Genomic DNA, 72,089 nt, shown 5'->3' with positions numbered 1-72,089 from the left:
ACGGTATCCCTGAATAAGTTCTCAGATTGATCCCTGGGGGTGATATTGGCCATAACATACAGCCTGAGTGAGAGAGTGTCACTCCCAGGATGTCCTGAACTTTGGAGTATGTGGCATGTGTGCTTTATCTGTGGCAACAACCATCATTTTATCCAGTTAAACAAGGGGACATGATCTTGTGAAGACCACTGAGGGCAGACTCTGGTGGAAGAGGCTGCGGGGAGGGTGTACTCAGATGTTAATGATGCAGGGCAAGCTGAAGAGGCTGCAGATACCTCCACTTTAAACCCTCCATGTCACCAGAGAAGAAGAAAGGAGAATCTAGAATAAATGAGGGAATGGATTGAGTGTGAGGAGGGACTCACTGGTCACAAGCAATATTGTAATTCAGTTGTTCTGCATATTTCTGAAAGGGAGTTATAAAATTTATTTGTTGGCTCCAGAAAAGTTGTAATAAGACTGAAAGATTTTATTGCATCAAATTCAAAGCACAGGTTGGTGACTTTTCATGAGAAGTGCATTTGGAGCATTGCAAACTTCTTATACTACCTCATCCAAAAAATCCATCTCTAACTCTCCATTTCTCAAGGATTTAAGAGTTTATTTCTTTTGACTACATAAGAGCCGAGAGGGCCATTAGGACACTCAAATTTACAGGGTGGGGGGCGGTGGTTTACACTTATTAGACACATACAAATAGATATGAGTGGTTAAAAATACAGTAATACCTCTTTATCTGTGGGGGATATATGTTCCAAGCCCTGAAAATTTCTGAAACCAAAGATAATACTGAATCCTATGTGTACTATATATTTTTCTGTATGCCCTACAGCATTATCACATAGTATCAGAGTTACCTTGTCCTCCCATGCCTCTTTTACAGTCACTACTCTTGAATTTTGGGTACCTTATTAAGTGAAAGAAGAGTTATTTGAATACAAGCATTGCAAAATCACAGTTGAGAAGACCACTAAGTGATTAATGGGAACATGGCATATACAACATGGATACTCTGTACAAAGTCATGATTCATATCCCATGCAGGATGGAACAGGACAGGGTGAGATTTCATCATACTTTGAAAACTTATGAATGGTTTATTTCTGTATCTTTTCACATAATATTTTCAGACTGCTGTTAACTCTGGATAACTGAAACTTCAGCAAACAAAACTGAAGACAAGGGGGAACAACTGTCAGCCTCATCGAAGTACTAAAAGCTATTGGTCAAACTTTTGGGCAGTGGTAGCAGATGACTTATTAATATTGTAACAATTTATTGTAATAAGAAAATATTGTTGTAAAGAATATGCTGCCGGAAATTATGTTCCCAGTCTTAGGACCATGAATTACATCAAAGTACCTAAAGATCTGAGGGTAAATTATTAGGTGAAAAGAAGCATTTGGAATTCATTCCCCTCCTTTCTTCTTCCTCCTAGCTCCTGTGCCATCTGTGAATGGCTTTCAGTAGAAATACAAGTAAGTGTGTGTGTGTGTGTGTGTGTGTGTGTGTGTGAGAGAGAGAGAGAGAGAGAGAGAGAGAGAGAGAGAGAGAGAGAGAGAAAGAAAGGGTCTTACTGGAGGTGAGGTAAGAAGTAAGAGGGATGATAGAACAGAGCACAGCAGGGTCATATTATAGACAAACTCACTACTAATTACTCAGTTATATATCAGTGACAGAGGGAGAGAGTCAACCAACTGTGGGTCTATAATTTTTGGAAAATTAAATTGCATCTATACTGAGCATGCACAGACTTGTTTCTTTCATTATTCCCTAAACAGCACAGTGTGATTACTATATATAAAATATTTACATTAAATTAGGCATTATAAGTAATCTAGACATGATTTAAAGTATATGGGAGGAGCTCAGGATACTGAGGCAGAAGGATTACAAATTCCAGGCCAGCCTGGGCAACAGAGATGCTGTGTTTTTTTTAATTGCTTTTAAATATATGAGAGTTTATATATGGGTTATATGTAAATTCTATGCCATTTTACATAAAAGACTTGAGCATTTGTGGGTTTTGGTATCTGTGGAAGTTTCAGAATCAACGTCCTACAGATATTGGGGGAGAACTGTTTTGAGCAAGACAGTAAAAGGGGAGAGGGCTACATATAAGGGATGCCCACTGAGGATCCCCAATCTGAAGGGCAATTTCTATTCCTGTGTCCTAGTGTTTCCAGAAGGAGATGAAGGTGAAGGTCTGCATGCACATGTCTCCACATGTGTTTCCACTAGGGAGAAAGGCTGAGCCTTCAGTGCTTCAGCTGCTCGTTGGCCTGTGAACTCTCCCAGTTTCAAGCTGTACAGAGTTTGAGTCAGAGATCGCCTTCTAAGATCTTCCAAACCCTTTTTAGCTGTCTGGTTTTTTAATGCAATAACCACCAAGATATTCCATAATCTCTAGATCAGTGGTTTTTTAATTTTTCCCTTTTCTAACAGCCCAAATTAGAAATAATGTGGAAAAACTTAGAAAATACAAGTGCAGAGAAAATAAATAAGACTGATTTGATGGCCATATATCCTAAACAAAAATCTGATCACTGGGTCTCCGACTTGGGTCACTTCTTTCCTCTTGGATGCATGACGTTCATTGGTAGAAGAGGGGACCAGTGAGGGTATTTGAGGGACACAAGCATTCCCCCATCGCCCAGCCTGGCCTAGAAGGCATCTGGCAGAGAAGGTGTGGGAGATGGCCCTGAGTCTGAAGACAGCTGAGAATGAGTCAGAAGGGACTTAAGGGCAGTACAAGGTCCCAGAACCATGTTGACCATATTTTTCTAGCCTTAAAATTGAAACACATGGTTTGGCACATGGGTTACAATAGGACAGAAAATCTGGAATTAGAAAATTCACATTGCAGAATGTTGTAGCTGAGTCCAAAGTGGGATTTGGAGGTTAGCTGTTGGTTGAACTGATGGCCCATCTGTGGAATTCTGAGCACCTGTTTATAGAGGGAGCAGGCATGGGGCCTTAGTTGGCTGGAGAGCATGGAAGGAGCTGGTGGGCCTCCTTCCAGGGAAAAAGACTGAGGAATGTGGAAAATGGCAGAACAAAAGTCCCTCAGGGGCCTCATATGAAGATGGAGACCTTATAATAAAGAAAGCCAGAAGGGTTGTTTTCATTAGGGGCACTCTGGGTATAAGCAGGGCTGCTATGAGGCTCCAGACAACATGGGAGACTCCATTCTTGTCTCCTTGCAGGAACCCAACACAGCTCTTACATATTCATGCTGGAGACTTGAGAGTCCCCAATAAATGACACTTCTCCCTCACCCAAAATAATCAGCCTTCTTCAATGGGTGTTGTCAGCAAGGGATTCACAGAAAGCTTCAGCTGAGTGACGGGGCCATGCAGCTTAGTAGACAATTAGGGCATGAGCTGTCTTGTGTGAACAGAGGAGCAACAGAGGAACTCCAGGTTATTGATCTTTAAGAGGCACCCGCAAGGGAACTTACATTAAAGAAATGGTCGAAGTTGACATAGCAACACAGGGACATTTTCTTTCTAACTCAAAATTGGGTCATATGGTGGGGGATATGGTTGAATAATAGGATAGAGTATCTAAAGTCAGCAATGGCCCAGAAAATTTTCCAAAGTAGTGTCAGATTAACTTGACTGAAAATTTCACTCGTTTAGATCCCTAAACCCGGCTAGGTGAGCTTATTTATCCTGCCCATTGTCTAAGCAAGAGAGAAACCCATGGCCACATTTATAAAATCAGCAGGAGCATTTCCAGCCAGCCTCTGGCTTTGGACTTTTTCATGATCTAACATTTTGAGGAAGTTGTGTCAGTGAGACCTCTTTGGAATACAAATGATCACTTAAACTTTCTTAAAGGCCTTAAGAATATATTTTAATCATTGAGTCTTCCCCTAAGCCCTGCAGAGTACTCATGAATAAATTGTTGTGCCTTTAATTCAACAGAAATTGGGTAGATTTACTGAATTAATGAACCTTTCTCTTTTTCTGGTCCTTGTCATGGCTGTGGCAATCTGCATTTCCGCTAGCTTTGTGAAATGCAGATGAAGTATAATTTTCCACAAATTGATCTGTTCTACATCACTGAATTCCAGCTATTTGCATTTTTAGGCCAGAATCAAATTTAGCTTATTATTATTATTGTGGAAAACAATTATAATCCTTTAATTGTCATGGTACTTGACAATTAAAAAAAAAATCCAAAATGTTATTTAATTCCATCTTTGCTCTAACACTGAAGATCATGCAGAGTAGGACTTGTCATCTTGGTCTCTAACTCCCAACTGTCCCTCTTTGTCAGATGGTAAATGGAGGTTCTGAAAAGTTAGATGATTTCCCCTGGCCATGTGGGAAGTAAGATATGGCGGCCAAGGTGAGTGACCCTGCCTGTCCTGAGTTCCTGCCTCCTGGGGCCCTCTCTGCAAGGTCTGTGGAGTGAGTTTGATCATCTGCACCTAGAAGCTTTCTGTGAGAATGGTGGAAACCAGCACAACGCCTGACACATGGTGCGTGTTAGCTGTTCCCTTTCTCCTCCCATCTCCAAGTGATTCCAGCTTCCATTTGGAGGTCCTGAAGCCCACTGGAGCTGAGATGTGACAGCATGAAGCCCTCCTCTCAACCAGTCTGGAGGTAAGGGAGCAGCAGTCATGCCACACACACATGCACAGACACAGGTACATGGGCACATACACACACACACACATGAAAACACATATGCATGCACACACCTGCATGTGCTAACAGATGAGCTTCTCTTTTCTTCTGGGGTCAAGCCTTTTCTTCCAGGCTTGACCCCAGGGCTGGGACTAATCTCTACGGTTACTTGGTTCAACCTGTTTTTTCACAGAAGGGAAATTCCAGGCTTAATTCTGGACTAAGGACTAAATATGATGTCTCCATTCCTTTGTGGTAAGATAACTAAATCAACCATGACTTATTTACCCATCAGCAGGCTTCTCTGGAAAGAACCAGAGGTACCCCACCTGCTCTAGGTGAGGAACTGCATTACACTGCAAGTAATAGAAGACTTAACTGGAGCCATTTTAACCAACAGCCTGGAGGCAGATGTCTGGTTCAGGGCTCAGGGACACCAAGCTGGCTCATGGGTCTCAGTCTTTTCCTTATGCTATTACCTCATATTCTCAAGAGGACTGCTGTGCCTCCAGACTTAGGTCTATTTGTCAGATAAGAAGAAGGAAAGAGGAAAGGACAGGGCTAGCAAACTTCTCTTCACATCTCATTGGTCTATGCTGAGTCATATGGCCACTCCTGACTGCAAGGGATGTTGGGGAAAAAAGAGCATTTTAGCATCTATAACTTCTATAGTGGATGCAGACACAAGAGAAGGGGAATAGAATTGGGTGTTGGTGAATCAGTCAATCAGACAATTCTGTCAGGTGCCTGATGGTTAGAGTCAGGCTAAATTAGATTTAGAAAGAAAAAAGGATGTTTCTTTCATCTGGAGGGAATGAAGGAAATCCTTGCCCTTCATACATGTAATAAAGCTTTAAGTCTGTACTATGGGCCAGGTACTATGCCAGACATTCAAATGCATGGGCAGAAAGCAAGCAAATATTCATTTAGCAGACACTTCCTGTATGTGTGTTGTGTGTCATCAAGCACTGGAGGTTTAGGGGATAGACATGGTGCTTGGCTGAACACAGTCTATTTTGGTAAAAGTAGGCCATGAGGACAAAAAAAGAGTGTGACAAATTCGGATGGAAAGGAAGGCTTCCTAGTGATACTGAACCAAGTCCCTTTCTAATTACCTCCTTTGTGGTGGGCATCTGTGTTTTGTAATCCATGGCTGAGAGGCCCTGGGGTTTCTAGGTTCTAGGCCATGATTTCAAATTAAGTCAAATTCCACACAAAATGGTTGAATTCCTTCTACTCTATGTTTCTGTAATATACATCCAAGAGAAAAATAATAATAATATAACAATAATATCACCACCACCACCCCTATCAAGGGCTTACATTGTGCCAGTCACATTTTAAGGACTTTATATGCATTGGTCCATCCTCAGAACACCCCTAAATGGTGGCACCATCCAAAAATACTACCATTCTCTGAAGGGCACCATCACAGTGGATTCTCAGAAAGCTTTAGCTGACCAGGAGAGGGTAGGGTGAGGTTGTGAGGATAAGTAGATTTCCCAAGGACAAAGGATCTGATATGAGAAAACTGGGCCAACAAAAGAATTCTGGTTGTTGATATCTATGGGATGGCTGCATTACAGAAACAACAAAAGGCCACATGACAATAGGAGCATTTTTTTCCCAAACTGGAAATTGAGTCATGTGGTTGGAGACACGATTGGACAATGGGACAGAATATCTGAATTCAGGTGTGGTTCTTAACTTGATTGCAGTTTTTTTTGGTTGGATCTCTAAATCCTGGTTATGTGTGCTTAGGTGTCCAGCCCATTGTCTGAGCAGAGTGGAAATCTACGGACAACTTTCAAAGAGCCAGCCAGAGCCTGGCTTGTGGTGTCTTTGCTATGTCCTGGAGAGTGTCTAGGCCTTGAGAGGGATTTCATGGGTTCAGGCAGGAAGACAGAGCTGGATGCAACTGTGATCACTATTAATGGAGGGGATGCATTTGAAAGGAACAATCAAAAGAGGAATCCAAAATTCTCATAACCTCTGCCCACATTTCTGTCTGACCCCTCATCAATGCTCGTGAAGGGAACTGAACTGCCATCCAAGTGACAGAATATGCAGTCTGAGTTCAACCAAGTTAACTGCATGCTAACGCAAATCAAATAAAATGAAATCTATGTATATCCCCACAGCCATTCTAGGTGGGAGTTGTCATTTCCCTCATATGAGGAGTGGTTCTAGCAGAAGCCACGGTTGACCTGCCATGTCCCTCTAGCTCTTACTACAGCACCAGTGGCTCTGCCTAAGGGCTTTCTCTACCTGTGCATAGAGCAGGCCAGTGGGACACAATTGTGACCCTCCTCTCCCCTCCTCAGGAGTAGCTTTCAACCAGGACAGAGGGAAATTGGTGGATCAATACCCCAACTCCTTTACCATTGAAGGGAGGAGAGGAGAGTTGGTTAGTTCTCATTTGCTCTATCCCACCTCCAAGAATTCCCCAGTAGGATTCAGTTTTGCCCACTTGCTTGCTGATGACGTCACTGGCTTGCTTTCCTTTCTCACCCATTCTCCTGCTACTGCTTCCTGGGATCACCTCCCAGTGAAACTACTTGCCCTACAATCCATTCTTTGAGAGCTGTTTCAACTAAGATGACGAAGTACCTCCAGCTCAGAGAAGTAAAGCAAATCATCCAGGTTTCCAGGTTACTAGTAAGAAGCCAAGATTCGACTCTGCGATTGGCAAATTCAAACCCTGCCCTTTTTACTCCTACCCAGAACTATGTCTGAATCTTTAGAGTGAAAGGGGGCGTCCATAGGCAGGACCCACCTTCAGGAGCGGGCTAAGTGTGGCTGTGTGGCAGGGGAGGATTTGGCTGCTCTTGGCCTCCCTCCAGTGTCAGCAGCTGTGGGAACAGCTGAGGGACAGACTGTGGTGGGTGAATTCTTCTTCCCAGGAGGCTCAAGGCTCATGGAAGTCATCAAAGGCAAGCTCCTGGTAGAGTCCATCCAGCATGGGGCTTCTTATGTCAGTCTCTGGAAGGGGCTAGAGCAGTCTCTGGGGTTGTGCTTGGAAAATATGAATTTCAGTGAAAGTTGACAGAGAACACACTCCACCTGCCTACCCAGGAAAGAGCAGGTCTCTCCTGGTGCGATCCCTAATATGGCTGACAATATCCCCAAGGTGCATCCTCCTCGATTAGTTGGACTTTTGTGACTTGGGATAAACATTTCCAGGGAGGCAGAGACACATACAGAAGCCCTCCCCAGACTCTCAGGAAAGCAGAGCCTCCTTGAATCCAGCAGACATGGGGGCAGAGTGGGGCTCCGACCTGATTTGCTCAGCCACGCTGGGGATGAAGAACCTTCCCTGTCCCTCTGACTGAACCTAGACTCTCCTTTCCTCTCAGAAAGTCAGCCCTCCAGGCAAAATGAGCCAACCACAGCCTCCAGAGAGCTCTGATTCCTTTGACTTTCTGAAGGACAAAGAGGAGTATGTCAGGGCACTAGCTTCCGGTCAGGAGATTCAAGGCCAGGAGAGTCTTTCTATTTCTACAGTCTCTGTCACTTTGGGAAAAGGATTCTGCTATGGCTGAATGGTACAACGGCCTGAGAGTTGGGTGGGGGCTGGGCTTACATCCACCATGATCCCTTAGGAAAAAGAAGGTCATGGTAAAGAATGGCAGACCATTAACAGATGCTATATATGTGTAGCTGCTGTGAACTTAGCAGGTGCTAAATAAATGGCAAAGCTTTTTCAATACTAATGATACCCGGAGAAAGGATAGTGTGGTTCCATGTGTGTAAAATTGTGGTGTATTGATAGGATGATTTTCAAGCATTAGCAGTTTTCTCTGGGTAATGGGATTTAGGGGAAATTTTTACTTTCTTCTTTTGCTGATCAGTATGTTCCTTGAATTCCTTTTTACAACACATATGCATATAACAAACACCACCCACCCTCAGCCTCAAGGAGTTCCAGTATGGGCTAGATTCCTGATGTGCCCCAAAGCAGAAGTTTTGTTAGGAGTTTAGGGGGCACCACATTACTCTTCCTAGCAGAAGAAGAGTTTGGGTTCCAGAGCAACCTCAGTGGAGGCTGAGACTGGGAAGAGGTGGCAGAAGGGACAGCAAGTGACAGGATCCTCTGTAGTGAGCAACATGACCCTGAATTTTGCATGCTTGTTCCCCAACTTTTGTTGTGAGAACTGAAATTGGGCTCATGTCAAAATTAGTGTGGGGTGGGACAGAGGCAGCATGTGAGGACACATAACCCACATGTGAAGAATTGATTCTATTTTTCCAGAAATCTTGGGAAGCCTTAGGAGTTCCACAGGACACAGAGCTTAAGGCAAACGGTCCTGTTATCCACGGCTACACAGCAGGCCATCCCCCACTTAGTGACATAAAACAATTATAATCATTTGTTGTTGCTCTTCACATTCTGGGTGCTGATGGGTCTCAGCTGGGTGGTTCTTGCTCAGGGTCCCTCCTGAGGGTGCCATCAGGTGGTGGCCGTATCAGATGGCAGCTGCAGTCATCCATGACAAAGCTTTCCTCATTCACATGTCTACTGCCAGGGCTGGACCGCACAGGCTAGAACAGCTGGGGCTCCTGCAGACATCTTTCTGACTCTCTGAGGTCTCTTCGTGTGGTGTCTCCAGCAGGGCATCTTTGGGGTGTGTGGTTGGGGTGAATTTCTCATGTGTTCCAAAGACATGTGTCCTGAGACAGAGAGAGAGAGAGAGAGAGAGAGAGAGAGAGAGAGAGAGAGAGAAAGAGAACACCAGGTGGAAGCTGTACTGCCTTTCTGACCCAGTTTTTTGGAAGTCACACAGAGTCACTTCCACGGCAGTCTATTAGTCAAAACAGTCAAAAGGCCCACCCAGGTTCAAGGGGAGACGACACAGCCTCCATCTCCTGATGGAAGAGTAGCAAAGTTCTGGAATGAGCATGCGGGAATGAAAATATCGCTGTGGCCATTTTTGGAAAATACAGTCTGTATAAGACATTTCACAATGTTGAGGGGAAGGTCGGCCCTCAGCTGATATCTGAGTTACAATCAGGAAAAACAACCAAACTATTTTCGATTTTTTTTAAAAGACAAAATATTAACAGAAGTAGACTTCAAATCTAATCTAAGAGTATTTAGAAGAACATAGATGATGATTAGGGACTTTTATTGTAGCAGATTTACCAGAATTGGCTGTGAAGATCGTAATGAAAATGAACGAGCCAGAAAGAAAAATGTGACTCTCTCTTGTTCAAACTCTTTCTGGAAGGAGCTGGCAGTGCTGGAAATCGAACAGGACAAGCCTGGAAGAGGGCCTGAGGGTCAAAAGGGTCAGGCCTTGGCTCTTGGCAGAAAGTGCATGCATGAGAGACGCTGCAGAGATGAGAGGTCCCAGGGCAGAGCCTGGGTTGGGTGCAGGAAAGGACAAACCCCAGCTTGCTTTCAGCATGTCACCTGCTTCTTCTACACATGTGCTCCTTTCATGGTGATGCCTTGGGAGCATGAACTTGGGGGCCTGGGGACCTCCTCCCCTACTGTGGGCTTCAGCAGGAGGGTCAAGGGCTTGCAGGCTTTGGCTCTTTTCTTCATGGAGTCCTTGAATTCTGACCTCAGGGACAATCGCCTGCAAATGAGGGTCCTTCACCCCAGGCGGCCACTCCCTCTCTCATTGCTGCAGCTTTCTGTGGGTCCCTGCAGTCACACCTGGAACCCCTGACGCCAGACCTGGCTGGAAAGCAGCCCTCTCTCACCATCCCAGATCTCCTGGATGGGCAGTGGCTTTTGTTTTGGTAGGGATCCTGTTCGGGTTCAGAGGGAAAGAGGCCTCGACCCAGTGGCAGTGGAGGTAAGTGGTGATACAAGCTTGAAGACATTTCCTAGCTCTGCTTCAGCTCTGGGCAACAAGACTGAGGGCAAACCTCTCCAAGCACTTGGCCATCCACCCTTTCCTCCCAGATCCTCATTGCTAGCCTTGCATGGCCTCCTGGGCCTATCTTGACTTCTATGAGCCACACCTCCATCCCCTGCACCCCTACTCACTACTGATGACAGCGGGTAATGTTTTTGATCAATTCTGGTTCTGGATTCTCTGGACATGGAGAACAGTAGATCAGCACTTCCTGGTTTCTCTTTATACACATTGTCCCCTTGATCTTCTTTCATAAACCCCATAGAAAACCCCCGAAGAACTTAAAGATCATTTCATTCTACCTCCTTATTTTACAAATCAACAAACTGAGGCATGGAGGAGAGAGATTTGCCTGCCAGTTTCTCCACCAGCTTCTCAACTAGAGTTTGCAAAGGGGCCCACTTGGGCATGGCGCAAACCTCCTTCTCCGTAGCCAACATCCTCCCTCCAGCCTCCTTCTTTGCAGAGGCCAGGCCATATTGGAGATCATGCCAAAGAGTGTCAACCAGGAACGTGTCTTTCTTCTTGAAATACATTGTGGATAAGCAGGCAGGCCCCCCAAGACCCCAACAATGCAGTTTGCTTACAGCTCAGCACACAGTAACCCAGAAACATATGTGGTGAGCAATAACAGTCATAAATTTTATGAGATTATGTGTTCCTAATGTGAGATTTCAGGCTGATCTGTTTGTTGAGCTATGCCAAGCTTCAGCATGATTCAATCAAGTTGTGCTTAATCTTCCCTTATTTACACTGGGTGGGGGTGAGTCATGGAGTGTGTCTCTGGTCCAGTCGGCTGAACTAATTTACCCCAAGGATTTTGATGGACTGGTAATTTGTTTTCTCTGAATAATCAGAGTTTATTTACTTCTATCATCTGATGGATCTGGATTACATGCAGTGGAAGTCTGCAATTGTGCTGAGGACTGAGACCCTTAGAGACGGGGAGGACTTTGGGGGTGCCATGACTTCTTTTTCTATCCTGACTAACTCATGTAAAATGTTTTGTTACCTGTTGACTAATTCACAGGAACTTAATTTTTGTGGCTTCTTTATCACAGAGAAAGGCACTTTGGCCAATGCCCTGTATCTCTGAATCTCAGGCCAGGTAGGTCTGCCAAGCATCTCCATCTTGTATCCATTCTTTTTCAGCCATTAGGGACATGGGGACATGCCTATGGAATTTGATGCCTTGTGTGCACATTGACTTGTCTCAACATTCCAAGGGGATGTCAAGCCCCCCTGGACTAAGAGCAGTGAAGACCAGACTAGAGTCCAACAGTGGGGATGTTGGGACCTTCTGACTTTCATGGGATGGGAGAAATGTGGCCTTTCAAAGCTTTAGGCTAGGGTGAAAAGTTTCCTTTAATTTTTTACTTTGATCATGGTGCCAACTGTCCCAGTTTGCCCGGGACTAAGAAGGTTCTCAGGATGTGGGACTTTCAGTGCTAAAAAGTGGAAAGTTCTGGGCAAAGCAGGACAAGTTGATCACCCTAACTTGGATGTCCCTTGACTTTGGCAAGTTAGGCCTTAAGATGTAGCCAGAGCTTGGGGTTGGGATGAGCCTTTCTTCCAAAAGGCTGCTGCATGGCCTCAGGCCCTGGGAAGAAATGTTGCAGCTTTGGTTTGAATATTTGTCTTCTCTGAAAGTCATTTTGAGATTTAATTGCCATTGTAACATTAATTGTGAGGCCTTTAAGAGGTGATTAGGCCATGGGAACACCACCCTCATGAGTGGGCTAAGGCTGTTAATAACCCATGAGAGCAACTGTTGGTAAATGAGTCCTGCCCCTCATGCTTTCTTTCACATGTTCTCACTCACTTTCCACCCTTCCACTTGGAAAGACACAGCAAAAAGCCCTCTCCAGAGGTGGTGCCATGCTCTTGGACTTTCAAGTCTCCATAGCTATAAGAAATAAACTTCCTTTCCTTATAAATCACTCAGTCTATGGCATTATGTTATAGCAACAGAAAACAGACTGAGACAATTCCCCATCTACCCTCATGTTGTAACAATGGAAGGTCACCCACTCCTTTCTCAGGTGCACAAGTCCTTCTCCCTGTGCTGAGGGGGTACCAGCAGATTTTCCTTCCAGTCTAATGGTTAGAGAAGGTTAAAGTCTCCACAGAGGGACAAACAAGGAGAAGAAGCTGTCCTAAGGAAGATGAAGTGACCCTTCTGAGAAGGACGTCAGCATTCCTGAAACACTGATGGTCTGAAGAAGTTTCAAGCTGGCAGCAGGTTTGGACTTATCTCTGGCAGTGGTGGTATCTCTGGGTATCTCTGGTGTCTTTAGTTTTTAGGAATGAAAACTCAAAACACTTTGGTGAACTCTTTGGTTATAAGAGTGACATCCAGATTCCATCACAGCCTAGTTAAGGGTATGGACACTGGAGCCAGACTCTGCCATTTAATTTGACCTTGAATAATCTCTTTGGGTTTCAATTTCCCAATCTGTAAAACAGGCACAATGAAGGTGATTGCAAGGATTCAATTAATGAATATTGACAAAGAGCTTGGGATAAGGCTTGACACATAGTCATTGCTCGAAAATTTACCTGTGGTATTGGAATGAAACAGAAGAGTCAAAGAGGTTAAATTACTTTGCGTGGTGCAAGGTTGTCACAGCTCTCAGATTTGCACACCAGTGGGAAGCTCAGCTCTAAGAACAGAGCTTGGTTGTCACCTCAGCCAGCTGTTCTCACTGCATCTCATTCTATCTTGCTGCCCATCTCATTCTATCAATTGCCTCTGAGACTGGGGTGGACAAGCTGCATGTCTCTCTCTGAATCTGGACCTATGTGGAGTCTGCAGAGTTTGACACGTTTTGCTGAAGCTAGGGTGACAGAAGGTCTGTGCAAAATAAGATTGCTGACAGGCTACATGTCAGACATGAAGACACCGAAATCTCAATGGCAAAGGGTCCTTTTCCAGGGACCCTTTGTGGCTGATCTGCTTACCCCCAAAGGCCTTGCTTCCACCATACCTTCTTACCGAGGGTCCAGATACAAATAACCTCCAGGCTTTAGCAGGACGCAACTCCCCGTCACCCCATCTCCCAGTCAGCACAACACCATCTGCAGATACACAGCTTCTTTGGATGCCTCTTAGGGTGGTAGGTTGAATTTCAGCTTCTGTGTTACTTTGAATCTATACAGCATTAATCATACTTCAAAAGTCATGCCAAATTAGTCCTGAGCAAATAAATTTAACAGTGGATGTTTTGAAAGCTTACCTTTGGCTTGAATTGTATAATCTGTCTTTATTAATAAACCAAAGTGTTCTAAGAAAAAATTGCTTAGTCTCTAATTGAATTTTTATTGTCACAATGACATAAAGTCAGCTTTCCCATCATCCACTTGACATTGTTTCAAATTTATGTTTGGTAAGTGTGTATTTAATATATGTTTCAGCGACATTAAAGAGAAGTTGTATAGATCCCAAATGGTATAAAAAAAATTCAGTGGTGTCAGAAGAGATTTTGCTGCACTGTTCACTGTAGGATTAAAATATCCACAGTCCAGGAAGGGAAAATGTCCTGGAATTCTTTCTTAGAATCATCCATTTCAATCTGTTGTGTTTTCCCTGCATATCTGTAGCATTGTGATATCTGTGGTCCCTGAAATTATTTTATTTTTAATTGTTTAGGTAAGTTGTCTACTAACACTTTTTTTATAAGCCAGTTGTGTCATTTAGTAAAAAATTCCCAGATATGTTTACATAGAGAAATATTTGCATTTTGAGAATCCACAAATCCAACAAAAATTGTCTTTACTGCATCCATCAGGGCTTGTGTCTCACACACAACATCAACATTTTAGCCAAAATAATGAGTAATATTTAGCTCTTCTTACCTTATTCAGACTGATTTCATATGCTACAATTTTAATTATTTATCTTTGTATTTCAACTCATTAAATAGGTACAACATTATTTGGTGTCAATATTTATATCATGCATAAATGTTCTGCCATAATATTATCAAATTTTGCTGTGACTTCTGCCAAATGGATAAAATTTCCATTATCATGTTCATGCTCATAAATTTTTTTGGATGTTCCTCTGAACAGAAAATCTTTCTTGCCAAAAATTAAACCATGTATAATCTGCATTCAACAACAGCAAAACAAATTTTTTCCTCGCGTTTGTAATTTATTAGCAGCATTGAGAGTTTTTTTAAATTTGATGTTGATTTTTCAATATTGTATTAGTCAGACTGGGTCAAGAGATGCTTCAGTAACAAGCAATGCCAAGATTTCAGTGGCCCAACACAACAAAGTTGAGTTCACATTTGTGCAATGCTCATTGCAGGTCTGGGTGGTTTTCAGGGCAGCTTTCCTCTGTGGCCTGACTCAGTGATCCAGGCAGACAACCTGCAGCTGTACCATCTTGAACCCAGAACCTCCTCAGTCAATGTGACAGGTGAGAAGAGTGGATGGTCTTATACTAACAAAATGCTTTTTCTTAGAAAGGTTACTGCCATCACCACCTGTTAGCCAAGTGGTGGCCTGTGACCTCTCCCACTGGTAAGTGAAGCAGACAAAAAATAATCCTCATGCTTGCCTAGAAGGAGAAGAGAACCATGTATAAGTAAGTTCCAGACTTCTCTGCCACAGTTTTTGTTCTTTTGCTCTTCATGTTTATAAAGAATGTGTGATAAATGCTGCCAGTCTTTATCCCATTTCTCACTTTTAATTTTTCTTACTCCCAAAGAATTGGCAATAGAGTCAAAAGGACAGAATCCTTTGAGGAAGAACAAAGTAAACACAATCTAATAAGAGCTTTTCTTCACTATTTGCAAGAATTTAATTGCAATCAGTTGGTGAAAATTTCCTATTTCTAATATGTTTTGGAAAGTAGAATTTTCTTATTTTAGGTTAAAAAAAATCAACCAGAGTATCCTCCTATGTAAGAGTCAAATTCTGCAGATTCTTGGGCTCAACCCACATCTGCTCAGTGAAATCTCCAGCCTCTTCCTATTTCTTCAAGGTCTTTCTGGGGGTACCTGGAGATGGTTTTAAGGGTTTTCTTCAAACCAGTCCTGCAGGCTTCTGTTGGCTCCACTTTATCCTCCTGCTCTGGCTGCTCTGGTTACTTGCGAGAGCTGAACCATAGCAATATTCCCCAAAGACACAAGCTCACACTGCAGCTCACAGCTACAGCATTCTCTCTTTTCCCCATCGGTGGATGACTGATACCACTGAAACCCTGTGCTCTCAATATCCCAAGAAATGGTATAGATCCCAAATGGTATGTGCCCAGCCTCTGCAGTGGCTAGCTAATGCACCACAACAAGCTTCACCAACGTCTAGGGATTAAAATGAAGACCACTTGCTTCATGCATGATTCTGTAGGTTGAGGATTTAGGCTGGAGTTGGATGGGCTTCCCCTGTGTCTGTGGCCAGATATGAGTTAAGTTCCCTTTGGCTGGGTTCTTTCACATGCTTGGGGTCTCATTTGGGGTAACTGGGCTGACCAGCTGTGATCCACATGGTCTCTTATTCTCTAGCACGTCTGAGGCAAATGCCCCAAGAGAAAGATCACAAATGTGTGTGGCCTTTTAAGGCCTGGGCTCAGAACTGGGAAACATCTTTATACCAGATTCTGTTGACCAAAGTAAGTTACAAGATCATCCCAGAATCAAGTAGATGGGAAAGAGACTCTGTTTCTTGACAAGAGGAGCTACATAGTCACGGGCAAAGCGTATGGACACAAGGAGAAGTAAAGGACAGTGGCTATGTTTGTAACCCTCCCCAGCCTGGAACTGAGGCAAGAGTCCATGGACACTGAGTTAGGCGGACATCTGAATTTTATCTAGACTCATTCAGAATCACCCCTGCTCCCAGTACTGGTTTGCTGAAATTGTTGGTGTCTAGACACATCAACACCAGGGTAGTAGCCCAAGTTCAAGTTGAGCCTGAGGAATGTGAGGCCTGGATGTGGCTGCTAAAAGTTCACCAAGGAATGGGGTAAGGGACTCTTTAAGAGTGGAGAAAGGGACACCTGAGGAGTTCTCTCCTTCCTAGTCCCCTGCTTATTTATTAGTTTCATTTACCTGTCACTGCCAAGGGCAAGTAAGTCACTTTTGTGTAGACTCCCTCTCACAGTGAGATGTCTGCAATCTTTGCCTCCTGAGTATCATGAAGGAAAGCATGTTCATCCTGACATTTCTGTGATCAGGGCTCATTCAGCCCTCCTTCTGAACTGAAAGGAGAATCCCCTGGATGCAGACGAAAAGCAGGAAAGGGTCATGATGATCAGATCTCAGTGCCAACCCAAGAGGAGCTACCTAGCTTCGTGGATAGGAGTGGAAAGCCCACCCAGGGGAAAGGTAGACCCTGTTCAGAATTTAAGTCCCTATTTTTAGTCATATTTGGAGGGCTTCTTCAAGTGACACCAAACCTTCAGCATCTGTATAGTCTTTGGTTCCAAGGGGATGTCTAAGTCAATTATGGGCATCTTGGTGAGGAAGTCCTAGGCGGGGCCCCGGAGCACACCCGAAGCTCTCCAGTGTGGCTACCAAACTGTTTTAACCTTGATACCACATTCAACAGAGGATAAAACCATAGAACAGCTTCTTATTTGCAAAGGACATTCATGCTATCTTTCTTCCTCACTCACCTGGGGTCTTGTTTAGGATGAAATATGGAAAGAGGTACAGAAGCAGCTTGAGCCATATGAAGCATTCCATGAATGCAATTTTTTTTCCCATTTATGCCTTGGCTACTTCCAAACAGAATTTGAGGCAGCTTACAAGATTAATATGGTGAAAATAGGGCCCCGAACTACTATCACAGAACTTCAAGAAAAAACCAAGTAATAAAAGGAATGGAGAGAGTAAAATTATATCCAAAAATCAGACTGAGATGGGTTTCTTCTACTGAGCACAGCATTTAGCTCTTGAGGAATAAGAGGATAGACAGATAGGTAGAGAGATGACTCATGTTTACGAAGCACCTCCTATGTGCCAGACACTGCAATTCCGTCATGTGAGCCAAATCACTTTTTTTTCTGAGCTTTTCAGTAGCCATGGTAAAGAGGGGAAATTCGCATTCAAATAAAAGAAATCTGCATAGATTCATTGGCGAACCACCTATTTTCTGACTTTGGGTTCTAAGATGGGTCTTGATTTAAGGTGCATCAAGAACTTATTGAAGAATGTCCTCTAAAGAAGTTTTATTATGTCCAGGCATCAAGAAAAATGGAATTAGCACATTCTACCCTGTCTCTCCCAGAGAAATGCAGCTGTAACATTTGGAGAGACAGCACAAGATGCCGCTTGAGGACTCTGAAAAGTAAATAGTAGACAGATTGTGGAAGAAAACCAGAATTTGATGTACCATCCAACTGATAGCAAATTTATCACTTCTCCCCTCCAGACCTCTTGTAGCTTGAACTTAAAGGTGGGTACAGTTGCAAAAGGTGCACAGCAGAGTAGGGAAAATAGTGTCTCAGATTTCTGACCAAGAAACTGAAAAGGAGAGATTTTTAAGTAATGGAGAGTAAAGAAGGAGATTCCTAGGAAAGTGGTTGTATAAAAGTGTTTAGAAAATGCAGGGCTCACTCCAGAGGCTCCCATGTGTGGATCTGATCCTACCTGAACACCAACCTAAACTCTTTTTTTTTAATGATTTTTTAAATTTTTTTATTGATTATTTAAAACATTACAGAGCTCATGATATATCATCTTTCATACATTTGACTCAAATTGGGTTTTGAACTCCCATTTTCACCCCAAATACAGATTGCAGATCACATCTGTTACATATTCACATTTTTACATAATGCCATATTAGTGACTGTTGTATTCTGCTACCTTTCCTATCCCCTACTATCCCCCCCCTCCTCCCCTCCCATCTTCCCTCTCTACCTCCTCTGCTGTTGTTCAATTCTCTCCCTTTTTTTCCCTCCCCCTTGCCCCTCATAACCTCTTATAATTTTATGTATCATTGAAGGTCTCCTACCATTTCCATATGCTTTCCCTTCTCTCTCCCTTTCTCTCCCCCCATTCGTCTTTGTTTACTGTAGTCTTTTCCTCATGCTCTTCCTCCCTGTTCTGTTCTTAGTTTCTCTCTTTATATCAAAGCAGACATTTGGAATTTGTTTTTTAGGGCTTGGCTAGCTTCACTTAGCATAATCTGCTCTAATGCCATCCATTTCCCTGAAAATTCTATGATTTTGTCATTTCTTAGTGCTGCATAATACTCCATTGTGTATAGATGCCACATTTTTTTAATCCATTCATCTATTGAGGGGCATCTAGGTTGGTTCCACAGTCTAGCTATTGTGAATTGTGCCGCTATAATCATTGATGCAGCCGTATCCCTATAGTGCGCTCTTTTAAGGTCCTCAGGGAATAGTCTGAGAAGTGCGATAGCTGGGTCAAATGGTGGATCCATTCCCAGCTTTCCCAGGAATCTCCATACTGCTTTCCAAATTGGCCTCACCATTTTGCAGCCCCACCAGCAGTGTACAAGTGTACCCTTTTCCCCACATCCCCGCCAACACTTATTGTTGTTTGACTTCATAATCCAACCTAAACTCTTAACCCACAGACTGCTACTGAGATCCCAGACTGACCAGTAGGGGGTGCCTACCTTGATGGGTATGGTAAAGACTGAAAATGGAACTGGAGTTGGAGCTCTGGCCCTCAGAAGGTGGATTGGAAATGTAGTCCTGAACTTTACCAGGCTCATGGTCTGATAGGACAAAAATAGCAATGTTCTTTGTGGGATTTAAACAAGATCCAAAGTTTCCTAACATAATAATCAAAATGTCCAGGATGCAACTCAAATTTACTTGGCACATAAAGAACTAGACAAACCTCAACTCGCATGGGAAAATAGAATCAATGATGCCAAAGTTTAAATGACACAGATGTTGGAAGCACCTGACAAAGACTTCAGAGCAGCTATTACAAAATGATCCAAAGAGGGGGTGAATTCTCTTGACATGAATGGAAAGAAAGACGGTCTCACCGAAGATCTAAGTAGAAAATTTTTTTTTTTAAGTTTAAGTCTTTTTCTTTTAATTTTTTATTTTTTTAATTGTTGATGAACCTTTATTTTATTTATATGCAGTGCTGAGAATTGAACTCAATGCCTCACACAGGCTAGGCAAGTGCTGCTCTACCACTGAGCCACAACCCCAGCCCCTAAGTAGAAAATTTATAGCTGAAAAATATAATAAGTGAAATTAAAACACACTGGATGGAAAGAATTGAAGTGACAGGAAAGGCTCCATGAATTTAAAGACAGATCAACAGAAACTATCCAGTCTTAACAACAGATAGGAAAAAAGTCAGATAAGAGAATACAGACTAAGATACCTGTCAAACAATACCCAAAAGTCTGACATTGAAGTTATCAGACTTCCAGAAAGAAAAGAGAGAGTACAGTACTGCCTGAAGAAATAAGGTCTAAAAACCCCCAAGTATGATGAAAGATATAAACCTACAGATTGAAGAAAGTGAATGAACCCCAAACAGGGTAAATTAATAAATAAATCTATGCCTACCTATTTCATAATCAAACTACTAAAAACTAAATACAAAGAGAAAATCTTGAAAACAATGGGGGGAGGGTTGGAGGGTAAACACATTAAAAATCTTGGAAGCCAAAAGGAAAGGGGGCAATATTTTTCAAGTACTGAAAGAAAAGAACCGCCATTCTAGAAATCTGTATCTAATGAAAATATACTTCAAGAAAGAAGGTGGAATAAAGACAATTTCAGAATAAAGAAAACAAAGAGAACCTGTAGCCAGTGAACTTTCTCAAAAACGACTGCAAACTCCTAGAAAAAAACAAAGGATCAACATTCCAGCTTTTAGGCACAGGCAATGACCTTCTCTATGGGACTCCTAAAGCTCAGGATATAATGCCAAGAGTTAATAAATAGGACAGCATTAAAAACCTTCTACACAGCAAAGGAAACAGAATTGTGAAAGGAGAACCTACATAATGGGAGAAAATATCTCCTAGCTACACTCCTGACAGAGGATTAATGTCGGGAACATATAAAGAGCTCAAAATCCCTTTATACCAAAAAAAAAAACAAAAAAAAAAAACAAATAACCCAATTAGTAAATTAGCAAATGAATTAAACAGATACTTCTCAAAAGAAGAAATACAAATGGCCAACAAATTCATAAAAAAATGTTCTACATCTTCAGCAATTGTGCAAATCAAAACTACACTGAGGTTTCATCTCACACCAGTCGGATGGCAGTCATCAAGAATACATATAGTAATAAATGCTGGAGAGGATGTAGAAAAAGGACCACTTTTACACTATTGGTGGGACTGTAAATTAGTACAACTACTATGGAAATCAGTATGGAGTTTCCTGAAAAGAGTAGGCATGGAACTACCGTAAGACCCAGCTATACCACTCCTCAGTATTTTTTACCCTGGAGATTGAAAGACATCTTACTACAGCGATACATGCATACCCCTGTTTATAGCAGCACAATTTACAATAGCCAAACCATGTAACCAGCCTAGGTGTCCATCAATGGATGAAAGGATGAAGAAAATGTGGTCTATACACACAATGAAGTTTTACTCATCTATAAAGAAAAATGGAATTCTGGCATCTGCAGGAAAATGGATGGAACAGGAGACCATTATATTAAGCAAAATAAGTCAAACTCAGAAGATCAAGGGTCATATGTTTTCTCTCATATGCAGAAGTTAGAAAAAAAAGAAAGGAAAAGTGGATCTCCTAAAAATCAAGGGAAATCAATAGAGGAAAAGGACCAAGGAGTAGAGAAAGGGGGGGGGGAATGACAGAAAATTATACTGGCCAAATTATTTTGCTATACTGTGTGCATGTTACATAACAACAAATCCCACCATTACTTACAACTATGAAGCACCAATAAAAAAAACATGGGGAAAAAAAGAATTGCAAAGGACAGTCTTCTCTGGAAGACTAGTAGATCATCTCAAAAATGATATAAGGTGGGAACTTAGAACATCAAGAATGAAGGAAGGGCAACAGAAATGGTAAATGACAGGAAACAGTTTCATTGAAAATGTAAAGGTGTTCCCTTACATCAGCCCTGAAGATTCTTCAAGGGCGTGGGTCAAAACTGCAGTTCTTTGAAATGAACATCACATCATTACCCTCGGTACATGTATGACTGCACATGTGGTGCGATTCTACTTCGTGTGCAACCAGAGAAATGAAAAGTTGTGCTCCATTTGTGTACAATGAATCGACGTGCATTCTGCTGTCACGTATGACTAATAATTAGAATAAATTAAAAAAATTTTAAAAATACAATTCTAAAAAGCAGTGCTTGGGAGGAAGCAGGGGTCATGGGAGGGGAGAAGAGTGGAACATAACATCAGATCATGTGCCTCCCTTTGCTCAGGGGTGTCCCATCTCATCAAAGGCACCTTCTCATTGAGCTCTTCCCTGAGTATTCTATTTAAAACTAAAAATCCTTTCTACCCATCACTAGTCTCATTCTCTGCTTAGTTTTTCTCCATAGAACTCATCAACATTACCATGCTATATATTATTTGTATATTTTTGGTCTTTCAGGTACCACTTCATGAAGGCCAGTGATTTTTGCCTTGCTGGTCACTGCTTTATGTCTAGCACAGAGCCTGGCATATAGTGGGTGGATTCAATGTTCAGTTGTCTCTATGGCTTACTAAATTTGTCAGAGTAGGCAGCTAATATCTTTTAGTACATAGAATAATCATTGTCTCAAGTGGTTCACATACTAGACAATCATTGACCCTCAGAGTGGACACGTTGTGGCTTAGCTATCTGCCTCCTCTTCTTCCTTCTGGTGGCCACTGTTCCTCTCTTTATGTCTAGTATATGATTCAAATAGGAGCTCCATATTGCATCCTGGCTTTGGAGGCTGGTCTTGACCTGGGCACCAGATCGAGCCAGACCAAGAATCCTTCTCCTGGATTCTTAAATTACAACCACACAGGGAGATGCAGGACAGGGAGCTATCTATAGACATGCTTACTGTCACATGCAAGTTCTGCACATCCAGGGCAATGATATGACAGTCAGCAAGTCCTGCATGTCCAGTCCCCAGTAGCAGTCATCTTCAGGACCAGCGCCATCCATGCCCTCCCTGTAATTTCATTATGAGTCAGTTAATCTGTTTTTGCTTAAGCTACACTGAGTCAGTTTACTGTCACTGTGAAAAGAATTCCTAATAATACAGTTTATTTGAAGCTTCCGCTACCACTATCATGGGACACATTCTTGTATGTAAACATTGTGCAAGGGTCTGCGGGGCAGGGAAGAGTGATTAAATGACACAGAATCCCTGTTGTCAAGAGTCCTTCAGTTTAGTTGTGTAAACACTTTTTACCCAGAAGAGTCATAAAGCCAGCGAGCATTACGGGCAACACAGGCAGTGAGGAGAGGGGACAAATTCCCATGGTTAAAAAAGGTTTCCTGGGGAAGGTGAAACTTGGACTGGAGTTAGAAAGAGCCAAGAAAGAGGAGCTATTGCAGGGGTGAGTAAAGGGCTCCAACAAAGCCAAGAATCAGGTATGCTCGAAGGAATCACAGAGGTCAGGCATGGGAGATGGTGTATGTGGCTTATAATGTGCTCTCACTTTAGTCATTGTATCTGGGGAATGGAACTCAGGACCAGAGGGGTCCTTGGCTTATATGATGGAAAAGAATTTCATCACGCACCAGTCAGACACAAAGACAGAAGTTTGTCTAGGAAAGTAGGTACATGTTCAAGGGAAAATACGGGCCATGTTAAGAGTGAGACACATTTTGGGGGGGGGGATTACCAGCTCCTCTTTTAAAGGAAACTTGGTGAGGGGTGGAAAGGTATGTATGAATATATTAATCGGTTGATTTTAAGATGGTTCGTGGGGGTCTGGTCAATCTCAGAATCTTCAGGCTGATGTGATCTTTATTAGCTGATTAGTAGATGGTGTTGGAAAGTTCCCTAAATTAAGGTTTCTCAATCTATTTATTAGGGGATTAATTAAGAGCAAACAGATGGATTTACACATTACCCAGAAATTTGGGAATAACAGGCCTGGAAGAGAGACTGGCTTGGGGAGGGACAGGCTGGGGGAGTCGGTGGAACTTCTGAATTAAGATATCATTTCCTTGTCCTTCCTTTACATCTCCCTTCTATCTATTTTTTATTCCTTCTATACTATCTCAAGTTTGCAAACTGAATTTAGTTGGTAAAGTTTATGAGTCTCTTTAAAAATCTGAAGGTTCCCTCCCTCTTTTTTTTCTTTGCAATTTATTTGGGAGATTCTCAATTTTGCAGGCTTCATCCCAATGGCATCAATTAGCTTGTTCTTTTGTCCCTTGAATTTCTTAGAAACCTAAGTTAGATCTTGAGGATTGATTACAGTCATGTTTATATTTGGAATAAGCTGTTGTAAGTGGTAGTGTGTTCTTCCAAATAAATCACATCAGGAGATAGGCAATGTTTTGTCATCTCTTTGGGTTCAAGTATTGTCAACCTCTTTTTTAAAATGATTTTATCTTATTTTTCTATTTTTCCATATTTTTTGGTGCATTAAATGGTGGAATTCATTGTTGCATATCTGTACATGCTCACTATAGAACAATATAATTTGGCCAATGTCGTTCCCCAGCCACCTGACCCATTCTTTATGAAGTTTCCCATAGGTTCTTTTTTTTTTTTAATTATTTTATTGTTGGTTGTTCAAAACATTACATAGTTCTTAATATACCATATTTCACAGATTGATTCAAGTGGGTTATGAACTCCCATTCCCATAGGTTCTTACCTGATGGTTTTAGCAGCTACCGATACCATTGTTAAGTCCCATTGTAACACTGGAGGCTACAAAATGGTGACATACTTATTCTATCATTCCTTTTTCATTTATAGACTAGAATTCTTCTGTAAAGACCATTTACATGTCAATTATTTGACTACTCCAAAAAGGCAGAGTAAATGTTTGATCCTTTCTCTTTATTTGCAAGTTTTCAGAATAATGAATGATTTGCCTAGCATACTCCAAAGATGACCAGTTAGTTTGTTTTATTATTATTATTGTGAGCTCATGAATTCTAATATCTTGATATGTTTCAGTCCATTGTAATTTTTATTCATTTCGATGCACAAATTGTTCCCATTGGTTCCTGGACCCTTTGATATCTCCCTTGCTTTCCGAGGTTATCTTGTACATTTTCTGCTCCAGACCTGAAAAAAGACCATTCCTCAAAGAGATCCAATTCCTCTTAGTGAGAAATACTATTTAGAAACAACTACCCAGATCCTAGGGGGGTGCTCATAAAGACTAAATAGGTCATTGTCTCTAGGGCTTTTCAGCAGATAGAGAAGGGAAATAGATTTTCTTTAAAAGAGAAAACACATTATGGACTCATGCTGGGGTTCCCCATTCAATTGTAAAACCATGTGGCTTTTACTTATCTTCTGTGAGATCTATTATATATATTTGTATCTCCTTACTCTTATTCTGAAAATTCTGGATTCCAAAGTGAATTATTTTTTTGTCTTATCTTAATACATTTATGGTTCAGAATATAATAGGAATATCATTATTAATGATGCAAATACTAAAATCATAGTTTAATATTTATAGGCATGGGTTTTTTAAATCATCATAGTGTATCTCACTAGAGTTATATAATCAAGTTACTGTGTTTTTAAATTATTGAAAAAATTCTTCCATATTTGAATAAGCCACCAAATTGATACAGAGTTAGGCTTAATTGTTTTGTTTATTTTTCATTTTCAAGGATTACATTTTTCTATTTGTTTTTTAAACAATCATATAAAGCATTTACATGGTTTTAAGTTAAAAATCAATAAAATAAGGTACATCCAGAGAAGTTTTGCTTGCATCCCCAACCTCTCTGTTTTATTTGCTACTTTTTTCTATGTGTAACCATTGGTTTTTCTTGTCTTGCATTTAAAAATTACGTAACCAGTAGGTCTATATAATGGAATGATCTCTCCCCTTTTTCAGATAAAATACTATAACATACACATACTATGCACAGTACTTGGCACCTTTTTTCCACTTACATTCAATCCAACACATTCTTAAGATCACTCATGTAATATGTAGAAACATTTTTCTTCCATTTTATAGCTGCATGGTAATCCTACCATCTGTTTTAATAATAATAAGCTGCATAATTGACTCAACCAGTTCCTTATCAAATAGGTATTTGGGCTGTTCCTAATTCTTTACGGTTCTAAATATTGCTTCAATTAATAGTCTTGTGTGCACATTCCTTCATACTTTGTCAATGTTCCTTTAATACAATTCCTACAAGTGGGATTAATTGTTGAAAGGGCAAATGCATGTACAATTTTGATATATATTGCTAAATTCCCTTCCGTAGGAATTATTCCATTTTAAATTTCCAGTTACAATGTATTGAGTGTCTGCTTCCTCACTACCTCCCCAAGAGAATATGTTGTCAAACTTGGAGACTTTTGCCTGAAAAATGGCATCTCGGTGCAATGTTATTTTACATTGTTCTTATTATGCTCAATTTAAGGTTTTAATCCCCTAGTGCAGATTCTGACTCATTGAAGTCATTCAATTATTCTTTGAATCTATGAAAGCATGAACTGGCATTTCAGAAAAATTAATCTAGATGCAGAATAAAGACTAGTTTGAAATACAGAGATTACAGAATCAAAGAGCACTTAAAAATTTTAGGACACTAACTCAGGTCATAAGGAATGGAAATTTATTTTTCAACAACAATCCCTTTTCTATATTTCCTCTTTTCTGGGGTAATAAATTTAATCTCTGTCCATTCAGATTTGCCCCCTACCCCCCTGATCATACCACTTAGTGACCACAGGAAGTCTAAGGTCTTATCTTCTGGAAACCCCCTGCAGCCATTTCTACTCCTCAGTTCCTGGGCTGTGCTGGGCTCCTTCTTGGAAAACGAGACATGTTTCCTCTGCTCTGAAATATACCCCAAGTACATCCAAGGCTCAACCTAAGTGTGACTTGTGAATAGAAGGTACTGGGTTTCTTCTCAGAAACCCACCAAACCCTCTGCAGCTTTCCCCATACCCAGCTTAGGGAATATTTCTCTTCTAGGGAAGAGAGATGAAGAGGAAACTCTCTAAATGAGCCCCTGGTCCTCAGGCTTAATCACTGGCTTTTAAAGGTGACTGCTTGGTTAAGCTGTAACAATGGATAAGTGCCCCAGAGTCTGGTTGGAGTAGAAGAGGGCCACAGAGGGTGGGAGCCTCAGTATTTCCAGACAGTATCCCAATTACTGCAGTCAAAAGCACATAGCAATGGCCAGGTATGATGTGATGAGAGGTGGAATGAGATGTTGGCTGAGGGTCTGGGGCTGATTGATGAAGGAAGGGAGAGAGGATTCAAGAATGGGTTTCCCAAGCTGAAGGATTAGAGAGTACAAGGGACTGAAATGGGGCCAGCAGGAGGTGTGTATGCCAGTTCTGGAAGAAAGATCATGCACCTGGCTTTAGGCTTGGGTGAGGTGTATGGAAGTGATATTTAAATCCACAAGAAGAACTGAGATCCCTTCTTTCTGGAAGATGAGACAGAGAGACAGTTACTGAGGTTCCAGGGCCGAGTCTTGGAGTGCTTCCACATGCAAGTGGTAGGGAGACGAAGAAGACAGACACTTCAGAGGCCAAGTGTTTGCAAGGCCAAGCAGTATGTGGCCTCGTCCTTCTTCTCAGGATGAGGTCTCACCTAGATACTTGGAGGAGACTTTGTCTGTATCGTGTGTCTGACAGTCCATCTGCTGCCCCAGCAGGCAACACCAGAGCTGAGTCATTTGTAATTGTGTACCCTTGGACATGTCTGAGATGTCCTGTAGATAAAGCTGCTCCCAGAAATAGGACTGTTATATTTTGTACTTAATGTAACAAACATTCACTGTATAGTTAATATGCACAGGGAACAACGTGGCACAGTTACATATGACAGAATTTGCAAAGTGCTAGCTCATGGGCTGTGTCTGATCCAATGATTTCTATTGATTAGAGTCCATAGTGGATTTAAAAAACCCTTATTTTAAAGTAATTACTGATATGTAAAAATCAGGATACTTCACCTAAAAATGTCAATTTCAAGCTTTTCTTGAAAAATCAATTTGTCCTCAGTGACCTGCATTCCCAAATGCCAAAATCATCCAGAAGGATGGAACACCTGCTCCCTCAGATGAGCTTGTGTTTTCTGTTGTATAATAGATTCTTGCTTGCCCTGAATCTCTCATTTACACTTCTGGTTCAACACCTGTGGACCTCATGTCTGAAACTCTGGATGGGGGATCCAGTGTACAAGCTCTGGTATGACACATGCTCAGATATTGACTAATTCAACTGCTAATGGTCTTGAGCAAGTTATTTTACCTCTTGAAGCCTCAGTCTCTCTATCTGTAGAAAGGTAATGATAATAGTTGTCTACCTCCCAGGGCAAGGAGTAAATAAGATATGTAGAAGCTTAAGAAGTGGCCGCCATTACTAAAATACAAGTGAGACAAATTCTCTGCTTACCAGATACTAACCCTCTAAAGCAAGTATCTAAGTCAATTTCGTGTTGCTATAACAAAATACTTGGGGATGGGTACTTTATAAAGGAAATAAGTATATTTAACTCACAGTTTTGGATGCTTGAAACCTAGGATCAGGTGGCCTTATCTGGCCTCTAGTGAGAGCCTTTCTGGCTGCATCACAACAAGACAGAGAAACAGAATAGGAATTTCTAAGTTCGGAAGGGGACAAGCATGTAGGTTAACCTCACTTTATGATATTCTGCTCTCCTGAGAACTATCCCACTCCTTGAGACCAGTGTTAATCTTACTGAGGACCAAGCTTCTAATGCAGACCTTGGGGGGTACGCACTCAAACCCTATCTAAACCATAGCAGCAAAAAAGAGCACCAGCCACTGTGCTCTGAGACAGAGCATGCCCTGAGGAGGGGAGGCTAGGAACAGGCAGAGCCCCTCAGGCTGTGGCTCAGAGAAGCCTCCCCAGAGACGCAGGGACCTCCGAGCCTGGATTTCTTTTGTGAGAGGCAGGCAGCCCAGCTGGGCCTGCCTGGACTTTGAAACCCCGCCACACAAGACTGAACCCAAGCCCTGGGAAGACTGGTCCCCACCCCTGCCGGCTGCCTTTCTGCTGGGATTCCAGGAACTGGGCCCTATCAGTTGGGCCCTGTTTCAGGAGTCGGGTTTCTTGCCATTTCCCCTCAGTCATGTGGCCGCTGGAGTGGACAACAGCGGCTGGTGGGAATGTGATTAGCTGTCAGGACGCTTTCCAGGCAGGCGAGTGTGTCTCAGATGCAGAGAGTGGCTAGAATGTGAATGGGGAATGCAGGAGCCCTGGGGGACCTGGACAGACCCCACTGCACGCAGCAGCCTGGGCAGATCTGTCAACTCCAACTAAAAAGCAGGTTTCCTTTAGGTCCCCCACCTGTGGACCTCATGTCTGAAACTCCAGTCCTCGAAACACAGGCCACTCACTCTCAGGAAGATTTGTTTCAGGGATGGAGGAGGTGACCTTGGGCTGGCTGGGGAATGTCTTGTCTGACCTCCTGTGCCTTCTGAGAGCTGGGGCTCGGAAGAAAGTGTACCTTTTACACAAAAAGACATGTACCCTGCCATTGTTGAGAACACTGCTCATCAGTAAAATCTGAACTCACGCACATTTATGTGAAAGAAATTTCTTCTTAAAAACTCAAAAAGCGGACCTATGGAGCCTCACTCAATTTCTATCCCACATGGGAAACGAGGAAAAGCCTATCTGCCCCTGACCAGCCCAGAGGTACATAAGGGCCGAGCTGAGACCAGAGTCACACAGTGTCACTGCTGGCACCATGTCCCCACTCAGGCCTCCCTTCCCCCCTGTTCTCTGCTCACCAGCCTCCCCACTCCACAGGGCCTATCTGGTTTTCTCTGAAGGTTCTTTCCCTTTGGGGTGAGGTAAGGGAAACCCTGACTTATTCAACACTCAAATATTTTAATGCAATATATTTTGAAAAATCAAAATGAATGCAAAAACAACACATGATATACAAAACATCAAACTTAAATAAAGGTCTGATCCAACTTACATGACTCATTCACCTCCCTTGGCCCCAGCGGACACTCTCATTCCCAGAACCTGTGTAGACTGTCCAAAGCATTGTATCTCATTCTGCCACCGACCAGAGGGGTGACTTTTTAGAGTAAGTGACTGAAATGCTTTGAGCCTCTGTGTCCTTCTTTGTAAAATTGGGGGCAATAATCCCTATCTCAAAAGTTGTTGTGAGGGTTAAATGCAGAAGGTGAGGGGTAATAGACAAAATGTCTAGGTAGTAGATGGTCCCTAAATCCTGGTTCTCACCTCTGGTTTTTCACTGGGCATAAAAATCCTACAGATAGGATTAGAAGTGGTAAGATTCCTGTCAGAGCTTGGAAATGCAGATGACAGGGAACCTGGAACAGAAATGTGGGTCAACAAAGATAGTAAAATTCAAATACATATAATGATCTGAGGGAAATTTGTACAATTTATATTAATTGAATTCCTTGTTGTATATTACACTTTGATACATCTACAAGAAAAAAAAAGAATACCCAGTGAGAAAATGAACAGCAGACATAAACAGGTATTTCACAAATAAAGAAATACAAAGGATCATGAATCCCATGAAAGCATGGTCAACGTTACCAATAATCAAAGGAATGGAAAATTTTCACATACCAATCAAGAACTTTTTATTTAATTGCAATTCCTAGTACCAGTGAGGGCCAAGGAAACAGGTAGTCTCTGACACTGCTGAAAGGAGAGTGAATACATTTTTCTGGAGGACAACTTGAAAAACAAGCTTTAAAATGTGCCAGATCTTTGACTCTGATGGCATTTCTTGAAATAACATCTATGCTAAACTAATAATAGAGATGTGAGCAAAAATGTTAATTACAACAAAGAATTGGTTAATGGGACACTGAACGTAACTGTGTGTCCTACAATAGAGGATTATTATTTTTTTAAGTTTCTAGAAAGATAGGTAGATGGTATCAAAGTATTATTGGTAGTTATCTCTGGGTGATGATTGTGAGTTGTATTTTATGCTTTTTTTCTTTTTAAAAACATTTATTCTAATGTAGCAAGAGGACCTAACACAAGATATACTCTCTTAGCCCATTTTTAAGTGCACAATACATTATGATTGACTATAAAGCTTATTCATCTTGCTTAACTGAAACTTTACTCCTGTTAGTTAGTAACTCCCACTTTCTCTCCCAGGCCCTGATTATCACTCTTGCTTTCTTTGATTCTATAATGTGAATATAAAAGAGACTCATGTAAGTGCAATCATGCAGTATTTGTCTTTCTGTGATTGGTTTATTTCACTTAGCATAACATCCTTAATATCACAGACTGCAGAATTTCCTTCCTTTTAAAAACCGAATAGTATTACATTGTATGCATGTACCACATTTTCTTTATCCATTCATCTGTTGATGGACATTTAGGTTATTTCTGTATCTTGGCTTTTGTGAATAGTGCTGCTATGAACAGGGGGTTTTAATCTCTTTTAGAGATCCTTATTTCAGTTCTTTTGGATAAACACCCAGAAATGCAATTGCGAGATCATATGGTAGTTCTATTTTTTGCTTTCTGCTTTCTGTATACTTCCAATTTTCTACAATGAACACATGTTACATTTTATAATAGTTTTGTTTTAAGAATGAAGGAACTTGAGGGTCCGATTGTCCCTCAAGCAGGGGAGTGTGGTGTGGGTGACCCCGCACCTGTGACTTTTGGAACTGTTGCGTCCAGTTCTCCAGTCCCAGAGCACTTGAAAGAGGAATGGGGTTGGAAGCAGATTCCCAGCTGCAGGACATTGCAAAACAAGGTGGCCAGAGCAGTGTGGGAGGAATTTGTGAGGCCTGGTATAATTTTCTGCAACATATGACTCCTAATAATAACAAAGAACAAAGTTTTGGAGTAGAACAATTGCATTACCTAATACTACAGGGCCTGAGAGGAAACCTGCTAATAATTGTTTGAAGCTAATTATCCTGTAAAGGTCAAATTCTGCTTGTGTCCCTTAGTGGCTGCATTGAGGCAAGTTATGCAAATGGAACTGTTCATTGTTGGGGGAATATCAAATTGATTTTTTGAATTTAATGTATTTTCACAAAGGTTATTTTTCCTTGTAGGAGCTAAGAATCCACACACTTTGCTGATTCTGTAGACTTCTGAGATATTAACTCTTGAGCGACTTGGCTTACCCCAGCCATGCTTTTTCCAAGCCCCACCTGAGCAAGGGGAGAAGTAGCTGGGACAGACACCCAGAAACCCTCAAACCTGGGCCATTAATGCCTCCAGCAGTCAGAACTTGGAGCCTCCTGGGGCCCTGGTTTTTTGGCAGCTTCCTTCCCCATCTACTCCACCTCATTCCCTAAACACCACAGAATTCTGAGAGGGGTTTTCACACTACCCTCTGAGCCTTGAAAGGATTGCCAAAGGTCAGTGGGGATCAAGAAGACCAAAAGAGGACTGGGTGCAGGGAGGCCTTGTCCTGAGAATTGTTTTTTGAGGTCTGAACACATATTTTCAGGTGATGCTCAGACAGTGATCTTTTGATCCTGGGCCCTCTCAATTCTAAATAGAACAGAGAAGCATGGAATCAATAATAATCATGATGCTGATAAGATGGGGAAGAGGTGGGAGGAGGCTATTGATAAACACAGCTACCATACATCCACATGTTTACTATGGGTCAGGCAATAAAGTGCTTTATACACACATAATCCACACACTCCAAATGGCTATTCTCATATCCACCCCAGGGATTCAGAAACCAATCTGAGTGATTGGCCCAAGTCACGGAACTAGTAAGTGGCACAGCTAAAATGCAAACTTAGATCTGTCTGTCTCCAAGACTATCTTAACCACATAATGATACTAATGTTGAAACACACAGGAGAAAACAGGTACAGAAGAGGGAGCAAGCAGAGAGTGTTCTGACACACTGGAAAGTTGCAAAGCAACGCTTCAGGAAGCCAAGGGCTAGAGGCCTTTTGTTCAGCCTCTGGCTGCTGAGAAAGGGGCACTCTTGTAAACCAACGTACTGCCCAGGATGGGTGTCTTAGCTTCGTGGGACTGGGGACTGTGGGGTCTGCTCCTCTGTTCCACCACATCCTCTTGACCTCTAAATTCATTGTTGCCTTTCCTGAACCAACTTCTCAGCAAAGCATGGCTTCATATTGAGCCAGTTACCCCTTTCGGGCTGTCTGCCTCTGCTCCTCTGGATCTGAAGGAGATGTGACTGGATGCAACTCTGCAAGGAAAGATTCCTTGTAGGAGGTCAACCAGGTGCCTAGCTGATGGGGTTGCTGGCTCCACCTTTGGTCACTGCATCAACACATCCCCACAAGGGCAGCTTCAACCTTACTGAGGCCTGCTGCATCCATAAGCCACAAAGCTTCTTTCAACCTTACTGAGGCCTGCTGCATCCATAAGCTGCAAAGCCTCCAATATGGGGGAGTGGCTGAGCCTGGCAGTACCTGGAGGCCCAGACCTGGTTCATGTCGCAACTGATTATCCTGAGGCTGGAGCTGATTCCAACCCAGGAAGGGAAGAAGCAGCTCCAGAACTGGGTGTAGCCCATAATAGGGAGGCACTGCAGATCACCTCAGAGCTCATGATCTCGTTGTTTAACAGCATACATAAGTATACATAAGTAGTGTGTGAGGTGTTTTTTCTTTTTAAGCTGAGTTTTTAATTTTTCTTTAACATTTTCAAATAACTAATGTTTTGAGTGTAATTACTATGAAAATTTATATTTATTTTTAATTACCATATTTTAATGCATAATCATTGTGACATTCATGTATATACACAAGTATTCCATGCATCCATATCTTGCAACAAAGACAGTTTAGTAATAATGATTTTTAAGTAATACAGCCCAATTTAAAAAAAAATCTTCACGTAATGGTCTCACTTCAACTTTTTTGAAAAAAAAAAATTGGGATAAAAGTTGTAACAATTATGCAGTGAAGTGCAGTAGACATTTACTATTAAAATTTTATTCATAACTCAATAGTTTAATTCAGAAGAAATATTTTGACATTTGGAACATTATGGTACCTAAGAATAATACATTGAAATGTCTGTTTTGTTGTAGAGAAATATTACATGGTTAATATAAAAATTGCAGGCAAAAATTAATTCCATTGGGGCTGGAGCTATGGCTCAGTGGTAGAGCACTTGCCTCACATGTGTGAGGCACTGGGTTCAATTCTCAGCACCACATATAAATAAGTGAATAAAATAAAGGCCCATTAATAACTAAAAATTTTTTTAAAAATTAATTCTATTAAATTAAAAATTCTGCTGGAGAAGTAAACCAGAAATATAAAATCAAGGCATGAAAGAACAATGTAAAATTCTGGCTCCTAACCAATGGCACAAGGACTTATTTTTAAAATGGATGTAGATGAGTATCATTTCATCACATTGGTTGAGGGTAGGTGCTAGGGGCAGGTAGATGAGGTCAAGGGAGGTTGGTTTTAGTTATAATTAACATGTCCAGATAAGCCATCACCAAGGGGACATTTGAAGTGAAGGATTTAGCAGATATCTGGGAGAATACTTTAAAGGTGAAAAGAATAGGCAATGCAAAGATGCTGAGAGGAAGGGGCCCACTTACCAGAGTTAAGGAACACCTAGGAGAACAGCAGGAGCAAAAGGAAAATACATTGAAGGTAAAAGTTTGTTTTCCCCCAAAATTAAGGAATCCACAATCACTGTCATGTTTTATGAAATATCAGTTTATATGACATTTATCTCAGGACCCTGGATACCAGTTGCATTCATCATTCACAAAGTCTTAAACTCCCATCCAAATTAACTGTTTCCTTGGATATCGAATAAACATATAATTTTAAGTTATATATATATATGTATTTTATGTCAAACTCAAAAGATCTTTGTGCTTTTAAAAAGCTATGTTCATTCTCTCATTTTTTTGACTGTTCCACTCATATAAATATTTAAAATAATATCTGAATAAATGTTGGAATCTTGTGTGGTTGTGTTTCACACTTGACTATTTTAAAAATTTTTTTCATAGGCAATACATTCATATGACATAGATACAGAAAGAGTGTGCTCTAGTTTCATATGCAGTGAGCATAACTCTAAAACCCAAGCAGAATACACAGGGGACTCAAGGCCTGTGAAAAGTAAACAGCAGCATTCAGACTGAGGAGGAACCAGAACTCAGAGTACCACTGGTGATGAGCTCCCCATATGTTCTCCTTCCAGTATCCTATGACCAGAAACATCCAGAAAAGTGTAAGTGAGCACTGTGGAGCAGAGAGAGCTTGAGGAAAATCCCTCTAGCTTTGGCTCAAGGACTGGACCAAGGACCTTCTAGCTGTCCAGGGAACGAGGAAATGTCCCATTTTGTTTTCTCACTTCTCCTTTCTCCGTGTTCCGGGCTCCAGGAAATCTGGTGTCTGCACCAGCTAGAGAAACCCACAGAAGCTAATACTCTAAAGGGCAACTTCCTTTCCGGTAGAGCTGCAGTTCTGAAATGATGTGGCAAACCCCTGGTGCTTTTCACCCCTCATTCTGTCCTCTCCCCCACGTGGGCTGGGATGGAGCCCAAGTGATGAAGTATGTGGCAAAACACAACGGAGTAGAGTAACTAGAGTAACTGGAGCCCCAAGTTCCAGTCAGAGAGCCAAATGAGAGCCTCAGGGAACTGGAAAGTGTCTGGAAGAGTGTGGAGAAGGGAGATCTGGGGAAAGAAAGCTCTATAAAGGTACTTGTGAACTCCACCGTGAAGCTGAACATATGTGAATGTGATCCTTGTTAACATGTAAAAGACTTTGAGAACTGAACTCATAAAACTCTACCTAGGTCCCAGAGAGACCCCTAGGATTTTTAAATTTTTCTTTCTTTCTTTCTTTCTTTCTTTCTTTCTTTCTTTCTTTCTTTCTTTCTTTCTTTCTTTCTTTCTTTCTTTCTTTCTTATTTCTGTACTGGAAATTGAACTCAGGGGCACTCAACCACTGAGCCACATGCCCAGCCCTATTCTGTATTTTATTTAGAGACAGGGTCTCACTGAATTGCTTAGCGCCTCACTGTTGTTGAGGCTGGCTTTGAACCCATGATCCTCTTGTCTCAGCCTCTGGAGCCACTGGGATTACAGGTAGTAGATCAGTAGAAATTATTAAATTAAATTAAATTAAATCTGAACAGTATGGGGAAAAAAAGAAATGAATAGAGCTTTCAATATTTGTAGGACATTACTGAAACATTTAACATTCATGCCGTGGGAGTTCCAGAAAGAGAAGAGGAAGAGTACAATGCTGAAAAATATGTGAAGAAATAATGGCTAGTGTCAGTTTTATGTCACTGTGGCCAAAATACTTAACAAGAACAACTCAGGAAAAAAAATTATTTGGGGCTCACAGTTTCAAGGTTTACCCTTGGTCAGGTGACTCCATAACTCTGGGTCAGAGGTGAGGTGGAGCATCCTGGCCAAAGGGCACAGTGGAGGAAAGCTGTTCACCTCATGGCTGACAGGAAGCAGAAGGGGAGAGGAGGGGCTGAAGGGAAGATGAATCCTCCCAGGGCACCTCTTTTAGTCATGCCTACAGTTACCACTCCATTTGTGCACTCAAACTAGGATGGACTGATTAGATCACAGCTCTCCTAATCTCGCCCATGCTCCTCTGAATACTCCTGCATTAACACAGGAGCTTTGAAAGGACGCCTCATATCCAAACAATAATATTTCACCCCTGGCCTCCAAAAGCTCATGTCCATCTCACAATGAAAAATTCATTCAGTCAATTTCTAAGAATCCCCATAGTATTAATAGTTTCAACATTGCCCAAAAGTCCAAGTCCAAAGTCTCTTTTGAGACTCAAGGCAAACACTTGGACTTTTGAGACCCTGTAATGATCAAAAGCAAGTTACATACATCCAATATATAATGGCACAGAGTAGACATTGTATATTGGATAGGAGTATAGAAAGAAGGCATGGGACCAAAACAAATGAACAAACATTTCCTAAAAATCCAAATCAGGAATCTGGGTCATATGGCAGCAAGATGCAATCTCCAAAGGGCCAAGATGTGATCTCACCTTTGTCCTTGCTGTTGGAAGTCCATTTGGCCATTTAGTCTGGCTCTGTCCACAGCCAGCAGTTTTTCTTGGTAGACAATCCATGTTACTGGCATCTCATTATCTCAGGGTCTCCCTTCAGCTTTGGCTCCACCATCACAGCTTCATCATGCATTGCCCTCTCAATGTCAGGGACAGCCTGCAGGTCCTCTGACCCTGCTACACTTTGCCTGGCCTCCCAGGCCTTCCTTTGAAACCTGAGTGGAAACCTCCATGACCCCGTAATTCCAGCATCCTGCATTTCTGCAGAACCAGCACCAAGTGAATGATGACAAGATCAGTTGCCAGCTTGAGCGCGGGTCCCTTGGAATCCTGGCTGCAGTGGCCTCTGAGAGACTGGACATCTGAGTGTCATGAAACTAATCTTGAGGAAAGAATTTCCTAGATGCTCCTGGGTAAGAAGGGTGCCATGATCTCTTAAAAGACTTTTCACCTCTACACCCTTGAGCATAGCATAAGTATGATCTTGCTGATTTCTGAGATGCCTTCAAGCCATCCTTCCTTTGTCTCTGTGCAAAGTACTTAGTTTCTCTTTAGTAGCAGTAATCTTTTCAGCAACCACATCCTCCTTGGCCCCAACTTTTCAGGCATTGTTTAGTCAATCTGCAAGTTTTCAAAGTTCTTTTTTCTGCTTTCAGCTCTTGAGTCTCACAGTAAACCTGGCTAAAAGGTATCTTTAGTATCTGTGCCACAGCCTTAATGCTGGACTGCCTTGAAATTTCTTCATCAGATTAATTAGTCCATTGCCTTTAAATTCAGCCTTCCTGATGCTCTGTGCCTGTCCAGCACTCTTCTTCATTGTCTAATTGAACTGTCACACTCTGTAGATGATCACTATTTTAATGGAAGTTTTTATATATAAGAAACCAAGGCCTACAGAGATGAAGAAGGCTGTCCAGATTCACAACATCATGGCACCATGACTGAACCCAGGGTTTCTTGGCAGCAAGTATCTGTGCCACAGCCTGAACGCTGGACTGCCTTGAAATTTCTTCTACCAGATTAATTAGTCCATTGCCTTAAAATTCAGCCTCACAAATAATCTCAGAACATGGGCCAAATGTAGACAAATTCTTTGCCAGATGTAACATGAATGGCCTCTAGTCCAATTCCCACTAAAATCCTTATGCCCTCCGAAACCTCATGGTTTTCTATCTTTACTATCTGCATCCCTACAGGCATTCTGGACTTCTGAGCTCCAGAAGAAGAAAAAGACATGCAATTAGAAAAAGACAACCAATCTACCACCGTTGTCTACCACCAGAACTGCCCTTTAAGCTCTATTTACAATATTCTAAGGCATCTTCATCACATATCTCCAAACTTTTCCAAACTCCTCCCACAAAACAGTTCCAAAGGCTTCTGAACCACCATGTCAGGTTAGTGTGAGCAACGATCCACCTTCTAGGTACCAGCGTACATTTCTGTGATAAAAATATCTGACAAGACCAACTTAGGGGAGAAAAAGTTCACTTTGGGCTATGATTTCAGAGGTTTAGTCCATGGTCAGCTGGTTAATATCACTCTGGGCCAAGATGAGGAGGAGCATTATGGCTGAAGGGTACAGTGAAAGGAAGTTGCTCACCTTATGGTAGCCAGGAAGCAGAGAGAGAAAGAAGAAACTGAGGGGAAAGATGTGACACCAAGTGCATGCTCCCAGTGATCTCCCTCTTCCAGTCACACTCCACCTTCCTACAGTTACTACACAGTTAGTCCATTCAAACTAGGATGGGCCCATTGGGTTATGGCTCTCATAATCTAATCATTGCTCTCTGAATATTCCTGCAGGAACACAGGAGTTTTTTGGGGATGTCTCATATCCAAACCATAATACCTCTGAAGTAGTGATAAGGATGAAGGGGTAAGGTATATAAAATCATGACATGGTGTCTGGCACATTCCTAGTGCTAGAAACAAAGAAACAAATAAATTCTTTTAAAAAAGCAGATATTACCTTTTTGTGCTTTAGGCAGAAGAGATTTCTACCACCTTCTTCAGGCTCATAGGTGATGCAGTGATTCTAGAGGCCAAGAAACCCTGGGTTCAGTCATGGTGCCATGATGTTGTGAATCTGGACAGCCTTCTTCATCTCTGTAGGCCTTGGTTTTCTTATCTATAAAAACTGCCATTAAAATAGTGCCCATCTACAGAGTGTGACAGTTCAATTAGACAATGAAGAAGAGTGCTGGACAGGCACAGAGCATCAGGAAGGCAAGAGAATTAGCCAGCCCATATCCTTTATTGATGTCATGACTGCCAACATCCTGTTGGCCAAAGGAAGTTGTGTGGAAGGCATTTTCTGTCTACCTTGGGATGAAATGCACTTTACATTGGAAAAGGGTGTGGATATGTAATCCTATCATAGAGGAGTGAAGATTAGAAAAACATATCCAATCTACCACCATTGCCTGTGACTTTGACCCTAGCAGGGGCACAGAGGAACTGTTAGAAGCATGGATACAGCTTAGCAAAAACATAATAAAAAATAATAATAACTGCCACTTATGGAGTACCAGCTATGATAAGAGGGGCTTGTCTCAGAACATAGTAGTCCAGGCTAGGCAAGCCAGTGAATTTCCTTCCCCTCATCTGCTTCTTCCTAGGTCTCTCCCCTTGTGTTATGCTATAATTCGTGGTGTGGGCTGTCCCATTTCAGGAAAGTTAATAATAAGGATGAAGTAAGAGCAACAATAATGACAAAAATATCAGTAGCAATTTGCACTGGTTGCATTCTGTGTGCCAGACACTTAAAGCACATTAGCTCCAAAAATTCTCATAATAATCTAATGGTACGAGTGTTCCTTTCACATACTGAAGATGAGGACACCAAGGCTCAGGGTCCAAGAGGCTTTCCCAAACTCCCACAGCTGGACGGGAGTAGAGCTAGAATTTGAACTGTTTGAGTTCAAAACCCACATTCTTCTCATGATCCCACTCTGTCTCTTCCCTGTGCACAGCAAAATGACTCAGACTTAAGGGGTGTTCTAAGACTTCTGTCTACACTGGGGGAGGGTATAAATAGCAGCAAGGATGTTGGTGATTATGTTCTCAGAAAGTTGTTGCATTATTCTTTCAATCAATGAAAGACATTCAGAGCCCAGGGTTGAGGATTAACAAGCCCCCTAGGGAGATGTGGGCAGGGAACTGAAGTCTGCTGGGCTCTCGGGAGCTGGTAGAGGGAGCCTGATGGGACTGTGGGCTTACCTTGTTGATGGCTGAGGTGCCAGGCTCGGGAACTTGGAGACTGCCTGGAAGATGCTTTTGCGTTAGTTTCCAAGGGCTGCCATAACAAAGCAGCACAAATCCATTGGCTTAAAACAATAGACATGGATTCTTTCACAATTCTGGAGGCTAAATTCAAGGTGTCCACAGCCATGATTCCTCTGAAACCCTGAGTAGCTTCCTTCCTTGCTGTTTGCTAGCTTCTGGTGGTGGCTGCCATGCTGGGTGTCCATCCCTTGGTTTGTAGCAGTATCTGCAAGCTCTGCCTCTGTCTCTGCTTAGTGTGCTCCTCATGTTGGTGTCTGTGTCCATATTTCTCTCATAGAAACATTAGTCGTACTTGATTAGAGACCCACCCTCACTCAAATGACCTCATCTTAACTTGATTACATCTGCAAGACCCAATATCCTAATAAGGTCAATTTCCATAGGTACCAGCCATGAGGATTTCATAATGTGTTTTTTTAGGGGACCCGGAGTGGGGAGACACAATTCAGCCCACAGCAATGCCATTACCTAGGACTTGGGAAAGGTAGAAGTACTATCTCATGTGGCCCAAGAGCCCTCAAAGCAGCTGAGACAAAGGTTTTCGTGATGGCCCTTGGACCAAATTAAAAAGAGCAATCTAGAAAGGTCAATCTGAAAGTTCTATTCTCCTGCAGGTGTGGGGACCATCCCTGGCTTGGTGATTGAAGACTTGCCAGGTCCTGGAAACATCTGGGGAGTGTTTGTGTAGAGGAGAGTTGAACATTTGAAGGAAATATCAGTGACATTCCTGACTGCTGGCTCCCCTCTGATGTGCTGGCCTTGTACCGTCTCCTACCACACTTGTGGTCTGGCAGCCTAGAAAGATGGCAGGCTTTCCAGTGAAAGCCCAGCTCCCTCTCTCACTAGCGATTTAACCTTGGGAGTATTATTCCAAACTTCCTAGAACCTTACTTCTTCTTACCAGTCAAAATGTGACCATCAATACTTACCAGAGTTGCAAGGCTGAACAGATATGATGCACAAGTGTTCAGTGTGTGTTCATTTCTTTCCCTTTCCTCTCCTTACAAGTGGAACCAGAGAGGATGGACATACCAGTTATTGCTTCACCAGTCCAACAAATGTTTATTGAGCACCTACTGTATGCCTGGCTTTGCAATCAGCCCTAGAGATATCATGAATGGTAAGATCAATTCGTGTCTTGACATGCACACGAATATAGTATTTTTCCTCCTCCAGATCTCCTCTGGGCTCTTCATCTTCCCAAGAACCTCCTGGACTGAGATCTTGTGAGTGTACCCACTTCTTTCCTTTTCTAAAATACATTAACTCTTTAGTGTCTACTCCATGCAAGTTCTTTCACATCTAATGCCCCTAATGCTTACAACATCCTCTTGGCCTTAGCACTCCTGTTTTGCAGGTGAGAGAACTGAGGCTCAGATGTGAAGATAAGAACAGATGTGATTTAACCTGACCTGTGTGGATCTAAAGGCCTGTGTCCTCATAGATACCATGTACAATTTTAAACCTTGAATTCTGCTAGAACAAGCTGGCTTTTTACCTGACTCTTAAAGTTTTACCCACAAGAAGCAGGTCCCAGGAACAAGAGAGAAATGTCAGCTTTCTGGATGCTGTGTGGGCTCCTCCCAGCCAGCTGGGAAGGATGGTGCTGGTCAGAGTCCACAGCCTGCTGTGCCCTCTGCTTCTATTCCCACTCACACTCTGGTTTACTTGTGTTCAGTGAGTAGCTGTGACAGATGGGACTTTGCCTTTGGAGTCACCATCCTACTCTCTTTAGCATATTTCAAGTTTCTCAAGCACAAAACGATCCGGTTTTGATTAAGAGGCTCAGTCATGTCATTATACAAGACTCTGAAGCTTGGGGTCAGTGTTAAAGTCAATGTTCTTTTCAACACACACACGCACACCACAGAGATTGGGAGGTCTGTGGAATCAGAAAATATTTTAACAGACTCCACTGTTTCTTAAAAGAATAAAAGTTCCTGATCCACTTGCCTGAGAATGTTGAAGTCATTTCAGCCCCTGCCCAACACTGAAGGCCTGGGAGGCCCAGGGTTCCTGGGGATCTAGAAATGTTAAGGAGGGTCTCAATGGACTTCGGAGACATACAAGATCTATCGTTTCTTGCCAGCCTATAAAAATTAATCAGAATCCCATTTTTGATGCTTGCTGATAACTTTCAAGCCCTATCACAACCTTACTCTTCTGTCCACATCCTAGCAGGCTGAGAAGAAAGTCAGGGCCCATCTTTCTTTAGCAGGAGGTTTAAGCGTCACAGGTGCTTGCTGGCACTAAGGAACCCTCCCTCTAGCTTTACTGACCCACCATGAAACCCAAAGATATTTCCCTCCTCTGTTCTCCCTTCCAAATCCTCTTATGTGAGTAACAAGACTTTTGAATACCCTCTTGGTGCATGGGTGGTGTCATCCATCTTGATATCTGAACCAAATTTCCAGTGAGGGGCACATCCAGTGTCTATGGAGTGACTCAACACAGCCTCCTGTTTTATCTCTAGGCCCTGTGCTGCTCTCACATGTCTGGAATTCCCTGCCTTATTTCTTTACTGGGCTCCTCCTCCTCCCTGCAGGGAAGTTCCTAGGTCAGGCAGCCCCTCTCCAAAATTGTGAGACACATGAAGCTTATTTTCGGGAGTCCCATGTCTGCTGTTGTGATTTTTATTTCTCCTTCAGGAATTCCTCTCACAACCTTCAGCTATTAAGCCCCTTAGCTTTCTGCCCCACTTCTATATACCCCCCTACATTTAAAAAGCACTAAAGAAAAAAAAAGGATCAGAAAATCTCCTTCTCTCTAAAGCCTTATGGGACTGCTAAATTATAATCCATTACCTTTCTGGTTTTAGCAAAAGGACTTACTTGCTAACAGTGAAATATTAGGCATCAGTCATAGAAAAGGCTTTTGTGTAGTCAGAACGTCTTCACCTTCAACTGTCCAGTTAAAATTCCCCTCCTTTGGTTCACAGCTTCATTCAGCTAAAAGGCAATTTCCTTCCCTTTGGCAATTGATACCCAGTATGCACATAATTATCCCATCAGAATTGGCTGGGGGATGGAGATGAGGAGGATGTTTGGTGGTTAAGGTGGGAGAAAGAAGATGGAAACTTCCATGGTGGAAAGGTTGCAGGGGCCGACAGGAATGGTCAGACAGTTGGAAATTTTGGTACACTGTATTTTCCAGGTATCTCAGAGTGACCAGTGACCCAACGTACCGTAGGAGCTTGACTTAGAGAATATTGTTGCTGCCAGTGTTCTCAGAGACCATGCACTCAAACTTGCTCTTCCACAGTTGAGGAAAGCAATGATCAAAGGAGTCTTCTATCCAAGCTAAAATATTAGAAATCGGGTCTCCTGCCTCCAAGATGGCACCATCAGTAGTGAGATGCATTACAATGACTCTCTGAGAGACTATAAAGCCTGACCTTTGAGCGAGCTCCTTTTCTGATATATTACTGTAACTTACCTGTGTTCTGATGTGTCTGTGAATGCAGAAGTGGATCTGTCTATAGATGCCACTCCCTGGAGCTGGCCTAATCTCAGATGTGTCCATGGACACATGTGTGGTATGCAAATGAAAGTTGCCTGTCATGTGTTTTGGGCATGTGTGGGAACCAGTGTGATACCACATTAGCATGTCAAGGAATGGGGGTGTCCTTTAGCATCCCTCTGATGGGCAGGTTCTCCTTCAGACATGTGTAATCTTAAATAGCAGTTGAATGTTATTCTTTCCTCTTAATCATATAGAAAGGTTATGGGGCCCAAGATGCCCCCTTGATTTTGGAAAACAGAGAGACTGTTTAAGGGGAAAATCCTGCCCTTTCCAAATCAGTCACATTCAGAGGAATCTTATGGCAGTGAGCAGCTTCCTCAGTAATCCCAGTCAGACCTCAGGAAAATAGGCTGTAGCCCTTTTGGGATTCTCTCTCAGCAACCTGATGTAATTTTCACCTCTATTAGGACCCAACATATTGCTTCTTGAAAGATTCAGAAATAATTTCCAAATCAAACAAGGGAGAGGGTGTGCTATCCTCCCCACTGCTGTTTTTCTGTTATTCTGACCCCTGCAGAGTGCCCTGGGGCCATGGCCGGAGCTGTCAATGACACAGTGCAGATGTGAGTGGAGGAGTCCAAAAAAGCCCAGTAACCAAAGCACACAACTCACTGCTTCTGATACAGCATCAACACGGAAGGATATACATACATGTGTGCGCGTATATGCATATGTGTTGCTTTTCCTGTGAAAACTTAAAATCACCAAGAAAATTGCAAATGATCATAATCCTCTAGCATTAAGGGAGCCTGTATGCCGGTGCTGGGTTTTTGGAGGCAATCAGCTGCCTTCATCAGTGTGGTTCCCATTACCAGAGAACTGCCCAGAAAGGCTGTCTTGTTTCACCTGCCTCCTCCGAGGGAGGCCTATGGTGCCCTGTTGCCATGGCAGTCATTAAAAAGATGGGGATTCAAGCCTGAACCTGAGCCCAGGCAACCCACACAGAGAAGAAGATACCCTCCTCCAGATCTGGGTGCCTGGAGATGTGAAATCTGGATCAGGAAGGCCATTCAACAGGCAGGCTTGCTGTGCAAGTCCAGAGTGGCACAGTAGCTGCTGGCCCTCAGCCCTCGAGGCTCAGCATAAAATAAGATTTCGAAGGGTTTCCCTTCCTTGTGAACTTCCCCTAGGCTGGTCTTCCTTTTGCTCCTGGGAACTTGCAACCAGAAGAAGCAGAGTGGCAAAGGGGCTATCCAAAGATGATTTCTACCCCTGGTCACTCATGTTCTCAGCTCCTACGGGGAGTTCAAAGCCAGGATAAGTAGACTGGAGTAAATTTTGATATGTATTTCTTTAAAAACTTCACTATGGCTTCTTACTTCTTATTCAACATTAGTTGATGTCTACTGAGTACCCATCATGCACTAGGCATTGTGTTAAGTGCTTTCGTACACACACTTTCACATAGTCCTTAAGGCAACACTGAGAGGGCAGGATTCATAATTCCTTTTACTGAGGGAAGGATGTGGAAGTTTTGAAGGCTAGAAAATGGAAATTGAATGCTCTAGAGTCAGATAGACATGGCTTCCAGACCCTATTTTGTCTTTTGCTGGCTGAGTGACAGGGCAAGTTACTCAATTTCTGAGCCACAGATTGGCAGAATAGGGATTGCCTTATTAGAGTTGTAGAAATAAGTGAATCAAAGATGCATGCATAGCTAAACCTTGAAAACACAATAATGAGTGATGAAATCAAGTCGGAGAATATTATGCATGTGTAGTCAGCACACTGCCTGGAACACAGTAGACACTCAATAAATAAGGCCATGATGATTCCTGGAAAGATAGACCTAGCAGATGTGTGCAGGACATAACTGAGGAGGAAGATGCTGGAGAAGAAGAGTTGAAATAAGAGACTATGGGTTTTATCCCACATTCTCACCCAGAGTAAGAGTGGTAACAGGGATAGAAAAATAGATCAATAAAAGAGAATAGAAAGCCCAAAAATAGACATAGCATAAATTGGAGCTTAGTTTATGATAAAGAGGCATTATAAATTACTGGAGAAATTATAAGCCATTCAATAGTTATGTTAGTTTCCCAAATATGTGGGAAGGAAAAAAAAGAATCCCCAGCTCACAGCATACCCCATAATAAACTTCAGATAGCGTAAGTGCTCAAAAGAATTTTTAAAATATATTTTTTTAGTTGTAGATGTCTTTTTTTTTCCTTTTTATGTGTTGCTGAGGATCAAACCCAGAGTCTCACAGGTCCTAGGCAAGCGCTCCACCACTGAACCACAGCCCCAGACCTCAAAAGAATTTTTAATGATATGGAAATAAGGGAGGATTTATTTTATAATACATTAATATCAGAAATCATAATGGAAAAGGTAAAATTTAAATTTTCAAAAATATAAAGTAAAAGATAATTCATAAAAAAGAATAGTCAAGGGCTGGGGTTATGGCTCAGTGACAGAGTGCTTGCCTAGCATGTGTGAGGAACTGGGTTTGATTCTCAGCACTGCATATAAATAAAGGTCAACAATTTAAATATATATATGTATATAAAAGAATAATCAAAATATATAAAATTATTTAAGTCAATTTTTAAAAGGATAAAAAACAATGGAAAAATTAATAAAGACTATTGAGCCAATAATTCACATAAAAACACTAACTGTCCAATAAATATATAAAAAGTTGGCTCTCAACAGTAAGCAGAGGTATTATTCAATTTGAACAAGGAAATTCAACCACACACTTTTAGCTTGTTAAAAATATAAAATTATGACAAAACCAAGAATTGGTGAAAATGTAGGGGAAACAGGAATTCACCAGGGAGGTAAAATCATTTTGGAGAACAATTTCGGCAAAATCAAACAAAATTGCAAACATGTAATGCCCAGTGACGGAGCTCTTTCCTTCCTGGATATATCCTAGTGAATTTTTCATTTTCTTTTTTTTCTAATATTTTTATTTTAGTTGTACACAATACATTTATTTTGTTTATTTATTTTTATGTGGTGTTGAAGTTCGAACCCAGGGCCTTGCGCATGCTAGGCGAGCGCTCTACCACTGAGCCACTACCCCAGCCCCTAGTTAAATTTTTCTTTTTCTTTTTTTTTTAGTTTATTTATTTACTTATTTGTTTTTTTTATTTGTTTTTTATCGGTTGTTCACAACATTACAAAGCTCTTGACATATCATATTTCATACATTAGATTCAAGTGGATTATGAACTCCCAATTTTTACCCCAAATGCAGATTGCAGAATCACGTCGGTTACACATCCACAATTTTACATAATGCCCTATTAGTAATTGTTATTATTATGCTACCTTTCCTATCCCCTACTATCCCCCCTCCCCTCCCCTCCCATCTTCTCTCTCTACCCCATCTACTGTAATTCATTTCTCTCCTTGTTTATTTTCCCATTCCCCTCACAACCTCTTATATGTAATTTTGTATAGCAATGAGGGTCTCCCTTCATTTCCATGCAATTTCCCTTTTCTCTCCCTTTCCCTCCCATCTCATGTCTCTGTTTAATGTTAATCTTTTCTTCCTGCTCTTCCTCCTTGCTCTGTTCATAGTTGCTCTCATTATATCAAAGAAGACATTTGGTATTTGTTTTTTAGGGATTGGCTAGCTTCACTAAGCATAATCTGCTCTAGTGCCATCCATTTCCCTGCAAATTCTATGATTTTGTCATTTTTTATTGCTGCATAGTACTCCATTGTGTATAGATGCCACATTTTTTTTATCCATTCATCTATTGAAGGGCATCTGGGTTGGTTCCACAGTCTAGCTATTGTGAATTGTGCTGCTATGAACATCGATGTGGCAGTATCCCTGTAGCATGCTCTTTTAAGGTCTTCAGGGAATAGTCCGAGAAGGGCAATAGCAGGGTCAAATGGTGGTTCCATTCCCATCTTTCCCAGGAATCTCCAAACTGCTTTCCAAATTGGCCACACCAATTTGCAGTCCCACCAGCAAGGTACAGGTGTACCCTTTTCTCCACATTCTCGCCAGCACTTGTTGTTGTTTGACTTCATAGTGGCTGCCAATCTTACTGGAGTGAGATGGTATCTTAGGGTGGTTTTGATTTGCATTTCTCTGACTGCTAGAGATGGTGAGCATTTTTTCATGTACTTGTTGATTGATTGTATATCCTCCTCTGAGAAGTATCTGTTCAGGTCCTTGGCCCATTTGTTGAATGGGTTATTTGTTATCTTATTGTCTAATTTTTTGAGTTCGTTGTATACTCTGGATATTAGGGCTCTATCTGAAGTGTGAGGAGTAAAAATTTGTTCCCATGATGTAGGCTCTCTGTTTACCTCTCTTATTGTTTCTCTTGCTGAGAAAAAACTTTTTAGTTTAAGTAAGTCCCATTTGTTGATTCTTGTTATTAACTCTTGTGCTATGGGTGTCCTATTAAGGAATTTTGAGCCCGACCCCACAATATGTAGATCTGAGCCAACTTTTTCTTCTATCAGACGCAGAGTCTCTGATTTGATATCAAGCTCCTTGATCCATTTTGAGTTAACTTTTGTGCATGGCGAGAGAAAGGGATTCTGTTTCATTTTGTTGCATATGGATTTCCAGGTTTCCCAACACCATTTGTTGAAGATGCTATCCTTCCTCCATTGCATGCTTTTAGCCCCTTTATCAAATATAAGATAGTTGTAACTTTGTGGATTAGTCTCTGTGTCCTCTATTCTATACCATTGGTCCACCCGCCTGTTTTGGTACCAGTACCATGCTGTTTTTGTCACTATTGCTCTGTAATATAGTTTGAAATCTGGTATCGCTATACCGCCTGATTCATACTTCCTGCTTAGAATTGCTTTTGCTATTCTGGGTCTTTTATTTTTCCATATGAATTTCATGATTGCTTTATCTATTTCTACAAGAAATGCCATTGGGATTTTGATTGGCATTGCATTAAACCTATAGAGAACTTTTGGTAATATCGCCATTCTGATAATGTTAGTTCTGCCTATCCATGAACAGGGTATATTTTTCCATCTTCTAAGATCTTCTTCTGCTTCTCTCTTTAGGGTTCTGTAGTTTTCATTGTATAAATCTTTCACCTCTTTTGTTAGGTTGATTCCCAAGTATTTTATTTTTTTTGAGGATATTGTGAATGGAGTGTTTTTCCTCATTTCCGTTTCAGAAGTTTTGTCACTGATATACAGAAATGCCTTTGATTTATGCGTGTTGATTTTATATCCTGCCACTTTGCTGAATTCATTTATTAGTTCTAGTAGTTTTTTTTTGTAGACCCTTTTGGGTCTTCTAGGTATAGAATCATGTCATCCGCAAATAGTGATAATTTAAGTTCTTCTTTTCCAATTTTTATGTCTTTAATTTCTTTCGTCTGTCTAATTGCTCTGGCCAGTGTTTCGAGAACTATATTGAATAGAAGTGGTGATAGAGGGCATCCCTGTCTTGTTTCAGATTTTAGAGGGAATGCCTTCAATTTTTCTCCATTCAGAATGATGCTAGCCTGAGGCTTAGCATAGATAGCTTTTACAATGTTGAGGTAAGTTCCTGTTATCCCTAGTTTTTCTAATGTTTTGAACATAAAGGGATGCTGTACTTTGTCAAATGCTTTTTCTGCGTCTATCGAGATGATCATATGGTTCTTATCTTTAAGTCTATTGATGTGGTGAATAACATTTATTGATTTCCATATATTGAACCATCCTTGCATCCCAGGGATGAATCCTACTTGATCATGGTGCACAATTTTTTTGATGTGTTTTTGTATTCGATTCGCCAGAATTTTATTGAGGATTTTTGCATCTAGGCTCATCAGAGATATTGATCTGTAGTTTTCTTTCTTTGAGGTGTCTTTTTCTGGTTTCGGAATCAGGGTGATGTTGGCCTCATAGAATGAATTTGGAAGAGCTCCCTCTTTTTCTATTTCCTGAAATAACTTGAAAAGTATTGGTATTAATTCTTCTTTAAAGGTTTTGTAAAACTCCGCTGTATACCCATCCGGTCCTGGGCTTTTCTTGGTTGGTAGTCTTTTGATGGCTAATTCAATTTCATCCATTGATATTGGTCTGTTCAAATTGTGTGTATCCTCCTGACTCAGTCTGGGCAAATCATATGACTTAAGAAATTTATCGATATCTTCACTATCTTCTATTTTATTGGAATATAGGTTTTCAAAATAATTTCTAATTGTCTTCTGTATTTCTGTGGCATCTGTTGTGATATTGCCTTTTTCATCCCGTATGTTAGTAATTTGAGTTCTCTCTCTTCTTCTCTTCATTAGCATAGCTAAAGGTCTGTCGATCTTATTTATTTTTTCGAAGAACCAACTTTTAGTTTTGTTAATTTTTTCAATAGTTTCTTTTGTTTCAATTTCATTAATTTCTGCTCTGATTTTAATTATTTCTTGCCTTCTGCTACATTTGCTGTTGTTTTGCTCTTCCTTTTCTAGGGCTTTGAGATGAAGTGTGAGCTCATTTATTTGTTGGTTTTTTCTTTTTTTGAGGAATGACCACCAGGCGATGAATTTCCCTCTTAAAACTGCTTTCATTGTGTCCCATAGATTTCGATATGTTGTGTCTGTATTTTCATTTATCTCTAAGAATTTTTTGATTTCCTCCTTTATGTCTTCTGTAACCCATTGATCATTCAGTAACATATTGTTCATTTTCCATGTGATGTAGGATTTTTCCTTCCTTCTTTTATCATTGATTTCCAGTTTCATTCCATTATGATCAGATAAAATGCATGGTATTATCTCCACCCCTTTATATTTACTGAGGGTTGCCCTATGGCATAATATATGATCTATTTTTGAGAAGGATCCATGTGCTGTTGAAAAAAAAGTATATCCACTTGATGATGGTTGATATATTCTATATATGTCAGTTAAGTCTAGGTTATTGATTGTGGTATTGAGTTCTATAGTTTCTTTATTCAACTTTTGTTTGGAGGATCTGTCCAATGGTGAGAGAGGTGTGTTGAAGTCACCCATAATTATTTTGTTGTGGTCTATTTGATTCTTGAACTTGAGGAGAGTTTGTTTTATGAACGTCATAGCACCATTATTTGGTGCATAAATATTGATAATTGTTATGTCTTGTTGGTGAATGGTTCCTTTTAACAGTATATAATGTCCTTCCTTATCCCTTTTGATTAACTTAGTCTTGAAGTTGATTTTATTCGATATGAGGATGGTCACCCCTGCTTGCTTACGAGGACCATGTGCGTGGTATATTTTTTCCCATCCTTTCACCTTCAGCCTGTGTATGTCTTTTCCAATCAGATGTGTCTCCTGGAGGCAGCATATTGTTGGATTTGTTTTTTTTAATCCATGTTACCAGCCTATGTCGCTTTATTGGAGAGTTTAAGCCATTAACATTTAGAGTTACTATTGATATATGGTTTGTACTTGCAGCCATGTTTGATTATTTATCCTTTTTTTTTAAATTTAATTTGTTTCTCCATGATTATCTTTCCCCTCTCCCTCTGTCTTTACCGAGGCACTTCCCACTGATGGTTTTGGTTATTGTTTTTAATTTTTTCCTCGTGTAGTATTTTGCTCAAGATGCTTTGCAATGCTGGTTTTCTGGCTGCAAATTCTTTTAACTTTTGTTTATCATGAAAGATTTTTATTTCGTTGTCATACCTGAAGCTTAATTTTGCTGGATACAGAATTCTTGGTTGGCATCCATTGTCTTTCAGTGTTTGAAATACATTGTTCCATGACCTTCTTGCTTTCAGCGTCTGTGATGAAAAATCCGTTGTTAACCTTATTGGTTTACCCCTGAATGTAATCTGCCTCCTTTCTCTTGTAGCTTTTAATATTTTCTCTTTGTTCTGTATATTGGATATCTTCATAACAATGTGTCTTGGCATTGGTCTACTGTGATTTTGTATGCTCGGTGTCCTGTATGCATCTACAATTTGTATATCTGTTTCCTTTTTTATTTATGGAAAGTTTTCTGTAATTATTTCATTCAGCAGGTTACTCATTCCCTTGGTTTGAATCTCTATCCCTTCCTCTATCCCGATGACTCTTAAGTTTGGTTTTTTTATGTTATCCCATATCTCTTGGATGTTTTTCTTGTGATTTTTTACCTGCCTTTCTGAGTTGGCTAGACTCTTTTCAAGATGATATATTTTGTCTTCATTATCTGACGTTCTGGCTTCTATTTGCTCCACTCTGTTAGTAATACTCTCATTTGAGTTTTTAATTTGGTTTATAGTTTCCTTCATTTCTAGAATTATTGTTTGATTTTTTTTATAATCTCTATCTCCTGATAAAGATGATTAACTTCTCCTTTTATCTGTTTATGTAATTCGTTTTCAATGTGTTCTTTCCCTGTTTGCATTTGCTGTGTCATATCCTCTTTAAGGTTCCATTCCATCTGTCTAAGGTGTTCCTTGAGTTCTTTATATGACCATTTTTCTGATGACTCTAGGTCTTCCTGAATATTTAGGCTGTCCTGCATTGTTTGTACTCCTTTTCTTCCTTGCTTTTTCATGCTGCTCATGTTACTTCTTGTTCTGTTTGACTGCTGAGTTACTGTTTACTCCTATAAATTTATTTGATGCTTGGGAGGAAAGGTATTAGAAGGGAAGGGAAGAAGTCACTAAAGAGAATGAGAGTAAGCAGGTAGAATTCAAGGCAGGGGAAATAAGAAAATTGAAAAGAAATGAAAAGACAAAAGAAGAAAAAAATAGGAAATAAAAAAAGAAAAAAAATTTTTAAAAAAATAATAATAATAAAAATTAAAATTAGAAGAAAAAAATTTAAAAAAATTTAAAAAACAAGAAAGAAAAATGAAAATGAAAAAAAAAAACCCAAATCAAAAAAAAAAAAAAACCCAAAAAGCTAATAAATGCAGTCTTAGAGTTTGATTAACTTTTCTTCCAGTAGGTGGAGCTGTGCCCACCCAGCCAAGTTTCTCCTGTCAATACGCGGAAACCAATCACTGTGCAGCAGCTCCTCCTCCCAGACTGGGCGAGTCTCCAATCCTGAGTGCCTAGGGCCTCCGCTTGTGTCTAGTCACTTCCCCACTTTTCCTCTAGCCAGGCCCCTCTCACCGGTGACGCTCACCACAATACTGGCTACACTTCAAGTCTGCTGCTCCCAGGAGCCCTGTTTTCATGAACGACTGGGCACACTCTCCCTGTTTGCCATTCCCTCAGACCCTAAGTTTGTAGAGCTTGGGGCTGAGAATCCTCAGCGAATTTTACTTGCCCTCCGGTAGCTGGTGCAAGAGACCTCATTTGTCAGCCCTGGTGGGAGCGGTAGCCGGGAGTTCCGCGCCGCGGGTCCCACGCCACTCCTGATTCCCTTGGTCTGGCTATCGCGCTCACGGGAGAGCTGGGAGGGGCCCTTATGGGAGAGCTGGGAGGGGCCCTTAAGGTTTCCCCAATGTGTGGAGAAGGAAGGCTAGGGGATTACACACCTGTAGCCGCTGGTTTCAATGAAGTTATCTCCTCCTCCGCAGTCTGGTGACGTCAGTTCTCTGTCATGATGGTGTCTCTTGCAAATGGCGACAGTTCGTTTCCCTTTGCCGGGTGACCAATGCAACGGATGGGTCCTGACTGTCTCTCCTAAGCCCCGTTTCAATCCTGTGGCCACTGCCTCTGAAGGCTCGGTTGGCATTTACCTCCATAGGATCAGAAGGGCCGACCAGTTGTTTCAGCAGGATGGATTAGTGCTGAGTCACAGGTGTTTGTCTGCGGGAAGCAGGCGAACGGGAGCTTGAATTCAGCCGATCCCGGCTCAGTGTTTGTTCTGAGAGGCCCAGACTGTTCACCCCAGATCCACGTCAGCTCAGCATTGCCTAGTGATCCTGAGCAACAGCATTTAGACTGTTTATGACTCCCTATGCCCGCACAGATGAAGAGGTCAGAGACTTGATCTCTCCGCGCCCACCGCCATGTTGGATCTCCGTTAAATTTTTCTATGTGTTTTGTAAACATTGTTTAGAGGAACCAAAAAGAATAAATAAGAATGAATCCCACCAAGTGTTCACCAATGAAAGTATGAATAAAGTTAATAAAACTATGAGGCACCTGTATGAAATACTACACAGTAGCTGGAAGGCATAGATCAAATCCTCGTGTATCATCATAGCTAGGTCTTGAAAACCCAAGATGGAGTGATAAAAACAAGTTGCAGAATATTATGTATAGGATGATGCGTTACATATTGTTTATCTATACACTTGCTATAGTGAACATATAACGACATGGCCTGGGACACATGGAATCAATCACAGTGGTTGCTCTAAGGTGGAAGAGAGGGGACTAGGACTACTGTGAGGACAGGGAGTATTCAACTCTGTAATGATCTATTTCTTTTTTAAAAAAGATCTGAAATAAGAATTCAAAAATTAGTATTTAATTGTTTGAAATGGCAGGCACATGGACTCTTTCCAGAATTTTTTCCTTAAAAAAAATTCTAATCCAGGCTCAGTGGTGCATGCCTCCCAGTGGTTCAGGAGGCTGAGGCAGGAGGATCAAGATTTCAAAGCCAGCTTCAAAAACTTAATGTGGTGTTAAGCAACTAAGTGACACCCTGTCTCTAAATAAAATATAAAAAAGGTCTGGAGATGTGGCTCAATGGTTAAGCATCCCTGGGTTCAATCCCTGGTACCAAAAAGAAAAATAAATAAACAAACAAAACAAATAAAATAAATAAACAGACTTGAGATTATTCTGTATCATTTTTTCCTTCCATGATCTAGCTCTTGTTCACCTGTGTTCATCAAAGAGTAAGAGTCAGAGATGCCAAAAATCACAGGAGTGTCTTCTTGCTCTTCTGGGGGACTTTTTTTGATCTTGTCTCTGAGAGAATGTCTTTTCTTTCTGAGGCTCATTGGCTTTATCAAGGCATTTAACTTCTCTGGAGTCTTTGTAAAACTTACAGAGTGCGTGATATCAAAAGCAGAGCAACCACTCCAGTGATCTTGGTGGAAATAAATTATATAACTTCCCAAAGTGCAGTGAGTCAAACTCTGAATAAAACCTAGAGGACTATTGTATCAGTGGGGCTACAACAAGAAACAGAATTCACCCTGGAAGTCTCAGAAATGAGAATGAAAGGACTATTTACACAGGTATGGGCAGGATTATGGGGACACACAAGGGTGGTGAAGCCCCCAGGAATCAGCAAGAGGGAGGTCATTAGGACCCTAAAACTAAAGAGAGAAGGGGAAGGAACAGTGTAACTATGGCTTAGTGAAAACTCAAACTCCAGAGGAAGGGATGCCTGATGGCTACTAGAGTCACAAACGACCTCCACTAAAACCAGGGACCACATCAAACAGGCAGAGGCAGGGGAACAGGTGAGAAAACAATACCTTGACCCTTTCCTCTCAGCACTAATCTCTGCTGGGTACCTTCCATTGGCTAAACCCAACAGGAAGTCAGAAACAAGGCATCTTGGGAGTTGTAGTCCAAAGAAGCTGGCCCTTCCCCTCCTCTCCAGGGCCAAGAACAGATCTGGCCATGGGGTAGAGACAAAAAGAATGAGCAGCTTCAGAGCTAGAAGAATCCAAGTCATGGAGTTAAGTGAGCAATAATCAGATTTGTTTGGAAAAGCAGGAAAGACTGGGCCACGATGTCTGTGAGAAAGGTCACTGTTAAGGAATTGGAAACCAGAGAAGAAAAAATAACAGGCTTGGAATTGGGGCTGTTGAGGAGACCCTAGGGATAGAGGCTGGCAGGACACAGGAGACCCGGTGTGAGGAGCAGAAGGGCAGAGGGGCTTCAAGATGGGACTGGAGGCACCTTGGCTAAAAAGTCCCAACTTTTTCTTCCAAGCAGGGAGTTTGTAGGTAGCCATGGTTGTTGAGTGCACAGATGTGGAAAGAGGCAGGCAGCTGATGGAAAGCAGGCCAGTGGGAAGGAGCAGCACTGTGGGTGAGATTCAGCATCTGCAGGATCCTACCGCCAAGACCACCCTTCAGCCTGAGGCTGCCTGGGGAGCTGCTTGTCCTCCTAACCAGGCTCCAGGCTGTCTACAGATGTCTCTGGGGGTGGGGGCCTGAAGATACCTCCAGGAACCCCCGGCTGGCTGTCTCCCCCAGTGGCCCTCCAGCAGACAAAGTGACAATTATTAAGATTTCTTTCAGTTCTGCGCTTCTCTGAGGTCTGCCTGGCTTGGCTGAGACAGAGGAAGAAGAACGTTGAGCAGTTCAGGCCAGAGCCACATCCAGGCCCTGTTGTTCTCCTCTCATGTCGCCATCAGCACATTTCTAGTGTTTGGTGGCGTGTTTGAATTTAGAGGTTCTGTAGCTCAGCCCTGGTCAGTAGCAGAAGGAGAGAAGGTATTCACAGGTCCTCTTTTTGCTGCAATATTTCTGTGGTGACATTCTCCCAAACTGAGGTACTTGAGTCAGGGGGTGGTTTAGCCTCAGCCTCTTGAATTCAGGAGAGAGTGAATCTGCATGTTCCTTGAGAATTGGGTCTGAATTTTGGACCCCTTCCCATCATTTTTCACTTCCATAACACACTATTCCAGTAATGTAATGTAGTTGTTCAATTTAATCTAGTCTAGCCCCTTCCTTTCAAAGACAAGGAAACAAAGGCCAAGTGAAGTGGACATATTTCCTAGGGAAACCCAGTGAGGGTAGAGGCTCTACTAGAACCAGGGTTCCTTCTTCCTTGTCCACCACTCATTCTGCTTCTGCAGCATGAATCCCTCCATTATTCTAAGTGACTCCTAGGGAGAGTGTTTCCTTCAGGTGACAAGCATAGCACTTGGCCTCACAAGTGACTGCTGGCTTCCCCACCCAACACAGATGGGCTCTTCCTGGCACTGAGCTGGGTGCCACAGAAAGCTCTGAACTCAATTTTTTAATAGGAATACGTGTGCTGCCAAGTCGGGCTCCCCAGGGGACATTTTAGCTGCATGACTCATGGGGTATTCAGAGATCCTGCTCCATTTAAGGGTGATCTATTTACAAGCATGTGTTGGTTTTTAGAATTTTACGGTTGTTTGTGATGAGGGTGGAGTATGTATTCAGAATGTATGTGCCTCTTTTGGACTGTAAACAAAATTGTGTATATGTGTGTGTGTGAGAGAGACAAGAGAGAACATCACTGATCATGATTGTATAGGAGCTTTCTAGAAACATAACTAACTCTTGTCAGATTTAAAATGATTTTTCTGCAAAAAGAATTTGCTGTCTCAAATTAGACCTGCAGAGTATCTATCCTCCTTGGTGGCTAAGGAAGGATGAAGGAAAGAGGCACAGCTGAGGAAACGAAGGGAGTCTCCTCACCTGCATGGCCCTGGGCTTGGCCATGATGGTGTGGTAGTCATTCAGATGGAAGCAACACCCTTTTGCTCTCTTTTACCCCAACTTCTAAAACTACACTGCAGGACTCTGGGAGGCTGAGAAACTCATGCTCCTGTCTTGTACTCACCTTTGCCTCCATCTCAGAAAAGATGGATATCATCTAGCAAGTCACCTGGGAACCAGCTAGATGCTGATGGATGCAGATTTGATTGCAATGAAAGGTGTCCCAATGTATCTCCCATCACCTTGGATCTTCTAAAGGAAAGCCTTGACCTCTGGGGAGGGGAGCTTTGAAGAACAGAATGATAGAGGAGGGACCAACAGGGCAGTCACAGCCCCACCAGCTCAGCCTAGCAAGGGGGTGTGCAGACAGTGGCTTCATCAGCCACTAAGTTGCTCCAGAAAAGCCTTGGAGCTATTCTTGAGCCCATTGTCTTCTCACATGCAACTGACATGCCACACAGTCGGTCAGTGCTGGCTCCGGTGAAGAGCCCCAACCTGGGCACTTCTACCAAGCTACCTCCATCTGGGTTCACCTCTCTCTGAAAGAGTCTGTTGACTGTTATGGGGGAGGGAGGTCTGAATTCCCCTGAGACACTTTACTCTCTTCTGAGAACATCTTTGCCTGGGTCAACCAACTTTCCTCCTGTGAGGAAGGAACACTTTTGCACAATCCTCTCCGGAGGGACATTTGCCACCTGGAATCCAGCCCAACTGACTCTGCCAGGAGCTTGTGCAGCATCTGCAGAGCCAATTCCAGCTTACAGAGGACTCAGGCTGGCAGCAAGGACTAAGCTGAGATCACCAAACCCTTGGGACTGGCTTGAGTTCAAAATGCTGTGTGACCTGAGCCAAGAAGCAACAGAGCTCACTTGTGGTTCCTTGTCCTGAAACCATAGGGCCACCTTCTGAAGACCTGTCCCTGCATCCCACTCCAGCCTGATCAGATCAGAAAAATCACTTAATTTCTAGGTTCCTTTCAGAGGTCAGAGTGCCAGGGGTCAAAGCCTCTGATGTTCCGGCAAAATCCACACCTTTTACTCGCTCTGCCATCATCAACACAGCTAGGGAGCTGGAGGTGGGCGTTCTGAATGCTGAGGACTTAAGGCCCTGCAACTAGATCTGAAAGTCTGTTCACCCTTCTTGTTGAGATCACAAAAACAGCTCTCGCTACTGTAATGCTTAACTTGTAACCAGTACTGTTCTAAGCACTTTTTCAGTTAATTTAATCCTCTTGACAAGCTTGAGAGGTGGGTATTGTTATTGTTCCCATTCCTCAGATGAGGAAACGGAGGCCCTGAGAGTTTAATAGACTCCCAGGGTTCCCAAAGCTAGGAAGTGGCCGACAGCCTAGCACTGGAACCCATGTCCTCAACCACACCATTCTAGATATGGGGGGTCATGCCAGTTTTAAAAAGAAGCCTGTCTTCTCCTCGCTGCAGCCACTTCTCTCTCCTCCTCAGGTGACCATGAGGCAGGGCCGGGATTGCAGAACATGTGGAGCTCTCAGGAAGTGGCTCTGCAGCCTCCAAAGGTGTTGGCCATCTCTGGTCACTCATTAAAGTCAGGCATATAATCTCTCTCACCCACTCTGATTGGGAAGAGGTGTTGTTGTATTCTAATACACAGGTTTACACATCTTACAGGTTTGAGTCTACAGGAGTTTGCAAACAGCAGATGATCAGACTGACAAGATCTGATTTTGACCTTGTTCTGATTCACTCTCCTGCAGAGTCTGGGTCCTCTAGGTATGGGGGTGTATAAGAGTAAACTGAATATGTACCTTACCTCTCGTAACCCTGGAAAATGTTTTAGGGATCCCTGGTCTATTTATTTGCATAAAAGTAAGTTGAGAGCCTGTATTCACATAGCCCTAGTCCAACTGGCCTGTAACAAAGCTTTCTAAACACTGGAGTGCCAAGTGAACCACTAGCCTTGCCTACTCTACCCAGGCATTCATTTAAACAGAGATGATGCCCTTACATCCAGAAATAATGGCTACATCATAAAATATTAAGATTATTGAAGTGTCTGTGTGTGCACACAAGAAAGAAAAAGAGAGAGAAAGAGAGGAGAGCTCTCAAGGAAGGAGGAATATTCCTTATGGTAAAACAGGGCAGCCAGATGCATCAATCACAAGCCAAGCTGGTGGCCTCACTAATAATCAATCTTACCTGATCAGAAAAATTGACCCCAAAAGTCAAAGTCATCCTGATAATCTGGGGGAAAGGAATATGTTCACTTAGAAAATAGTATTTGATCTCCATGTGACAGATTCTAGATTAGAGATAGGGACACAGTAGAGAAGAAGGTTCCACATTTGCAGAGCTCACAGATTAGAGGGGTCATTGGACAGGTCAGTGGGTAATTGCACACAGCATGCAAATGGTACAAGAGGAAAAGCATGGGGGAACATGGAAGAGAGAGAGCAAGGGTGTCCTTTCCCAGTCTTGCGGGGTGGTTGGGAAAGGCTTCCAAAGTGAAATAATTTGTAGCCCAACATTTGGAGGATAAAATAGAAGAGGGAGGGGATGAAAAAAGAGCCACCAGTCTCAAAGACCCAGAGGGTAAAAACCAAACAGGTGCAGAGCCAAGAAGAGGGCAGAAGAGGCCACATATCCTGGTGTTGGGGGGCTCCTCAAAGAGGTGAGTCTGGCAACATCTACCAATGCCCAGAGAAAGGACGTAAGGTACATTACAATGCTCCCAGCACCATTCTCCTGTCCTATGCCACTGAAGACCCAGTACATGCAGGGCGCTATGAGATTTTCAGAGCAGAAAAAGCAATAACTGAGAATGAGCAAGAGCTGAGACTCAGGGGCCTCGAAGATGAGAGTGGGAGGGCCTCAGAACAAAGAGCTGGCACTTTATCCTGGGGGCAGTGGGAAGCCACTGAAGGATTCTGAGCAGATCCGATTAACAGGATCCTCCTGGCTGCACTATGGAGGGTGCCTGGGGGAGCAGATGAGGAGCTCCGAGCAGATGAGCAGACTGTAGCTACGCTACAGTCACTCTGAGGGAGAACACAGTGGCCTGACTCTGGTATAAAGTGTTCAAGAAAACACTTATTTCCCCTTTTCATCACTTTGCCTTGGGTTGCTCTGCCTTTTGGAGTCTCTGAAGTCAAGACTTGGGCTTTTACTATCAACAGTCGGCGGGAGTAAAGAAAGGGTTGGTGCCCCAGCACTGCCCTTGGGAGCTCAAGTCTTCCTGAGAATATCGTGACTTTGTTCCTCGGCACAGGAAGGAAATACCATTTCCCCAGCTCTTTCTTCAGAAAAGTCACTCTTCATTTGCTTCTGTGAGCTGTTGGTCTCTGGACAGTGTTTGGATTCCATGCGTGTGTTTGTGTGTGCGCTGTGGTCCAGCTCAGGGGTGGCTCTGCTTTTCTTGGTTTCCTGGATGCAGATGAACTTAGAACAGTGTACTTTTCTCCTGATGCTTATCTGCACAACCCCTTTGACAGAATGTCTTGCCCATTAACTTTCTAACAGCACCATTTTCAGTGCCAAGCTTCTCGGTTCAAGGCCTGGAGCTCCAAAGGGAACATAAAATGATGGCATTTCTGCCTCTGCCTCCCAATTCTTTAGCCCCCAACAAAACAAAGCCATACACTTCCTGAAAAACACTCCCTGAACTTGAACCTGTCCTAGGTCCCTGGAAAGTGCTTGGTTCATGAATCATTACTGTGATGCATTTTAAGAGGAAGTGAAAACAAGGAACACCATTCCAGAAAACGAATTCCTTAAGGAGATCAGAGGCATTGAGCGAAAAATACAGGCTGCCTCAATACAAAACCACACATCTCTGAGAATCCTTCAGTGGCTCCCATTGCCTTCTGGTTTTTTTTTTTTTTTTTTTTGCACAGCGGGTTCTGCCCAAGCCCCTCCTCTTTAATCCTTAGCATGTTTATTTTATTTTTTTAATTGAGCAGCAGTGGGGTCGGCCATAGCATCCTGAACTGGGGGGAGAGCTCCCCCTGCTGGCGGGTAGGTCTGCTGCACTTAGTCGCAATTGCCTGTGTACCATGTTTGATGCGTTGGGTGTGTTGCTCAAGATTTTCACCTAAATTGAATCATACGGTCAGTGTTCTTGGGGTGTGCACTTTTGAAAGGAAATCCGTAGAAAATCCTTTTGTGAGGCGAGAAATCCTTTTGTGATGGGGGAATAATCACCACCCATTACCCTCCCCTTCCCTTCAGCGGTTGATGCTGTGGATTGGTGGGGGGTTATCGAAGGGGTTTTCTTGAGGCTGGTGTTTCTGTTGAGAACCCTGAGCAGGGTTCCTAGGGAAAGGCCACAGTAGCTCAGGCTGAGCCCAAAATGCTTGCACATCTGACATTTTCCTGGTTTGCTGAGGCTCCTTGTAACCTGAGGCTTGTCTCTATGAAGTGGCTGATGCTTCTTGAAACCCGATGGGAGGATGTTGTCAGCAGCCTCAGGAGCCTCCACTGGCGGATTCAACTGGACCAACACACACATTTGGAAATAGGTCAACTCCTCCTGTGGGTCTTGGCTCCAGAACGATCAAGAGGGAGTGGGTAGGAGAGGGCAATGAGAAACACCCCCTCTGTCAGAAGGGTATCAACCATGTTACCCAAAGGGATTGTGCCTGTCACAATTAGAGTTGTTTTTCCTCCCTCCAGATGTTGTGTGTTACTGAATCCTTTGTTGGTAAGCACACACATGGCTGCCTTAGCAACTGCCAGTGCCAACCATAAGGCTTCAACAATGGAGGCCACAATTGAGCATGAAGTCTGATGTGCCGTGCACTGAGGTATAAGTGCTGCGTTCTGGGAACACTATTCTGTGGGGTTCCATAATGCAGAGGCCCAGTCCTGGTTTGTGAACTCTTAATCACTTAACAGAATGAGGCCTTCATTAGGGCCTGGAGACTTGGTCCAGGGGAATAGGATTAAGCTTCAAGGCTTCGTGTCTTCTGTGATTTGAATCTTTTGTCACCACATGCAAGGTCAGCATGGTGGTTTTACCTGAAGCCTGGGAAGATGGGCCCTGGGTATGTTCCAGACCAGATTTCATGGGAGTCAAAGTCTGGAAGAATCAGCTTGCTTCTCTGCAGTTGGGTGGCATGTTGGGAAATCATCAGGGACACTGTACAGTGGGATCCCTGCTCACCTGCCATCTAATTAGGCCAGAAACCACTGGACTTGAAAATTATGTTCACAGCACCTTGAGCTTGGGGCATGAAGGGAAACCCAGAATAAAATGTTTAAAGATTCTTTCCTTCTTCAATTGAGAGGGCAGACAGGCTACGTGCATTTGAAATCAGTTATAAACAACAGACCCACCAACTACAATTTAGGAGGTCTTATATGTAATCTGCCCAGGCCCAGGTATTTTAATTCTATGTTGCAGGGGAGTAAGTGCCAGCTGGCTGCTGACCGACCATGCTCAGGGTTCAGTTCTAAACAGCACTGTTTGGGAAAAGCTCAATCTAAAACAGACAGCTCTGGATGTGTTTAGGTTTTGCTTTCTTTCCACTTTTAAATATTAAAAATTGACTCCAGCTGTGGGGTAGAAAGTAACGCCTAACCTATAAAAACATTGACAAATAAATCACAATGCAATTTGCCGCGCATTTTTGTGAGGTCTAAACACCAGTTCTTGAAAGGAATTTTCCATTATTGCATCTTGGGAAGATAACTTCTTCATGAAAAATTCATTTGACTTTTATATTTCATAAAATCATCACATAGCATTCCCACATTTGGAATCTGCATGTGCTGGAGCACCCAGGCCTTGCAGTTCAGTTTTCCAGACTCTTAAGCCTCTCTTCCACGACTTTTTGCAGGACTGGAGACAGCATGGGGAGTTTTTGCAGGACTGGAGACAGCATGGGGAGTTTTACCTGGTAGTTTGGGTTTATGCTATACTCCATTCCCTAAGCCCTGTTCTTTCTGAAAACTAGGATGAGCTTCAGCAAAGAGACAGCCCTTTCTGAGGCTGAATGGAGCATCAATAAAATCAACAAAACTGTGTCCATGTGTCCGGCACTCCTTGGGCATCACCCCCAGCCAACCAAGAAGAAAGAAGCTCCTGACTATATTGCTTTTTGATGGTATCACTACTAGGAAATAGCCATTTCTTTTATGAGGTAGGGACAAGGGATTCATAGGAGACTTTGCACAGAGAAGGGGGGAAAAATTCTGTGACAAACTTGGTGCTGTGACTTAAGAGTCTTCAAGTGTCTTTTTCCAGAAATACTGCTAAGCCCAGCCCAGTTTTCAGGGTACTAGCTATGATAAGGTAGATGTGCTGCAGTAACAAGTACCTCAGATCTCAGTGACTTCTTTCTTATACTGCATGATTACTGCAGGCTCATTGCATTTTAATGATATAGTACAGCTGATGGGGAAATCACCATCTGCAACATTGTCGGTGATCATGGCAGAAAAAAAGAATAATCTTGAAGGCCTTTCACTGGTAATAAAATACTCACAGTTCACCAGAACTGGTAATCTAGTACCACCCAATCTTGAATTGGGGAGATGGAATGAAATCCTATCTTCCCAGAAGACGGACAGAAGAAAAATCTTGAAGGACAGCTCTGATGGATATTATGTGCAACATACCTACTTAACTGTGGATGTCCTTCTCAATAGCCAGTGGCCTTTCTGGACCCTATCCTCAGTAAGATCACAGTCTTGAGGCAGGGGTACCATAGGGACCAAGAAGCCACTGTGAAGTGACTGCAGTCAAGCTTGTACTAGACACTCTTAGGGCGTCTGCCCAGGCCCTGAACTCTACTCTGAGTGCTACACTCAATTACTTACTCATAAGGATGGACCCAGCAATAGCAGTCACAATAGGCACTACACAACCCTCCCTTGGGCCAATAGATTGGATCAAAGGAATGCATTAACTAAAGCTGAGCCAACAGCATTCTTTCTCCCAGAAATTTATTCTGATTCAGAAACAGCTTCTCTGTATGCTACACGTAAATTTGGGAGCTTTGGCAAAGCCATTTTCTGCCATAGGCATGGAGAAGCAAAGAAAACTGAATGGCAGAGCAAGAAAAATGAGCCAGGCTTGTGGCAGAAGAAACCTCTTGGAGAGAGAGAGAATCCCAGCCTCACCTTAGCACACAGACACTTGATAACAGAATAAACTTGGCAATTCCGTTGGCAAGGGAGAATGAATGCCGTATAAGCCAAAAAGAGTGTTAACCACAGACAGTAATCACTTAGGTCAAGGGCACTGAGTGTCTGGAAGATTCCTATTAGAATACTGACTTTTGGAAAAGTTAACACCTGCTACTATTAGCGATCATAGCCACTCTATAGTGGATATGTTTTCCAGGTTCGGTGATGTCATTAGGGGAAAGAACTCGGGATTAGTCTAGTTTGATAGATGAGAAAACACAGAGGTTATAATAATGAAGAAAATATTCAGTTGCTTATAACAGACCCACCCACCCAGTAACAGTGGCTGATTTATCTCACACAAAACAAGTCTGGAGATAGGTAACCTGAGGCCGGTCACAGCAGCTCAACAAAATCATCACTGAAGTACCGCTTTTCCCACCCGGTTCTCTGGTCTACCATCCCTTAGAACATCTTACCTTCATGTTTTGAGATGGCTGTAGAAGCACCACCATATTCTTGTTCCTGACTGCTGGTGGAGGAAAGGGAGAAGGCTGTACCCTCTTTCTTTGAGACTTCTCAAAAGTCTTTGGGGCCAGAGCTTAGACCCTAGATGAGTGAGATGGGAAAAACTGTTCCCTCAAATCTCTTCCTACATGGAGTTGCCTGGGCTCTAACTTCACATTTCCCCCCCAAAAAATTAGCTTTGTAACTCTGGCTCAAACTAATTCAACTAGGAATCAGGACCCCAATTGTGACAACCCTAGGTAGGTCAGACATGAGGAAATTCAGACTCTAAAGACAGCTGGTTTGAAAGTCTGTTTAGTTGAGGCTTTCTGTCCAGAAAAAAAATGTAAAGACCAAGACCCAATCAGATGCCCCCTTGGGGAATCAGATACCTCCATGGGTTCTGTTGTACACACCTGACTTGGAAGTTCTAGGAGCATCATGGGGCACCATTTTGGAGGTCATGCCTTTCCATATATCTTTATAGTAAACCTCTTTACCCAATATTACCTGGGTCTTCATTAAACCTGGGAGCACCTGGCCAACATAGGAATTACTGTTGGAGTTCTCATTATTGTAATTAATGTGGAGAGTTTATGGGAGGGCAGAGCCCCAGGAGGGGGCTGGGAAAGAGAATGATGTCAAGATCCTATCTTGACGTGCTGGCTTTACCACTTGGCCTCTGACTTTTCTCGGCTTGGGGAGGTGTGGTCACTATCATTTCTGACTGCCTACAGAACAACAAAGGACTGTCTTTCCCATAATTCTCCTCTTGATTCCTTTGGCTTCTATTCATATATGTACCTATATGGAATTGCAAGTTAGTAATATGCCAGTATTCATTTATCAGCTCAGATACATTTATAAATTGGCTCTTTCTGTCATCTACTATTTGGTTACCCAGAAAAATGGCTGATTCTAAATCCAAGACAAGAAAGGCACAAAAGTCTCCTAGAGTCTTCCAAAATGGTGTCCCATAATGCTCTTAAGTCAGGTGTGTACAACAGAACCCGTGGAGATATGGAACAATAGCTCAACTCTATTTGGGGGAGAGCCGAAGCCTTTGTGACTCCCTTCCCTGTGTGAGGTGCCTGCCCCAAGATTGGGTCTTTATGGTCTTTACATTTTTTTCTGGACAGAAAGCCTCAACTAGACAGACTTTCAAGGTACAGGAAAAACAGGTTAAATAAAAAGCCTGCCTCCTCTGTAGATGACTATTTCTCCTTTAAAAATTTTTAAGTAATATTATGGAATTCTGGATTCAAACATAGGCAATGGCTTTCAATCCACTGAAATTATTATCATTATTGTAGCTAAAATTTTCCTGTCTTCCACTGGTGTGATTCTCTTCAAGTTGGCTCCTGAGCCCTCTTGTCATTGAAGTTCTGATAACTACCTAGTAGTTTTGATAACTGCCTTATTAACGGGTACAACAAATTGTTCCTTTCATGCATTTTTTTTTTGTCTTGGAATTTAGAATCAACCACTTTTCTGGGGAGTTTTGCTTCTTTTGAGTATGAAATAACCTCCTAACAACAGTTTGAGTGCAGAGATGTTCATTGTTACTGGATTGATCATTGTTTCGAACCCTTTCCAGCAGACATTTCTGGGGGCTGGGGAGAAAGTGAGTGTATTTGATTAGAGAGTTTTCATTAGTCTCTTAAATCTATATTCCCTTTTTCCACACCAAGAGGAGACAATAGAATTAGAATATTCCATAATTATTCATTTGTTATCTCCCATATTGCATGCACAGCCGACCCAGGATAATGATACTAATCCTACCAATATTATGATGTCAAAAAAAATCTAAACCATTTTTTAATACGATCTTTCCACTCCCATTTTAAAATGTGGATTCTGTTTATCTAAGCTGTCAGAAAACAGAGCTCCTTTGCCCTCGTGCAGTCTTGGTTCCACAAGTAACTGTATATTTAATGCTCCTCGCGGGTGTCTCTCTAGTCACTTTGATTGTCGGAGGGTTTTCTCTAGGAGACTTCTTTGGGAGGGGTTATGGGACCAGTTTCCCTAAATTTTGGTTCACAAGATGTCTGTAGCCTTTCTACTTGACAGTCAGTTTCTCTGAATACACAATCCTTGGCTCATATTTTCTTTTCTTGAGCATCTTGAACATACTCCATTTTCCTCTGGCACGAAGCATTACTGTCAAAAAAATATGATAATGATCTAATGTTCTTTTTCTTTTATGCCACATGCTCTTTTTCTAAATGCTCAGAGGGTTTTTTTTTTCTTTGAAGACCTGCATTATTTAAAAACATTAGCGTTGGTCATTCTGATCCATATTCCCAGGTACAGGATGTGCTTTTTCCTCCTGGAGAACTGACCATGTTATTATTATAAAATAGCCTTGCTTGTCCTCCATAATATCATTTGTTCTGAAATCATTGTCAGATATTAATATGCCCACTCCAGCTTCATCTTGATAAGTGTTTAATGTGATATGTCTCTTCCCATCCTCTTGCTTTTTAAAGATAAGCTTTATTTTTTTAGAGAAGTTTGAAATTCATAGCCAAATGGAATGGATTTCCATATGCCCTATGCCTCCATATTTGCACAGGCTCCCCAACAGTTAACACCCCATACCAGAGTGGCACATTTGTGACAATTGATGGACTCACAGTGACACATCATCACCCAAAGCCCACAGTTTATGTTAGGGTTCACTCTTAATGCTGTACATTCTATGGGTTTGAACACATAGACCATGACCTGTATCCATCATTGTAGTACATAGTGTTTTCACAACCTTCAACATCCTTTCTGCTCTATGTTTTTACCCCTTCTCCACTCTCCAGCCCTTAACAACCCCTGATCTTTTTATTGTCTCCATAGTTTGCTTTTTCCAGAATGTTATATGGTTGGCATCAGATACTACACAGCCTTTTCAGATTGACTTCTTTCACTCAGTAATTTAAGGCTCCTTCTTGTCTTTTTACGGCTTGACAATCTGAGTCCTTTTAGCACTGAATAATATCCCATTGTCTGGATGTATTACATTTTACTTCTCCATTCACCCACCGAAGGATATCTTGGTTGCTTCCAAATTTTGGCAATTATGAATAAAGCTGCTATAAATATATGTATGCAGGTCTTTGAGTAGACACAGTTTTCAACTCCTCTGGGTAGATACCAAGGAGCATGATTGCTGGATCATATGATAGGAAGACTAGGTTTGATTTTCTAAGAAGCTGACAAAGTGTCTTCCAAGTGGCTGTCCCACTTCTCATTCCCTGTGGTGACTGAGAGTCCCTGGTGCTCCATATCCTTTGCCAGCATTTGGTGTTCCCAGAGTTTTGGATTTTGACTGTTCTCATCAGTGTGCAGTAGAATCTCATTGTTTTTAATTTCCAATTCCCTAATGGCACATAATGTTGGGCATTTTTTCATATGCTTACTTGCCATCTGTTTATCTTCTTTGGTGAGGTGTCTGTTCACATCTTTTGCCCATTTTTTAATTGGGTTGTTTGTTTTCTTAGTGTTGAGTTTTAAACATTCTTTGTGTATTTTGGATAGCTGTTCTTTATCAGATATGTCTTTTGCAAATATTTTCATTAGAGCTTGAGTTTACCTGCCGCTTTCGTGCCTGGTCAGAACAGGCATGATTTCTAGCTCTGTGTGAGCATCAGAATCTTTTCAGAGGATTCTTTCCCTAAGCTTCAGGTGATTATTTTTTCAGCAACCCTTTTCTCAGCTGCTTCTACCACCATTTCCCCAAATCCTGAACCAGGTGTCCACTGTTTTGAAAGGAACTCTTTCTCATTGACAAAGCCCTAGTAGACCAAAAGCAGGAAAGGGGAGTGGAGAGTGTGATTTCTACTAAGAAAAAGCGAAGGAAAACACTGGGACTTACCTGGTACCCATAGTGGATGTGCTGAGGTCAAGGAGTCAGGGGACACCCGGTGGGATGGGGAGGAGACAGCTGTGCTGTTCACTTCTGCTTAATAAATGTGAGCTCATTTTTCCATTATCAGAGTCAAGAGGACCTGCAGAAGTTTGAACAAACCTTGTTAGATCCAGCATCCACAGATTTTAAGCCACATCAGGTTCAGTAACTTGCAAAATACTTTTTTTGGTATTTGTTTTGTTTTAAACTAAAAGGGTCTATTTCCACATTCTCACATAGACCTAGGACTCTGGGCTCCAACATTCCCTGCCTCCATGGATCTCAAAATATTTGACAGATTTTTTTATAGGCCTCCTTTAAGACATTGGAGATGGAATTCAGGATTTCCACTGTCCTGTAGCCCTACTCTAGGTGATGGGATCACAGGATCCTGGTGCACCCAGCTGCCTGCTCAGCTCCTGCGCTCTGGCTGGACTGCCTTTGCCAGATGAGTTTGTCTTGCCCACTCTTGAAATAAACCCAGGCCATTTGCCAAGAGCACGACAAACCCTTGGGCCAGGAGTATACTTAAACTATGCTGAGCCTATTTCTCCTTCTTTCTCCTTCTTGGGCTGTCGGGCTTTCCCCACTTGACTTTGTGGGGATTCTCAGAATATTTGCCATAGGTGAATATCACTGTCCCTTTTGAACCAGAGATATAGGGAGCCAAGGAAGGAAGTGGGATTTCTAGCTGAGGAAGACAAGGGCATTAGAAAATGTGGTGAAATTTGGGTAAACTTTATTTCCAGATGGAAACAGTGCCCTCCTGAGGACTTGCAAGATGATTTACGAAACAATTGTGCTCTTCAGTGGTCCGGGACAGTGTCCAAATGGGGTTTTTATGGTTCTAGAGTTCCACGTAGCCCAGTCTTTTTTCAAAATCACATTCAAAGGAAATATATTTCAGAAGCTGAAAGTAGTTTCCAAAGCACACTAGTTTTTCCTTGTACCTCCGGAGGATAGGGGTTAATGTATCCTAGGCAATACTGGGTACAATCGGTTTTTTGACTCCTCCTCAATTCCCTCTTCTCAAAGGCTCCAAGCATCTATCTGTCTCAACCTTCTCTGAAGCTTTCCCTGACTCCCTTCCTGAGGGCCTTTTTTCGCACCTGATTCTCTCCACTATCTGCCTTGATAGCCCACCAGAAGTTGCCACAGGGGTTAGCACACTAGCAGACCACACTAGGAAAGCTGTAAGACCTCATGTGTGGCTCCATGTTCCCCTGTCCTTCCTTGCTCCCCACAGGGGTAGCTGTTCAGGATTCTTGGGAATTATGTCCTTCCCTTGCTCTGAATGCTTTTCTCAGAAGTCAATCCAAGGGAGACTTATTAATGAATAAAGCTCTCCTTCCTTATCTATTTAATCAGTGATGGAAAATGCATTTGAGAACACTTTCAAATGAGCCCCTGGAGTCAGTGGTAGTGATGAGATAGGGCCTAAGAGGCTGACCAAGATCATTAATTGCCAACACAGTGGGTGGGCAAGGCTTCCAAAAGGGCAGAACTTGAAGGGAAGACCAGGATGGCCCTGGTAATGGCAGAAGTGGAGATACATGGTCCAGGCCTCCCAGGCACCCACTGAAGAAAATTCAGTCTAATTTATAGGTTGCTGTTGTTGTTTTTCCAAATGTTTCAGTTCATGGAGTGTTTTAAACTTGAGGGACAGATGGAACAAGTTGATGGGGCATTCCACAGTGACAGGGGATGCCCAAAAGCTTAACAGTGGGCCTAGGAGAGGAGGTGTAGAGGTCAGAGAGAGGGTATGTGGATGAGGTAAGCAGGTGGTCAGAAACAGGGGCAAAAGAAAGTGATAAATGTCTATAAATCTAGAGGTAGGTGGTGGGGTACCCAGTCAGTAGCTGGGACTCATGGGCAGTGCTGGTAAAACCCAGACAATTTTTTTTTTCATACAGAAATGAAAGTTGAAGGTCCAGGGGTTGGAGAGATGGTTTGCTGGTAGAGTTTTCTTATCCTGCTCAAGGTGATAAATGTCTATCTAGAAGTAGGTGGTGGGGTACCCAGTCGGTAGTTTGATCCTCAGCACTGGAAACACACACACACACACACACACACACACACACAGAAAGAGGGAGGGAGGGAGAGAGAGAGAGATGGAGCATTATAGGCACCCAGTGCGGAGGAAATAGATAAGGACAGTTACCAGAAGGACTTAAAACAAGGAGAGAAACTGATTATAGGGAACAAAACAGACCCTAATTGTTAGAATCAAAGGACAAGATTAGAGCTGAAACACAGGACAACTGAGTACAACTGAGCTCTCAAAGTACAAGGGCATGGCAGGAGATACTGCTTCATACTGGTTAGAGCCTGGGCTGAGTTTAGAATCCTGGCTCTTTGACCTCCCTTCGAGTGACCTGGGGTAAGTTACATGATTTCTCCCAGCCTGTGTTCCTTATTTCTAAAAGGGTGCTAGCAATTCCTACTCACAGAATAGTTGTAGACTTTAAATGGCAGGATAGTTTCAAAGCACTTGATCCTAGAGAGTAGGATTGTTAAAAATAAAACTTCAGACATATTAAATTCAACAGGGTGGAATGGAGCAAGGAACAATTTGTGAGTCAGGCAGCCCCCAGAACCAGAATAGAGTGACTCGGGGACTTCCACATGGCTGAGTAACACTCATAGACTGAAAAGGGGCAGCCATGTATGGAAAAGAGAAATGAGGTACAGGGAGGGACAGCCGGATTGGTTAAAGCGTGGCGTTTGCCTTACTTAAATCTGGTTTCACTGTGGTTGACTGAAGCTTGTCTGCGGTGTTTAGCTGAGACTCGCCACTTGTTAGGAGTTGATCACAGTCTGTCACACATAAAGCTAGGACTCAGTTCACTGTGTATGGAGAAACCTTTAGGCCAAACTTAATTAAGTGGAACAGGGATGTAGATCATGTTAGCTCTTATCCATCCCCTATTGCCATCAGCACCATCCTATCTCATCTACTCATTCCCATCAGGCCTGGCCCCAGAGCCTGGGTGCTGATTCTGCAGATAAGCCTTGGGGAGATGCAGACACAAAATGTATATGGATGAACAAGATGGCACCAGCCTACTCAAGTTTGTTTGTAATTCAGTCATTTGGCCATAACACCTGTACTCTAAACAATGACTTGTTTGCTAGACTGGTCCACCAGGCCTTCTTGCTCAGGAGAAAGAGGCTAAGCCTAATGTCAGAACGAAGTGGGTCCCCATCTTCTCTCCTCCTTTTAGGGTTGATTTTCAAAGGAGAAATTCTTCAAGGCTGGGAAGTGGTGGGATTCTATCTTGAGCCAAGATGAGCTCTTGTAGGCCAGGCAAGGGTCCTGGTACGTGGCAACAAGCACCCAGCGTGGAAACCTGGATGTTCCACATTGGGAGCTGGGAGCAGGGCTGTCTGGACCTTCTTGCTGGTATCCATTATCTTCTGTCTTCTCCACAGCTCCTGAGGAAGCCACTCCACTGAGTGGGAGCGTCTGTTCCTGCCATTTGCCAGCTGTTTTAGAAGAATTGAAAGTTCCATCTGAGACTGCGATAATTTAATGATGAGCCTGTGAATTAGGGCATAACAGTTGAATTGCTGCCTCGTTTTGAGGCTTAGATTAGTCAGTCTGACTTTATCCTGCCTGACTAGGAAATGGGACGTGCAGTACAGGACTGTGGAGGGGCAGGTGGAATTCTCCAGGAAGGAGGGGAGGCACAGAGGAGGAAGAGGAGGAGGGGGAGGAGGAGGAGGAGGAACAGGAGGAGGAAGGAGAGCAATGCCAAAACTTGGTCAGATGACACTGAGCCAGAGGACAGGCAACAGAAAGCCTGTTGAGATTAATTTGGAAACTGCAGCAGTGTCTAATGCATCAAAATTGTTAAGTGAATGAAGAGCTCTAACTTAACTCATTTTTAGGCAACTGAA

General features: G+C 42.3%; 1 long non-coding RNA gene across 1 annotated transcript; it reads left to right on the top strand.

Annotated features, from left to right (window-relative positions):
- The first annotated feature begins 22,861 nt into the window (after nucleotides 1-22,861).
- On the top strand, nucleotides 22,862-71,843 carry LOC308633314. The gene is made up of 3 exons (XR_014018750.1): nucleotides 22,862-22,999; nucleotides 41,106-41,155; nucleotides 71,622-71,843. It is a non-coding gene; the product is annotated as an uncharacterized lncRNA (long non-coding RNA).
- Nucleotides 71,844-72,089: the final 246 nt, after the last annotated feature.

The sequence above is a fragment of the Spermophilus citellus genome (genome assembly GCF_964194105.1).
Source record: "Spermophilus citellus genome assembly, chromosome: 14".
Taxonomy (NCBI): domain Eukaryota; kingdom Metazoa; phylum Chordata; class Mammalia; order Rodentia; family Sciuridae; genus Spermophilus; species Spermophilus citellus.
This window is presented reverse-complemented; position numbering and strand designations above follow the sequence as displayed.